We start from the raw sequence: 72,089 nt of genomic DNA, 5'->3' as shown, positions 1-72,089 counted from the left end.
CTTTGCATTCCAAGAAGAAACCTACATCCTGTAATTCAGACATTTAGACTTTATATTTACTCCTTAGAAAAAGGATAAGGAGAGGAACTTTTTTAAAACTCTCCAGCCTTCATAAGTACATACTCCTCAAAAAAAACATCTCCTCAACTGAAGGGTAGGGCGCCCTCTATGTACAAGAAAAGAACACATGAATGTGTCTGCCTCCTCTCTTCAGTGGAGTTTTTCATGTCATACCATATAATGCTGTCACAGGCATTTCCTGCCCAGAAAATGTCCAGAGCAACACTATGAACTCAGTAAAAGCTAACGCAAGCTAGTGGCTGAGTACACATCCCTGCCGAAATGAAAAGATACCTTCTAATAATTCAGCCTGTCCGAGGTGTATTTCAACTTTTGCATTATACTACCTAGAGTGAAACTCACTCATCCTAACAGCCAAAATCAGAAGACTGTTGCCTTTTTGTTGTTTGGCATGTACAAGATTATTGACGCAACTACCTGGACTGAAGCTGTGACTGTGCGTCACCTAGCGGTGAAAAGACTGAACTAAAAGTTGTGGGAAGTTTTAAGCTCTCTGGGTGCATCAAACACACACACCTAAGAATCCTTCACTATGAAGGACAGTGGCATTATATGCATTTTTCTTACAAAGTATGTCAACATTTACATTCAGGTGTATTGTACGGTATCTGTAGTATTTAGGACATTTTTGTTGCAAGTTACCTTTTTGGCCTTTATTTTTGACAGGACAGATGAAGACATGAAAAGGGAGAGAGAGGGGGGAATGACATGCAGCAAAGGGCTGCAGGTCGGAGTCGAACCCGGGCCTGCTGCGTCAAGGAGTAAACCTCCACATATGGGCGCCCACTCCACCAACTGAGCTATCTGGGCGCCCTGAAAGTTACCTTTTAATGGTATTCTTCACTTTTCACATAGCCTACAAAAATGGGAAAATTCAAACCAGCATGAGTAACACTGGGAGCCAGTTGATTTGGGCCAACACCTAGCTTTCACCACAGTCTCACTAGCCTCTTACAGGTTTCTTTAACCACATCTCTGGGCCTTTCTCAGCAGATGGAGATGGCTCGGTTGTCTTCATTAACCGTTACATGTTAAAACATGACTGAAGTTCCATACAACTGAGTTATCTCCATGGCAACTATCTCAATGGTAAACTTAACCAAGTAAGTAAATGTAGTTAAAAGCTTAAAAAAAAAAATCTTTTGTCGAACAATGCTCTGTATTTTTTAATATAAGCATCTGTAGGGGCTTTAACTTCTCCCCCCTTAAGATATCATACTGTGTCACATTAAGACTTGTGTTGTGTATGCTGTAATAAACTGTATTCATGTTTATGTTCACTTTAAGTAACAGATTAAGAACCACTGTACCATGTTCAACATGCTGACCCAACCTTGTTTTGAGTTTTGTTTATTTTTATCTGTGAAAGTTGCAAAATGATTCCAAAGCATCATCCGTACACTGTCCTAATTTTATGACCCGTGTACCACAGCAAGACCATGCTTTACTTTATTTAAAAGGGGCAACACACCTGCCACTGCTGTCAACAATCTCTTCTGTCTCCACCCTTGACCAGATGTTTACAAAAACAGTATGATTTCAGCTGTGAATTTATTGATAACAATGGTCCAATAAATAGTTTCACATAGCATAACCAACGAATGGTTCAGAACTGCTTAACATCAGTGCTTTACTTCCCATGTTACACATCAGTTTGTCAAGTAACATCCGTATTAGAAACGATGGAACAGCTGCTTCAGGTCAGAGAGGAAGAGCTAACTTGGAGGGGACAGGAGCGTGTTTGATACAAAACCAAGGGGGGAAACTAATTACATTATTCTTGAATTTCAATATTTCTCAGTAAAATGGCTACACCTGGAAAGATGCGAGGCTTGAAATGTTAAACAGACGTTACCAAGTGAAAGCTTCAGTACAAAAACAAAAATAAACGTGACAAAGAAAACAACAAATGTCAGCCATATTTGAAAAATTCTAAAGAATCCATCTCGAAATTGCTAGATAAACTTGTAATTTTCCCCCTTTTATTTGTTTCACTACACTTGCAATTTGCAACATGTCTATGACCGTTTACAGCGCCTAATTTTATCTAGAATTCAAATCCAAATGCAGATCAAACATGCCAATCTTTATTCTACACAATATCTGCAACCATGTGTAAATGTAGCCTGACTGGAACTGAAGACACAATCCTGTTTCTGCATTTGGATTTTAATGCCAGTTTAAAATGTGCTTTTGTTCTTGCTTCTCTTAGTGAGCGTGGGGTCTGCCGCAGCCTCTGCCCCGGCCACCGCCAGGAGGCCCATCCATACTGCTGCGCGGGTTCTTGATGGTCTCATCCACTGACAGGATGAGGCAGGCTGCCTCTGACGCCGCCGTCAGAGCATTGATCCTCACAATGGATGGTTCCCACACGCAGGCAACATAGTTGTCTGCGATGTCCTCGTTGTTGATGTCTACACCGTACCACATACCACCCTGCAGGGAGAGGACAGAAGAAGCCCACAAAGTCAAACAGAGTTGACTTTATATCCTGCTCCACATCTAAACCTGAAGGCCATAAAAGTGGCCTTACGCCAAATGCTATATTCTAAGTCTTGTGTAGGAAGGTAAAAGCATGTGCGTTTCATTTCCTACCTGTGCGTGTTTGGCGCGCAGTTTGTTCAGAATGTTGGTAGCATCAAAGCCGGCGTTGTCACACAGCTGTCTGGGTATGATCTCCAGGGCCTTGGCGTACGCTCCGATCAGCAGCTGCTGTTTCCCAGGGATGGTCCTGGAATAATCCCGCAGGTACTTGGACAGCTCCATCTCTATGGCTCCTCCACCCGCTACAATGGAGTCGCTCTGAAAATCCGTAAAGTAGTCAGCTTACTGCCGTCGGTGTGCACACATGGGCTGACAAATTAAACTGAATTAAGGTTCTAGATCAAAATCTAATTGAAACAAATATTTTTCTAATATAAATTTCACTGGTTTGTATTAAATTAAATGCTACAAGTTTCCTTGAATTTAGCATCAAGGATAAGAAGAATTTCAACTAAAACTAGTATTACCGCCTCGCTGTTGTATGCCTCTGTCAACCAGTCAAGTTGCAGTTTACATCCATGTCTGTCCAGAATCATAATATATGTAGTGAGGACTTTGATGCAATGAAAAAAATGAGTCCAAGTGGATGTTTGTGCCAAATGTGAAGAAATTCCCTCCAGGGAGTCATAAGATATCCCGTTCACAAGAATGAGAAGGATGTACAACCCGAAAACATAATGCCTCCGGCCACGGCTATCGTGGAGGCGTAATATTTTTTATTTTTTTTTAAAAAGAACAGACTGAAGAACGTGCACATCACTTTACACAGATTGAATTGTGCCGAATCCCTATAGCAATTCAACACAACCAGTCATATTGGTGGAATGAACAGCAACACAGAGCTGGCAACAAATATTTGACATAGTGTACTCCTAATGGCTGCATATATTGAGCCTTCTTGTAATCACTGGACAACATGCACACGTACACTCCATGAGTCGACTGACCTTGATGGCTCTGCGTACAATCATGATGGCATCATGCAGTGATCGCTCCGTTTCCTCTGTGAACTGTTCTGCTCCGCCCCTCAGGATGATGGTGCAGGTCTTCGCCTTTGGGCAGCCCTTAAAGAAGTTGTACCTACGGACACAGACGTGATGGGTGTGAGCTGTCACAGAGAATCATGACGCATGGTTTACTCTAAAGATGTTAATTCTCTCAAGAGGACAGACAAAAATTGGGACTTGTCCCTCTTACCTCTCTCCTCCAACCTGGACCTCTTCGAAGAGTTCACACAGTCCCAGGACATCGTCTGTCAGGGCACCTACCGAGGTCTGGATGGAGCCACCGCAGGCCTGCAGGTCACGTTACACACCATCAGTACTGTTCAAGCTCATTTTTACATGAGAAACGTAGGTTTGCAACACACAAGTTGATTCAAACAACAAGCCAACACGCCTACCATCATGGTCCTCTTCATATCCTCCTCCTGCACCCTGCCAGCACAGAACAGGTCTCTGTCAGCAAAGAACTGGGTGGCCACATCCCCGATGGGTAACTTGGACAAAACCACTTTGGCTCCTGACTGATAGATCTTCTCCAGTTTGTCGTACAGGATGTTCCACTCTGCGTCCACAATGGCCTGGTATTCCTGCAGAAAAAGGGGAAAGAAGGTTTAAACAGGGAGCAAGGAAGAGAGACTGATTTCACAATGTCACATCCTGATGCCGTGTGGTGGTCTTCATACCTCCACAGATTTCACGCGGACCTCAGCGTTATCCTTCTCAGCCTTCAGCTCCAGCTCCACATTGAGCAAAGCAATCTTTGGATTGTCATAGCGTTTAGGCTGCATCTCAAACCCAGCGTAGGAGAAGGTCTTCTTGAACGCAACCCCAGAGATCATTTGGGAATCCTGTGAAATTAAAAATAAAGACAGATGGATTTGGAATTTAAAAAATGAAAAGAAAGAGTGACAAGTTGTTTTAGTAAAGTTAACTCATATAAACCAGGGGTGGCGAACCTGTGGCTCTTGAGCCACATGCGGCTCTTTGCCGGCTCCTTTGAGGCTCTTACTGTGTGGCTGGGAGCTGTGTTATTGGTAGATTTTTTTTTTTTTTTTTTTTTGAAACATTTCAGATAAGTTTTAAAAAAAAAAAAAAAAAAAAAAGCATTTGAATGATGCATTTGCAAATTATTTTAAAATAAAAAATAATGCAGCAGAGTTTTTTTTATGGACAGATTCTGCAACCTGTGTTGTTTGGCTTTTTGCTATGGTGCGTGTTTTTTTGTGGCTCTTTATGCTGAACTGGTTGGCCACCCCTGATATAAACCTTTTTAAAATGTTTAAACATGGTTTTTAATTTCTTCACTTAAATTTTCCATGACCGACCCATAAATTGTTTCTCTAACTGTCATATCTTGTATTAATTTCAGAGACAAGTTTTGTTTAAATGGTAGTAAAAGTATAAAATACAAACCTCAAGGGCTCCTCCCTGGACCTTCTTGATGCCAATCATCTTAAGAGACAGCAGCTCGTCCAGAGACATGACAGCATCCACCACCATTTTGGAGAAGAACTCCTTCTGACCGGCAATGAGCTTGGAGTTCAGGGCAGTGGCTGCACACTTCTCCAGCAGCTGCCTCTGCTCCCTGGAAGAGATAGAGAGGGGGAGAAATTCTGAAAATGTACAACTAGACCAGTTATATTAAAAGCACAATTCGACTACAATTACTATTACTATATTGCTCTTATATCAAACCTGAAATGCTACGTAGCTGCCATGTAAATAACGAGGCGAAAGTGAGCACTTACTGCTTGTCGTATTTCTTCACAGAGACGGCGATCTCATTGATCTTTTTGACAGCGAGTTGGGTGGCAGTGCGAAACGATCTGATAATGGTCTGTGGGTGGAGACCCTCCTCCACGTACGACTTAAGCTGCTTCAGGAACTCAGCAGCCAGAAGAGTGACTGAGGTGGTGCCATCTCCGACCTGAGGATGGCGTAAAGGAATAAAGACGATTATGAAAAGCTATTCTATGTAGTTTTGATGGGGTGATCCTACACTGTGTTGGTATCAGGTTAAAATTTGAATCCACACCCTTCAATTTTGTGGCAGTTTTCATTAGGGCTGAAACCACCCACACCCACACCCACACACCTCAGCATCCTGGGAGCGAGCGATGTCCACCAGGGTCTTGGCTGCAGGGTGAACCACATCCAGCAGTTTCAGGATGGTGGCTCCATCATTGGAGATTGTGGCCTTACCTGGAAAACACATTTAATCACACATTTTTGGTGAGGTTGAATTCATCCCGTAATCCATTTCTTACATTCTGGTCTAACCATCTTTCCTTACCTCTGCCATCTACCATCAGTTTGTCCATCCCCCGGGGCCCCAGGGTGGTCCTGACAGCCTCAGCAATCACCTGGAAAAGACAACCCAATAGGTGCATTTAGACGCATTTAAAAGAATATTTGGTAAACACACAAAATAAAAAATAAAAACACAAAACCAAAGGAAGAAAAGCCGTTTTTCTGACCTGGCAAGCATTGATGTTACTGACGAGCTGGGGAATGCCCTGAGACGTGTCTGTCCCCTCCTTCAGCAGGATAACTGGTGTGGGCTGGAGAGACAAAGGGATAAAGGAAGAGGGAAGAAGAGGTGGTTGACAGAAGAAAAGAGGAAGAGAAAATGTGATGTTAAGATAGTGAGTAATCAAGTAATCTGAAACCAAAACCAATAACTGCAAATAAGTAAGGCATACTTCGTAGTGGTTATCTAAAACAAAATATGAATACTGCCAGCACATCTTTGCAGCCACAGTTTGCTTCTTCATGAATGTCATCACACAACACAGAATATCGGGAGAAATGGTGGGAAGCATGACTGTGCCCAAGTTCCGTTGCAGTACGAATGGCAAAAAAAATGCTATTGTGTGAATAATAGGTAATGTGGTTTCATTCGAAAATCTATGGCTGAGCAATAGTTCAATGGCACATTGGGTTTCACAATTTTTTGTACACGTGTAAAACGTGCAAGATGCTTCATTGTATTAAACATGGTGATTTTGCTTTTATTTTCCATATTTTAGTACCACAATATCTAAAAAATGTATACATTATAACGTTGAACTTAGCCATATCGCCTAGCTTCGGCACAAACAGTGATTTGAGTGATATTGCCTTACCATTTAAGGCCATAACCTAAAATGGTAAAAGATACAGGGTGCTGCTGGTACTGTAACGTTAGCTGTGGGGTGTGATGCTTTTGTTGCTCATCATCAGACATGCTGTGCGACTGTCAAAAGCCGGATGTCTGTTTACAGTCTGCTCATAATACTGTTCATTGTAGCAGGCTAACGTTATATGTCCTAACACCTTATATATTAAGTTACATACCGTTTTCTGATCATTGACGTTAGCTAGCAGATTTAAGTAAATAACTGATTAACTTTGTCTGGTCTTTGTTTCTCTGCATGACTCCGCTTAAGTCAGTCATGGCTAACGCTACCAAATCTCAGGACAAAAATCATATGCTGAGTAACGTTACATTACTCGAGCAATACATTTTAGTTAATCGGTTTATCGGGCCGACTCTTGAGCATTAGCTAACATTACAGTGCCGGTAGACATGTTTCCTATGCAGCCACCGTATATCTAACGTTAACGTTTTATGTAGCCACTCGTACAAAGAGGCTAAACACACAGCACCTAACGTTAACATGATAATAACCTGACAAAGCTGCAATGACAGAAACTAACAAAAGTAATAGACAAATACTTAAACTACCCTAAATTATAAACCCAAATAGTAACCAGCTAATAGGTATATAATATATAGCTAGCTAATATGTTAGTACATACGTATACGCCCATTGATGCTGGGTAGGTACCCTACGAGGCTAACAGTCTGGCTAAAAATAAAACCCGTTTTTAAATCATTTTCACAAAAATAATTGCTTCCAAAGACTGTCAAAAGGGAGTAATCTAAATTGAGAGTAGTCCAAATGCAAATGCTCGCTGACAAACTGAAGGATGGACACGGATTATACATTTGAATTTGGGCATGAATGCTAACTCACTCACCATCATCTTTGCAGTTCCTTCGAGAAGCTTTCCACCGGCATCCAATCCCACAATGCTTTTCGAAATCAAGAGCTGTTGGGGGTACGTTCAAGAACACGATGCAACGTTTTGTCAACGATATGAATGTACTATTTTACACTTTTACTGAATTAAAACACAGTTATCACTTAAATCAAATGCACATCAAATGCGAATGCAGTTATTAATCACTAGTACGGAGCCCTAAAATGCTCAAAATCGTTTACACAAAAAGGATAGTATGAAATAAACATTTTGTTAAACATAAATTAACCAATACATTGTGACATAAAGTGAGATATTTTTCAAGATTAACTCATTATCATGAAATATATGTTATTTCATTGTTGTTATTTTCGTAACTGGGTTAGTCTGTCAACATGGCCTTTTCCCCAATGTTGTCACATTTAGTTTCAATATCTCTTTTTATTTATTTATTGGTTCATATATATATTTTACAGTTTATTTATATGAATCGTTATTCTGCTATGGCTTATTATGATATGAAATACTTAAAAGTGGCCCCAAGTAAGGTGTGGGTCGTATGGTATATCATGAAATATTGATATCATGGTATTGTGACTTGTGGGATTTCAGTTATAATATAGTTTATGGTAATCATATCCACATTAGTTGTTTTTTAATTTTTTTACTGCATGTAAATATCTTTTGAAAGCTCTTGCAAGTGTTCCAAAGTATCGTCACCAATAGCAATGTTGAGGTATTTGTTTGTTTTTGTTATTAAAGAAATTCCTACCAAAAGTCATTGTTTGCATTCATAGCAGGATATACCATATTAGGCAAACTTCCTGAAGGACACCTGTATGGAAAGTTGTCATCAGCACACAAGCATGCTCAGACATGCAAAGAGTTCATGTCACATCGTTTTCATGTCACCATTAACATGTCATATTGAGCATATTCTGAAAAGGTGCATTTCATACTATTACAACGATCCAGCTGCATTGTGTATTTGCCGTAGTTGGGTTAATAACTTTCGTTAAACCATATCATTGTTTTGATTGGTGTAATGTTGTATTAAGTGAAGGACTTTCTTATATTTCAAAGGTAAAATCTGCTTTGTTAGATCTTGTTCGGTGATGGAAGGAAATACTAGGGAAATACAAGGGAATGACTCAAGTTGTCATAGAAACTTCCCTCTGTCTCCCAAAAAACACGCAAAAATCCAGTCTGGAAGAGGCTAAAATTGAAGATTGAATGAATAATATTAATGCTGATTGCGGCTCTTATCTTGAATGAGTCGATGCCAATCAGAGTGTCTGGCTGCTTGAAAAGGTGTTGGATGATGGTCAGTGTCAGAAAATACATGCTTTATTTTAGGGTTTAGAGGATTTAAGGTGTAGGAAATGCTGCAATAGCAGCAGCAGTTTTCTTTGATTGTGGTTCAAACTGAATGGGAGAGCTAATCTGAATGAGTGTGTACCCATACTGCTGGATCCAACTGATACTCATAACATTATAAACACATGGGACACTCGATTGCAGGACGCTCCCATGGATACTACATGAGCTTTGAATGTAACCTTGCTCATGGATGCATACTGATGGACCTGTTTGATGTATTGGTAGTTCCATATTGAACATATGAACAGTGAAATAAATCCTCATATGTACCCAGTGCTGTGGCTCCTAGGCCAGAGTCACCAGGGCAAAAACACTTTCACTCTGCAGTACTACTAAGCTTAGTAATGGAGCGGATTACGTCACACTTTCCTATTTGTTATCATGGACGTATTAGGAGAACTCCAAGAAAGCCCACAATTCATTCTGATAAAAGTTGCTCATCTGGTGGTACACCGAAAAAAGTCTTTTTTTTCAAAATGTTGTGCAGAGTTCCATTTTTTGTGAGTATACAATGGAGAAAACATATGATTACTGTACAGCATTTTTTCCGGGTGATGTCATGGCAGAAACCCAAATTGTAATACTGCAAATATATATGTACTGTACAGCAATATGTGTTTCCTCCTTCTATGATAGTGACATTACATACAATTATGTAAATGAAAATCTTTGAGATTTCAGCTTTAATGTTGACATGAAGAACTTTTTAACTGGTTTATTGTGTTTGACACAAAACACAAACAATGCTTTTTTGTTAATCTGCTGTGTATTGAGGCAAAAGTTGAGATTCAGAATGAAGGATAAAGTATCTGTTGACGAGGAGGATCACGATGGTGAATGTCACTCTGCTGCATCTTTGACTAGTCCCACTAGGAGGAGACACACAGGGTCATAAAGGACAAATATACAGTACAAGGACATAGAAAAGCCAAAGGGCTACAGTTTGGTAACCATCAGATCCACACATACTCAGTTGACCTCTCTTACCTCAGCAGTATAGCTGGATTGGTACTCTGTCAGCGGTCTCCTGCTGGGTTGTGGGCAGTAGAAAGTCGGCTGTACACGGGCCAGAGGTAGTGTGCTGCTACGAGAGAAGCTTTGCATCTTATAGCAACAATTAGGGCACTCAGTTTCCCATGCACTGCTGAGAGAGAGGGGAAAGGAGAGAAAGTGTCAGGAAATAACACATAGGGTACAAGAAGGGTATGTGACAAGAAACTAAAATTACAATTTAGAAAAATGTGTTAGTGACACAAAGGTGAGGTTTGGGCATGCGGCTTACCAACTACACTGCCCGGAAGTAGGCTGAAGGAAGGTTCTATTATTCAGTCCAATAGCTGATCCCAAGCCCCTCAAGCAGCCACTGTCCCAATTTTCAGTATCTAGTCAGAAATGGGAATTAACAAAATACACTCACTTAATTGTTACGTTATATGTTCACTTCAAACACATTTTGGAAAATTCACATTACATACACTGCTAATTTACAGGCAGGCTAACATGCTAAACTCAAATGGTGACAATGGTATACAGCCTTAGAGCTGCTAGCATGACTGTAGACACTGTAGACAGTCTTATTTCTTTATACTGACATCATCTGTTAGCATGTTTTGTCATTATTTTAAGTTTTTCTCAAACATGGTTGGCACCGCTTTTTGATATGAATGCAGAAGAAAACATGGGTGTTCATTCTTAAGGTTACTTCATTCATTTTAGTAAACTTGATGCTAGTTAGTGCTTGATCTTCTAGTGAAGTTGCCTGACTTTGTAAACTGAAGGTTATGTTTAATGTGACAAGTGTGTTTCTGTGTGTGAAAGAGTGTTCCACCTTTGATTGTGATAATTGGACTGGAGGCCACAGGAAGGTGGAGAAGGTGCTGCAGCCCGGCTTTTCTACAGAGAGATCTAACGCAATCTTCAGAGCAGGCCGGACCGCCACGAGATGACAACACAATCACACCTAAAAGTGCACAAATATAGAGCAGGTTTATGTCCATACTCCAGGAGACACTTTACCTTCAGTTTGAAGGCCCTTAAACAAAAGCAGGGTAAAAACACCAGCAGATTGAACAGTGAAAGCATCTGTGAATTTCAGAGCCCAGAAGCCAAAAGTACTTCAAAAGGTTCCCCCATTGAAAAATGACTAGATGAATCAAATCACCTGAGGTAAAAAAGAGCCATCTTACCTTCCTCGTAGAGAACATCAATCTTCTTCTGCGGCTCATCTTTTGCCTCCTGCTGCTCTAACACATTCACTGTCAAAAGAAAATGGACTGAGTACCAATGCAGCTGCCAGCTTAGATGAGTGTGTGTGTGTGTGTGTGTGTGTGTGTGTGTGTGTGTGTGTGTGTGTGTGTGTTTTAGAGAGAAAGAGAGAACTCCTTACTCTTTCCACCAAAAACATAGTGCAGCTGACATTTCTCCTCTTCACAAAGTAAAGACCCAGTCTCCCATTCAACTCCCACGTCCTGTGTCCTGGAATCTAACAGGGAAGAGCCAATAATCCAAGAAGACGCCTCTGGGAAAGAAGGAGCGGGAATGCCAAATGAAGGCAAGGAGGCAGGGAAGAAGGAACAAGAGGGAGGCTGAGAGAAAGAGTACAATAAGTGTGATGATATTGGTGGTACTAGTAACAGAATGCTAGTTAGAAAATAAAGTTGTTGTTGTTGTTGTTGTTGTTGTTGTTGTTGTTGTTGTTGTTCACCTGTGAACAGCTACTTGAGCCGTAGATGCTGTTAGTTGTTTTGTAAAAGCATTGATGAAATACAGGCCAGGTTTCACGACGAGTCTATGAAAACAACATAATCAACATATCAACATAGATAGATACTTTATTCATCCCGACATATCAATCAATCAATCAATCAATCAATCTATATCCATCAAACCTGAGGTGGGTTGATAAATGCAGGAGCAGTTTTAGGTTCAGTTCTGGGCTTCAGCTGGTTGGCCTGTCGGTGGCACTCACTGAAGGGTTTATAGTCTCTATTGTAAGTGGTGACATATCTCTCTAAAGGCAACAGCCCCACAGTCTGCAAGGGAAAAAAACACATGCATTGTGACAGTGGGTTACATACAGTACTGTAGGTTAGCTCTTGCAAGTGGTGAAGGAAGTAATCAAACCCTTTATTTAAGAAAAAACAAATACAACAATGTAATTGTTGAATGTGTGATTAATATAAAGTATAGATTTTTTTTTAAATCAAAATGTACTTGAAGTATCATGAATACAAGTACTCATTTCAGAGCACTGGCCCCTGTGATTTACCATTATATATATATATATATATATATATATATATATATATATATATATATATATATATATATATATTTATTTTTTAGTGGATTATTATTACTGAAAGATTGTTTGAGTAGTATTTTACTGTTGTTGCATTTGTAGCTGTTAAATAAATGTTTAGTAAAAACACATTAGACTGAATGAAGTGAAGTATAAAGTACTAAAGTAAAGTGCAGTAACGTTACTGGTACGTCAAATTTGAGTACAGTGCTTGAGAATTTAATCCCATAAAATTCCACCTTTAATATACAGTATATCCGAACTCTAAGCGGCTAATAAGCATAGTCAGTATATAAGCTAATAAGTCACTAGCTAGCAAGTTAATTAGCTTAGCACCTGACTCTCTGCTTCTCTTTAGCTCCACAGAGTTGCAGCGTCTCCCAATCACATCCATGCTTCCAATGCATTGTTTGAGTTTTTGGTAGGGTGACCAGATTTCCCGGAACTAAAACTGGGACACTTTGCGCGTGACCGTAGTGTGTTTGTGCACGCACACGCTTTTTAACGTGAACATGTGCCAGCCCAGGTCAGACACAGACACAGACAGTAACTTCATTATTTTGATCCTAGGCTCCTCGTCTAATAATAAGTGTTTTTTCCTGTGAAATTAACAGAATTGCAGTAACAGCCTTTTTCAGTTTAGTGTGAGATTTATGTTGAGTTTTTTCCAAAAAATATTTTTTGAAGTGTTATTTATTCCAATAACAGCAAAGTAATTAAAATGATTTATTGAAAATTTTGAGCATTAAACACTTAATTTCCTGCATTCTGGTGAATTTTTATGCACCTATTTCTACATTTTTCTGAATCAATGTATGCTGCAAATATCTTTATTTAAAGAGAAACAGATTACAATCCAAATATAAAAAACATAATGGATTAAAGCTGCGAGCAGCGATGAACGGGCCCTCGCGCCTCTGCGCGCGTCGGGGTCACCGGCAGACGCCGCTCCTTGCGACCGTGCATTTGCGCGCAACTCAGACACTGCAAATCGTCACCAATGAAAAGGGAACTCCCCGCCGAGTACAACGATACCTCACACAAGATTCTACGTCATGCTGTTCATTAGCTGTGAAAGGGGGCGTGGCCAAAGCATAGGGGGCGGGCCAAACCATCACCAATGAAGAAGGAAGTCTCTGCTGAGTTCAATGATACCTCACACAAGGGTACACCTTGAACGGTTCAAATGTTATGAAAGGGGGCGTGGCTTGTGCATAGGGGGCGGGCCAAACCATCACCAATAAAGAAGGAACTCTCTGCTGAGTTCAATGACACCTCACACAATACTCTACCTTAAACGGTTAAAATGTTATGAAAGGGGGCGTGGCCTGAGTACGTGGGCGTGGTCATATTATAGGGGACGGCTCAGTATCACACGTAGACCACACATTCTGAGTTTCATGCAAATCGGATGATGTTTGTCATATAAGGCAGATTTCCTGTTGCCAGCGGGGGCGCTATGACCAAAAGTCAATTTTGGCCTGTAGGTGTCCTCAGGCCTGGACCCTTGTCAATCGTGAGAAATTTCGGGCAGATACGAACAACTTCTTTGTTCATCGCTAAACACTCAAAATGGCCGCCACGCCACGCCCACACCGTCTGACGAAAAGTTTTTCTTTTAATAACTTTTCATCGTTAAGGTGTTGGGATGGTACAGACCAAGTTTGAAGTCCATCGGATGAAATCTCTAGGAGGAGTTCGTTAAAGTATACAACCTTGACTTTTAGGCCTACTTCCTGTTGCCACTAGGGGGCGCTATGACTTTAAGTAAATATCGGCCTTGATTTGTCCTCAGGGTGGGACTCTTATGAATCCTGAAAAATTTCGAGGTAATCGGACAGCGTACACTCGAGTTACACCCACTTCCTGTTTCGGCGGCGAAACGCACAAAATGGCTCCCCTGCCACGGCCACGCCCTATGACGAAAAGTTTTTCTTTTAACAACTTTTCATCTTTAACATCTTAAGATGGCACAGACCGAGTTTGAAGTTGATCGGATGAAATCTCTAGGAGGAGTTCGTTAAAGTACGGCATGTGGAAATGGCCAAAATCGCACTAATTTCGAACATTTAATTCAAAATGGCGGACTTCCTGTCGGGTTTAGGGTATGGCTCTAATGAAGTTTGTTGTACATCTTGACATGTTACATATGTGTACCAAGTTTCGTGAGTCTACGTTAAACGCACTGCAGGGGCTCAATTTTCGTAACTTTCTAGGGGGCACTAGTGAACCATTTTTGTGCGCCTATTCCCGAAACCCTTAAAATACGTAAATTTTCACCAGACTTGATGCGACCGCCAAATTTGGTGAGTTTTTGAATATGTTAAGCCCCTCAAAAAGCCAATTCATTTGACGGGAAAATAATAATAATTCCTTCAGTTTCAATAGGGCCTTCGCCGCTGTCGTCGCTCGGGCCCTAAATATATTGCAGTAAGGCTGTCAGGCATTCTGTATTGCTTTCAACTATTTATTCTCCTTTGGATGGACTTTTCTAATTATATCTGAGTCAGCACACATGTAGCCTATAGTAATCATTTACTCTTACCTCCTGTTTTGCTTCTTTGTTGGGGAAGTAACCTCCTTAATGTGCATATGACAATTATTCACCTCAATGATACATTCATTCATTTTAATTTATTAATAAACCCCTGGACTGTAATATTTCAGATGTTTGAGCAAGATTTCTGCTCTTGTCCAAAACTTTGTGCACATTCAAAATACAGTATATCTGTGTTCTCTGTGATTTGGAGGAGTCGTGATATTTTGAGAAAAATAAAGTGATAATAGAAATAAAGTACAAGAATAAAGTCACAAGCTATATTTCAGAAAATAATCTATACCAGCACCATAGTCTGCTGTGCATTACGTGATTGCTCTGCTGATACGGTAGATCTCAGACAGACACAGAGCCCCGTTTGGGTCTCTGGTCTCTGAATGAGACAAAGAGTTTAGCTAGAGAAGTGGCTATACGCCACGCTACGTTGGAGGTGGAAACCCGAAACTACAGAAATACACGGACCACAAACGCAACACATCTGCCGCAGCATGTCCACAGCTGAGCGCATCCATAAACCTGAAGCTGCGCTGCATTTTACAGAGAGTGGACACTAAGAGACCCACAGGTCTGCTTCAGAGCTCCGTGTGGTTGAGTCTGAACCGTAGACTGGAAACGTCACAGGAACTTCAACCTAAATCATTAGTATTGCGCTCCTAAACTTTGTGTTGATAGCACAATCAAGAGACGGTTGCTAGGTGATAGCAACAAATACAGCATGGTCGGACCCCGCACGTAGCTGCCCGTTCTTTTCGCCTCGGAAAAATAATCTGGAAAAAGTTACATTCGGGGCTACACTCAAAACATTCGGGGCTGAAGCCCCGGCAAAATCGTCTGACGCCGCTCCTGGTGTAAACCGAGACATTTTAGCGTCCCGACAGGCTTTTGTCGGGACTCGGGACAAGCAATTCAAAATTTGGACGTCTGGTCACCCTAGTTTTTGGGCCAACAACTTTTCTTTTTTTTTGGTTCACTGTCGGCTGCAGCAGAAAGTTATTTTGGGTGAAAAAGCTCCACAAAACCCACGACTGGTTAAACCAAACGGTGTAGCCTAGACACAGCTAGCAACCAGCTGGTAAACATAGTGGAGCATTTAGCAGCTTTGGAGCCAGGTATTTTTTAAAGAGATAACTAGTAGGGACCGAAAACACAGCCCAAAGGAGAGTAAATATTGGATTTACATTCGCTGGGTGTTCAGAAACACTACTCCATATGAATGATAATGTTGCTCCATATCCGCTGGATGTGTAAATAGGCAACGGTTTGCTTTTAAGTTCCCCGTATTTTAAAAAGGTGGTATACTGTTAATTTGTGTGTTCGGTTCACAGCGTGTTTCTGCTGCCCCCAAGTGGCCAAACATCAGTTAACATTTAAATGTTAACTGAATGTAATGTAAATGACAAAAGGATCACTAAAAACAACCAAGGCTCCATCAAAGCTTTCATAGAAGGAACCTTTTCTGTAACGTTACCATTAAATCACTGTACGACAATGCATCATAATACCTAAATGAATTACATTTCTCTATTAAGTTTGTTGAACTAAAATAATAGAATTGCAGAGATAATGTTGGTTAGGTTGTGAGAAAATCATTGTAGGCTGCTCAAGAGTTTTTAATCTAAGCAGAAAGTGTTGATTGAAGAAAGGAAATAATTCACAGTAATGCTGTCTGACACAGTGGTGCAGTTTATGAAGGGTGACACGTTTGCCTCGAGGCTGCAACCTCCATACAAGAAAGAAAAAAGGTCATGAACTGCGTGTTATGATAAATGCTGCAGCAACATGAGCGATGTGGTTTCTTTCTTACACTTTTCCAAATCTCATTTCAAACCAAAACATACTGTACTAAGAGAAACAATGCACACTTTCTATCATTGCATAATTCAACTCAGAGATGAGAAAATTATGCAAAGACGATTGAAGTTGCTTAAATCTCAGAGTATTTACCTTCAGGAGTTTTGAGGGAATCATCTGATGTTTTTTTTCATTCCTCTCTTGTAGAGTCATCTCAGTGCACCACCACAGCAGCGAAGCTGAACTGAATGTCAGAGGCAGCTGGGAGCCAGTGGAATGTTATTGCTGCTGTTTTTAATTAAATTGTATTTATTCTATTGTTATTGATTCCATTTACAGTGGCAGCACACACATACTTGTCCCATTGGTCCTGCTACAGTTAATGACCGAGACAGGTACTGTACATTCATACAGTAACGCTGAATCTATGAGAATGAGTGCTTTTTATCAGTTATTACATTATACATTGAAGAAACTCAGACATGTGAAGAAAGCCTGCAGATAAATCAAGTGTTGTTTTTTGATAAATTTCTCTGCCTATAATAACTACAAAAGATAAACTGAGCAACTTATATTTAGGAATTAAATGGCTTAAGGCACAACAGTGACTGGGTTTTTCAGACCACAGCTTTAAATGAACTTTAATTATTTTAAGGATCAGAGATTATTTAAGACATGAATTTTTTTATTATAAATGTCAAATGTAAACAAGTGTAGAAAAGGGGAAAAGATTTACAATTACAGTAAAATGAAAGTAATATTAAATCAAGATTCTGAATACTTTTAACCACATTCTTGGTTACTTGTAGTAAGATCAAAATAAGTGCTATACCATTCTTACACAATCATTATTATTACAGTAAGTGTTATTAGCAAGGATGCTAATTCTTATATAATCTGCTATATGATTTCCCTTTAGCTGAACACTGTTTGGATGTAGGGGCTGTGCAGACGCACTCTCATTGGATGCTGTTAAAAGTGTGTTGGTAGAAGACTTTGGCGTTAGCTTTGTAATCCATAGTTAAGGTGGCGCCCATACTCTGAGCCCCCAGACTAGCACCACCAAGGGCTGAGGACTGCTGCAAAATCAGGAGACTGTAGCCATGGAAACGGGCCTTGAACTTGTCCGATGATGCCACTTTATCCAAAACCTCAGTGAACCCTAGTCAGAAAAAAAAAGTAAACTGGGTTTAAGGAGAACTTTCTACTGCTTCAAATCATTTTTTTCAATGGAAAAATGGGCAAAAAGCCATTGTCTTGATTGGAGGGGCACTAACCTGGCTTTAGAAGCTCCCAGCTCTTCCACACTGAGCCCACACACAGGATGGGCAGGCCACGGTCACAACTCAATAGAGGCTGTCATCCCAAAGAGATAACAAGAAATTCATGTGTAAATGTTTCTGACATATATAAAGAATACAATGGAGTGAGAGCACGGTATAGCACGGTATATATATATATATATATATATATATATATATATATATATATATATATATATATATATATAGTGTGTGTGTGTGTGTGTGTGTGTATGTTACCTCTTGTGCTGCAGGTAAGACTGCTTCTACATGTTTTGCCAGGACTCTCCCAGCCTGAGTGAACACATACTGACAGAGAGCGTCTCCTGCTTCTGCACCTGAAACACACGCACACACAAATACTTTTCATTCGACCTTCCATTCAAATATACCAAGCATTACCATAATAATAATAATAACCAACGAGGAAATGATGTGCCACCTACCTTCAGCCAGCTTTTTGCATAAACCTGCAAAGTGAGACTTCTGGAAGTTTCTGTAGAGGTGTGGCAGCATACCCATCAGATCTGACACCTGAGACAAAGTGCATGTTTTTCACAAATGCATTTTTTTTTCACAAAATACTACATCAGAAGGGAGAAAAGGGATTCCCTTAAATCAGATGACACTCTGATTTGACACTGGCATTGGCACAGCATACGTCAGCATAAAGATTTGGGAATGTGAACTTCCCTACTTAAACCTGAGCTGATAGTATTGTATAAATGAGCACATTTCTCATTGTTGTTGCAATCAGACCTGGAAGTAATCCTCCATGGCTTTCCTGACATGTGTAATATCATGGGGAGGAGAGACCAGGTTGTCTTTGGCATCAAACACCGTCTTCACCGCCAAATGAGAAATCCAGAATGCTGAGAAATAAAAGTATGTTTTAAGAGTTTAATCCAATCAGTAACATTATAACTAATTCATATACATATTGCCATAGTTACCTGATCCTTCATCTCCCATCATGTGACCCCAGCCTCCACAGCCGATCTGTGAGCCATCAGGATTGACTAACTTGCAGTTAGAGCCGGTCCCTGATATCAACACTACACCTCCTACAGAGAAAACAGACAGTGTGAGCTGAGCGGCATTATATGACAATGAAGATGACTGCGTTGATCTCATTAAGCCATAAAGTGTGGAAAAACATACTATAAATGATATCACTTTCATACAGCCACACCTAAGGGGGTAAAGTATCAAGCCTTGCCCTGTTATGGCATATTAAGGTCATGATTGGTTTCAACTGTAACTCTAAGTCTCTTTTTAAATGTTAATATAGATGGTACAAAAGTAGTAAACTATTTAATTACATTTTATTCATAAGTATATGGCAAAAATGGTTGAAAATAAGAATGCATATTGAGCAATTAAGATTAAATTAGGTTTGAGGCTACTTTTACATGCATGTCTCCAGCACTGTTTAGTTAAAGTTTTATGCTCAGATAGAAACAATAGCAAAAGACTAGGCACCACGATCGCTGGCGGTGGCCATGGCACCAATGGCATCGGTGGTGATGAAGTAGTGCTGGCTGAGAGCGGGGAACTGTTGCTTCATTTCAGCGATCAGTTTGTCGATGGCGGCCTTCTGCTCCCCTCCGCTCAGAGACATGCCCTGCACACACACACACACACACACACACACACACACACACACACACACAGAAAATCAGTGTTTCAAATATTCTACTTGGCATTGATTTCTTTATCCAATACTCTCATTATAGGTCAATAGTGTATAGGTATTTGACTGACCAATGAGAATAGCGGTGTGTTTGGATCCAACCCTGCCTCCATCTTGGCTCTCTGGACCATGTCATTGATAGTTTCAATACATTTGTCCACCCCAACCAACTGTATACACACAGGGGAACACACACACAAAATGTTGATGCAATCAGTTTTTGTTGGTCTTATGCATTGAGTAAACATATAAGGCAAGCACAACCACCCTAATTCCCCTTACTCATCCATGTTTTCCCTCCATGCCATCCTTACTTGGTTTCCTACTTTTCTTCAACCCAAACTAACTACCTCCATCCCTTTTCGTGCTCACCCAGTGGTTGGTGGACGGTCCATTTGTCTCTGCCAGTATCTTTCCATCTGCTGCCACCAGCACCGCTTTGGAGTGGGTCCCACCACTAGAAACAGACAGAGAGAGGACAGAGGGGATGAGAGAAACAGAAACACATACAGTACAAACTATTGAGGCAACATGAAGAAAGAAACATGTATATTTATATTTGCTGGGAGGATGGAAGCAGGGGCACAAATACTAAAAAAATACTAAATCCTGAAAAAGATCACATTTATACATATATGTACACACACACACACACACACACACACACACACACACACACAAAAAAAAAAAAAAAAAAAAAAATAGGAAGTATAAATTGACAATACCCCACAACATGAGGGAGGGGAAATGATCACGAGACATACGCACGCACACAACAAAAAAGCTCCCCCCAGTCAGAAGACTAGTCTATGGTCTGAATGAAACTCTTTCATTATCGGCTCGTATCCGAAATTTCTCGGTGGCAGCCGCAAAACCACGAATAATGCCCTGCAATATACACTAGGATTAATTTATAATTCAAAAACATAAAGTTAGTCAAGTTTTGTTGTATATTTTAACTCATTCTCACCCCTCTACTCCGCCGAACACTGATGCCATGTCTTACTTCCTGTTTTGGTCCAGTTAACAGTGCGCACATATCGCGAGAGCGGCAGCTGAGCTACAGCCTGCAATGATGATAAATAAGCAGTAGGTGGCAGCTGTGTTTTTCCACGTGCAATTTGGAAATTGTTGCAATGTTGCAGTAAAAGTCATATACAATATATATATATATATATATATATATATATATATATATATATATATATATATATATATACATATATAGTGATCCCACATATATGTACACATATTATTATATATTCATCCAATTTTCTATCTATATATTGGAAATTATTAATTTATATAAGATTGTGGATAATATTTAACATTAATTAGAATCACTATCAACCATGATTCAAATCACACGCTTTATTACATTTGTTTGCCATGATAAATTATGGGAACACAAATTTAGGGAAACCCTTCAGTTTTTTGTATACTACTAAATAGTATACAATGTTTATGTGACAAACATTAAATGACAGGACAAGAACAGTGAAGAAACACTGGCAAATGAAAAATTCATTGTGTGTCTTGGCTTATGATCTAAAAACCCATACTCAGTGTCAAGTATAATATTGACAGAGATTTAGCACCATTTGGTTATGGGCTGAAAACAGGGACAACAATCGAGCCAGCAGGAGGCATCTGCAACACATTAACTTTGGGGCCAGCTTCTCTTTTCCAACATAGGCTCCCTAAAAAACAACTATCATTCTTTTCTACTTAAAATCACTGTAATAGCCTATCTATGTAGATAAAGTATCAAAGTACTAATACTTTATCAGTTTTCTATGCATAGTTTATGAGAAGCTGTGATGTCCTGCAGTTTATTGGCCAATATAAACATCATATGTTGTCACATGCAGTTTACAGTATAATTTATATTATGCATATCGTTTATAAGTGCTTTAGAAATTGTATTATATCAGAGCTGAGACCAACAGTGAAGTTACACAAGTGTGAGGAGGTGGGAGGAGAGGAAGAAGAGGAGCTGCTCGGTGCGCTCTCTCACCACGCGCTGCTCACTCCCCCTGCAGGGAGACAAGCGCCACAGATTTACTAAAATACCGGATGATAACTAATTCAGATTTCAAAATAAAAACAAACACTGGGCAGAAATGTATCAACTTTTGCATGAATAAAATATTCATCTTTAGTTTCATATGATTTGTTTTCACTTTAGAACTTTTTAAAGCCCATTAACAATGTGAACACATTAATAAATACTTCTCAAACTATCCTGGGTTACTATTGAACTCTAATACTATGGCTTAGTAAACAACGCTGTTACTTCCCATGGTCATGATAACTATTTGTATGATACAAAGCAGTATTGCTAGATATGATACCTCCTTCAAGAAGTCAAATTTCATCTTTGTCAGCCTTTGTTGGGTTAAGAATTCTGACTAAACAAAGATGGTAAATTGAGAAGAGATTTCATATTCCAATAATTTAGCTTCCGTTGGACATTTCAAGGTTTCTTCTGGGATTGATTATTTAATAGTATTTTGTTGGGTCCCTATCAGCCCCAAAACTCCCTGCCAAATTGCAATTAGTCAAATGACCTGATCAGGGGCGTAGCACAAACTGGGCCCTGTAGAAAGGGATTTTCTATGGGCCCCTCCCCGCATCCACAGCTATTCATTCTAGCATCTTTTTGGGGCCCTGGGTACTCAGTCCTCCCCCAGTCCGATGCCTCTATAGCTGATAACCCAAACACCACGAAAACCAAAACACATGCATTGAGCATTGGGGCTTTTGGGTGCCTTTGTCTGGTGTCGGGCCACCTGCTTTGCCAAGCTAGTAATTCTAGGTTTTAACAAGGCAACAGGAGCAACCTGTCCTGGGGGCCAGGTCCTCAGGGAACCCAAAGGTTTCAGGTTCACGGTGTGTTTTTGTGGTAATATGATTATATGCAAACATGTCTGGTCATACACAATGGACTTTATCCACTAAAAGCACAATGTCAAATGAAATGGCAGGAACCTTAAGGTGACACTTTGAGGCCCTGTCTTTAAAAATTGCATTTTTGAATTGAAATCTAGTTTAAAAGCCTTACGTTACATACCTACTGTAAAGCACTGCTGGACTGAGTCGCCATGCACCCAAAGCCGTTGTTCATTAATTAGACTTTTATTCTGAAAGAAGTAACCGGAAGCTTCACGTTATCTATTAAGTGTGGCTTTCCATTGGTCCTGCCCTAGGACAGGAGGAGTGAGAGGCGACAGATAGGCGCTTCACCGACAACATTTGGCCACTATTTCACTTTCGTCTGGACCACCCAGCGACTGCTTGGGCCTTTTTATTTACACCATGACACCTATTACTGTGCGCGAGCGGTACGACAAATGCGTTTTAACGGCCAGGGAGCGGAAGTGAGAGAAGGGGGAAGTTGTGAGGGGATATAGGAAAAAATAAATCCCTAAAAGTGTTTTTGTTTCTGGATCAAGTTCAAGTCCAATTTCGCCTTTCTAGAGGAAGGGTGGCCCTGGAGTGTTGGGGGCATGGACACCCACGTTAAGGAGGGACAACTTTATGTGCAGCATCAAAAGTTTGGAAAGGTAAGTCCAAGAAAAAAACAGTTACTATTTTTTCTAGGACGGTTGTGGCGTTGACACAAATAACAAAAGATAACTGTAGCTAGTGACCTTATAATAAGGATGTTTTGAGGATGCTATAAAACATCAAAATTATAAGCAATAGATAGAAATGTAATAGGAATATAATAAATCAGTAATAGCCTATATGAGGACATACACGAGTACACGGAGCTCTTAAGGCCACTAAAACTAGTTAAATGCTTCTCAGACACACAAAAAGTCTCTTTAGGTATATAGAAATGCCCCAGGAAAAGTGTGATACAGCCACTTTAAGGTCAGCGCTGCCTATCAGTAATGGTGAATCATAATAATCTCTCCAGGAACATTATAGGAATGAATGATAAAGTAGGACCATATGTTTATGAGACAAATCAAGCCTTAGTCATAGCATAGCTGACATTTTATTCAGGGAGATGGCAGTGTCCCATTAAGTCTTCAATGTGTTTTAAATTCACACATAAGTGACGTTAACTTTGTACTATTCACAGTTGTAAACCATAAAGGAGCATGTTACGTCATGGCAAATAAATAGAGCACATAGTGGTACAATTACAGACCAGTCATTGTGCGCAGCGTCTTTAAAGACAAACTTACGGATGCAGAGAGAGGAAGTTATAGCAGTGTTTTACTGTTTTGATGTGGTGGTTTGGAGTGAACCGTGCATCTCTGTGTGTGAGCGAGCGTGCATGTGAATGTGTTAGTGAGCTGGTAAAACCCTGGTGCACAGTTGTACTTTCTTAAATTAAATGAGGACAGAGATATAGAAGAGGTAGGTTTGATAGTTGTTGTGTGTGCGTGTGTGTGTGTGTGTGTGTGTGTGTGTGTGTGTGTGTGTGTGTGTGTGTGTAATGAGCTGGTGACATCTCACTTCACTGCATAATTGACAAAAAAAAATATCATGAATGCAATAGGACTTTCTGCAATAAGCACATTACAAAAGACTGCACAGCCAGCTGGAAAATTGAGATAATGGAGGAAAAGATCCTAATCAAAAAGGTGGCAGACATATTTCCACTTAATCAAAACTGCATAAACAGTACAGCTGTTCACAGTTCACACCATTGCAAACACTGCCAACGCCACTCTTGTGTTGCACTCTGTCTATCTGTGTATGTATGGGATCACTCAGTTTAGTTTAGGAGATCAGATCACAGTGCAGGACTGGACTCAGTTACATGTCAGTGATAACACCTGTGGGTGTGTCTGTGTGTTTGTTTCAGTCCTTGGCCTCTATGCAACCTTGCCTCTCAGTTAGGGCTGCACAATTAATCGCAACTATATCAAAATCACAATATGGACTAGTGCAATATCCAAATCGCAGGGGGCCCAATATTTGTTAAAGTCAAAATATGTGTCAAACCATTCAGGGTTCATACGTTTTGAAAAAACGTGGAAAAGTTATGGAATTTCAAAAATGTAAATTCCAGGCCTGGAAAGGTTTTGGAAAAGTCATGGAATTTTTTTTTTTAACACAGTATAATAATATGTGATTAATAAATGTATTTCACGTCGTCCTAACCTGAACGTTCTATTTGGGGCGTGAAATTCCGAATCCCACTACCACATAAATTATCATTCATTTTATTGTTAAACCTTTGAGGGTAAATTTTAACACAGATTTTTATTCTTATTGTATAATGTCGACTGACATTTTCAGGAATACATAGTTATGGAAATTTGCTAAAAACTATTGGTTAAAATGCGTATGAACCCTGACCATTGTGGTGCTGCAGAGATGTCCCGGCCTACAAATCGTATTTTACAGACTAAAGAAAAAAAAAATCTCTGTTTAGTACAGGTCGCAAAAATCACACTATAATCATTTTAATTTCTTATAATTGTGATCATTTTCAATGAGAAAGAGAACAATGAAAAAAAGAGAAAGAGAACAATGATAGAAAAATGCCCTCCAATATCGCGAATCATATCGCAATCGCAATATCAGTCAAAATAATCGCAATTAGATATTTTCCTCATATCGTGCAGCCCCACTTCTCAGTGCACCGCTGGATAAGAACTCATTTACTCTTTCAGATTTGTAAGAGGGTCTTTGTCTCTCTGCCTCTCTCTCTCTCTCTCTCTGGTCATATGACATGGGTCAACCAAACGTTCTGGCCCTGTTTCCTGCCCTGAAATCGCCCATCCACAATAGATATTCATACTCCCAAAACACACTTTCAATGCCTTTTCTAAACAGTAGAAAATACAATAGAAAACGAACAAAGCAAATCTCCACATTTTTATAAATAACGTGTTATCTTTGCAGAGTAGGGCAGAAGATAACTGCAGTGGATAAAAAAGGATCAGAGTAGAAGTGATAGCACAGGAAGCTGAACCCTGAAAGGGCTGAAACTGGTTTGAGGTTTGCTGGGTGACTTATGCAATCGTTAGAACTGTCAGTGGACACACACACACACACACACACACACACACACACACACACACACACACACACACACACACACACACACACTCACTCACTCACTCACTCCTATAGGCTCGTTCCCACGTGTATGGTCGGAAAATGTGACTTGAGTCTATAGTGGCAACGTCTGACACAGGTTTCTGTTTCTGATTGCTGTTTTATCGTGTGTGAAATCTGGCCTCAAGAGTTTATACAGCAGGCCGTTAGGATGTAAACCATCAGGATGCATTTTCATATACTAAGTTTTTACATTGTGTCTAAGATTTGAGTATCCACCGTCCATTTCCAATCCGGTTAACAGTATTAGGGAGACCATTAACAAAAGGAATCAAGTTGAATTTTACTGACATATAACAATAGTTATCAAATCTTCACACAGCACTAAGTCATCATTACACAGTAACTAAACTAAGTCTTGGTACACTAATATAGAACTTGTAAAAAGTCACTAATGAATTCAATTTGTCAATCTTTCATTAAAGCTTGTGGTTAAAGGACTACTCCAGTGATTTAGTATTGAACTTCCATAAAGTAATGCTGTCTGAACTGAGCTGAGACGTTTACTGATAGCATACTGATGGCATCATCAGGGATATTTAGTCAAACTCCAGAGACACAGAAGACACAATATGAAGTACAACTCCTTGCGATGAATTAAACTGAACTTCATGCGCAAAATTTGTGAAGTGCCCCGCCCCCTTTAATGAAACACAAGAGGAAATTTGAAAAATGAAAAGTGCTTTCACAGCAATGTCCCAGACTCCTCTCAAACACCACTACAGGACACTGAGAAGGCTGTTTTCTCTGAAAGTTGTATTCATAACATCCAAAGCATGACACTTTCTCAGCCAATAAGAGTCACATCAGAACAATGGTGCTTGATGAAAGAGTCCTAAACTTTCTGCTGTTGTAATTACAGTTTCCACACTTGTAGAGCTGTCATGTACTGCAACATGTGCAGCAGAGCCATGTGATTGTGTGCGTGATTTAGTGGGAAGGGAGCTGTCTGTAAATTAATCTGCTTTTCTGCAAACACACATAATTCTGATCCAAGATGCTGTGATCTGCACTTTGTAGTTTTTGCTGCACCCCCTGGAGCTACAAAAAAAGCTTTTGGTTTGATGTTGATGTTAGCAGCTGTTTGCCAACTACCAGTAAAGGCTGCAGATGTGGGTAGATGGTAGGAGGATGCAGACAGCTTCAGCCGGGAGCTAGCAGCCACTTGAAAAGATTGGGTGTGGCAGGATAAAAAGGTATTGCACACCCTGAGGCTAGATTTATACGACAGGGAATCATGTCTAAAGTAATAACTGCCTAATGGATTAATGGGATTCGTGTGATATTCTCTTCTCTCTATTTGTTCATCAAAGGCAGCAGCTCAGACGCTAAATGCTATTTCCCAGAAAAAAAACACCAGATCATTTGTAGTATGAAGAACTAATTTGACGTAGTGAAGTATGTAATTCTCCATTTATACTCTGCAGTGGGCGTATTTTCAGGAAGAACAGCATGATTTAGTGAAGCTAATTGGAAAGGAATGATGAAGCATGTGCAGAAACAATGATCAGTTCTTACTCACAGTTATTGTAATAGTTAGTGTGAATTGGATAAGTTCATTTCAGTCACTTCAACGTTCATTTTTTAATTGTAGTATTCTTTCCATAGTCAAATTTAATTAACTTTCTTTCCCTCATGCAAGTCAACATGAATGAACGTAACTTTGCATATTACTTTCTTCACAATAATGGCCATCTCCTCCTAATTACAGTGATTTGTTCAGACACAATTGTAGCTGTGGCCTGAATGTCTGAGGATAATTTCTGTACTGTTGGTAATGTAAGTTTAGTGTTGAGTGGAAACTGTAACCAAGGCTGTTTCACAGCAAGACTATTGGTGGACATGGAGAACAATCCATCCCTATCATTTGTGAGCATGCTACAGTATATGATGAACGGATAATGTACCCTTTTATAGTGTCACAAACCAATCTTGTTGATTACAGTGCAGAGTAGCCCTCCTCTAGCTCAGTGCAGACATTGGGACATTTCAGTAGGGGGGGTCATTTAGGTTCCGATTCCCTCCGATTTCCCGTTCTTATCGAAATTGAATATTTCTGGCACATTAAATGAGCGAGAAAAGAAACAAAACCTGCCCTTTTTTCAGCAGCTTGAAGCTAAAATTATAATGAACGACAACGTACCTGTGATTCTGTTTTGTCAAAAAAAGGAAAATAAAATGAAAATTGTACCAAATCAATATCTTGTCGGGCACACATTTAAAGCTTGACATGCTAGCATTAGCCGAGTCTGTGGAGTTATGACTGGGATGACATCAGAGACACTGCCTTTTTAGAACACGCTTCAGACTTCCTCGATTAGATACAATTATTTGTTACATTTTGCTTTATCACTGTGTTTGGTGAGAGAAATATAGCTGTGGTCAGTCATGGTGAATGCTTTACAGTAGGTGTTTTACTATGCATATGTAACTGCATGCATATATATATATATATATATATATATATATATATATATATATATATATATATATATACATATATATATATATACACTTGGGTTTTGGACTGTTGGTTGCTCAGACTGTATATCATTCTGTGGTTGTAAGCATGCTGTCACTGTGTGTGTGTGTGTGTGTGTGTGTGTGTGTGTGTGGGTTACCTCGTTTGACCTACGTATGGACATCGTTATCTCCCTTGAAATATTTGTCTGCTCCAGAAATAGAGACAGATACATGGCCTGTGCACAATAGTGCTTTGATTATATGAAAATGTGGCATATTTTTACTTGACTCGCCATGTTGCAGTAACACAAAGCTGATATTCTCAGATTTTCTTTGGACTGTACATTTAAGACTCTTTGCTGTAATTCACTGTAATTGCATTTTTACAACCTAGTTTCCTTCCTGCTCAGCGTGTCTGTTTTGGTGAATCATTTTCAGCTAGTCCCCCTAACCTGAAACAACCTAAAAAGTTGTCAGTGTGCTATTGACTTTACGCCACTCACAGGAACTACAGCTACTGCTGTCCTCTGTTAGAGCATGTTTGAGAGGTTGTTTTGGTAGACACAGAGGACTGAGGTCAGGGCTCTCTCTCTCTAACACACTTCTTCTCACTCGTTCTCGCCTTCCTTAACTACAGTAAAAAACAAACACACATGACACAGCACACATTCCGCATAACACACGTTCCGCTCCGATACACAAACATACTTTTACTCTCTCAGACACACACACACACACACCTTCTACATGAAAACATGTATATATTGCAATAATATTTTAATCATTAAAACTACGGGTACTGGACTTAAGTCCCCACAGCAGCTTTTGAAGGGTGAATTCCCACTGAATCACACAGAGGAGATCTCATGTCTCTCCAAATAATACAATGGTCAATGCACACACAATGAAACTGTGATGTAAATTCATAAACAAATGAACTCGATGACAGTTTTGAAAACATGACAGAATTACAATCATCTTTTGTTTTTTATGCGAAATGATCTCACAAGAAAACAAAATCCCCACCACGTCACTTTCTGTGTTGAATGTCGGGAAGACCAAAAGCAGCTAAAAAAGTCCTGAAGGCCACTACATTTTCTGAAAAACTTGATACTGAAACGGAAAAAAGAAAAATAACAACAGAAATGTTAGCATCATGAGAGGATAATTTCATTCTTCCTTTGTTTCAAAGCTTATCTATTAATGTGTTAATGTACTCACTATGTACTAACTAGGCATAGACATAAACAGGAATACTGTACAAGGCCTACAAAAGACTGCAACGTGTAGGCTACATTTCACATGCATGTTCAGAATGATGCAAGATGGACATAAGATTGCCATGTTTATTATTTTCTTTATTTGACCTTTATTTATACAGGTAATCTCATTGAAACACAGGGTCTTATTCTTAAGAGAGACCTGTTATAACAAATAAGCAAGGAAGTAATAGTTTGTCCAATGGAAATTTATGTAATTTCTTATATCTTTTTTAGTTAATTCCATTCTGGTGAACAGACAGGACATCTCTCCCTCACTGTCATGATCTGTTTTGCATACTTTCCACTCAGTGTATTAGAAGCTGATAACGGTCTGTTGCCTTATATGGAGCAGCTGTTTTACACGTGCACACGCTCACACGCACACACACACACACACACACACACACACAGTGCAGTAAGGACCATATTGCGCAACAGAGGTTAATGTTTCACACCCTTTTCATGTATACTGAACAATCACACGTTTGTCAGTCTGTATGCGTGTGTGTGTGTGTGTGTGTGTGTGTATATCTATGTGCGTGCACTTGTGCACAGCAACAGATGGTCCAGAATGCACCAAAGGAATACTTACAACAATACAAACAGATGCACATATGTACATACACTGAGACACACCTGGATGCAGAAGAAGGAAGTGAAGAGAATCCTGGGTAATGACAATCCCACACATTTCCTGTCCTTTCTGGCAGTTAGTTCATTGGGTCGAAGTGTGTGCACACACATGTGCATGTGTTGACTTCTGAAACCTGGTGTGTGTGTGTCTGTGTGTGTGTGTGAGTTAAAAATGTATTAAGTTGGCTTTCATGTGTGCGTGCGCCTCTGTTCTTGTCATTTTTGTTCTTGCCATAATTGTGATGTTTACAACGTATGACAGCTTTACTGCTGCTGGGTCCAATCTGGTTTGGGCTTATTGTTAAATTGCAACGAGGGTTGTGCAGAATATATCACGCCAATATTATAATTCCACATTAAGACTGACTCGCGTCTCTTATTTTCATGCTGTGAATGATAGTGAACAAGCTGATATGTTGTTACATGTGACCTGGTAGCCCGATGGTGGAAAGTAAATATGTACATCTGGTTATCTACCTGTCTAAGTACTAACTTTGAGGTTCTTTAATTTCACTTAAGTATTTCCATTACGTGCTACTTTCTACTTCGACTTCACTACATTAACGAGGGAAACTCCTTTAGCTATAGTCACTACTTACTCTGCAGATTAAGAGTTTAAATACTAACCATATGATGCATTTATAACATTTGATACACTGTTATGTATTAAACTCACCAACAGGGTCCTGGTATTGTGCGTGCAGGTTCACTGTCCCTCTGTCATGCTAGACCTTTTTCACGGCAGACATGTTGACATGTCATAGTAGGAAAAGCACAGGTGTATTCAAACCCATTCATGATGGCTGCATTCCACTTAGGAGATGCCCTGGGATTGTGCATGCTGACTCACTGAAACAGCTTACTGGGACACTTGATGAAATTGAGCCATCAATTATCAATTTCACTTGTGCTTTTCTGACAATGACAAGTCAAAATGTCGGCTTATTTTACTGCAAATATCCTGCCAGACACAACCCTTAAATAGACAAAGTGGAGCAATAATTTCCACAAATGTTCATTTTTGTGCAAAAAAAAAAAAGAAAGAAAGAAAAGAAAGTGGCATTAGCCGATATGCAGTCATCTGATTTTTTTAAACCCTCGATTTTATATTGATATCAGCCTCCAAAGTGACACGTCAGGCTGTAGTTGTTACACTGGATATGCACGCCTTATGAGCTGCATATAGGTTATTTCATTTTCAGACATAACAGATGTTCAATATTATCTGAGCAGCGAAGAAGAAAAATACCACTGATAGGGGAGCATTTGAAGACCCACAGTTGTAACGTTAGCGTGTCTCATTCTCCTCCGTTAGCAGGAGTTTCCCCGCTGGTCGAAGGATTTTCTGCTGACCTTCCTGTCACAAGCTCAGCTCTCTGGCTGTCAGGCAGCTTCCTCCCCACTGAGTGAATGCAGGGGAATGTAGCCGAGATGAGGCATAGCGTGATGTGGAGGTACAAGGGACGACAGGGACTTCCCAAACAAGTGTTGAGTTCTGGCGTCTCATACAGTTTTACCATAATCACATACCAGTTTGTGTAGTGATTGCACATTATCCCACATGCAGTGTGTCTCACTGTGTCCATTTTTAGCACTGAACATCTGGAGTCCTACACGCTCGCCGTGCGTCTTAGTGTTCAGTATTGTGTGTCATGTTGTATGTCCCTGTGGAGGAAGAGATCATTGTTAGCTGTTGCTTCCTCACTGCTGTCCTCAGGGAGACGTGATGCACCTGTCACCTACTTTGGACCGATTCATATTTTTAACCTGTTGGGGGCCACGGCACACTGCCTTGTAATTTCTCACAGTGGTATTATTTTGGGGTTATACCTGTTTTTGGGTGCACGTCTTGTCTTCGTTGGGGTCCCAATTCTAAGTATGACGAGGGGTTGCCACACTAAACTCTTACTCACTGAATCAAAGCAGTGGCTGCTGATCGATTGTAGAGGAAACGATGGTGTGTGCTACCGGTGTGCTTCCTTTAGGAATAGCATTCTAGCATGAAATGCTGGATCTCGAGAGGAAATAAAATGTGTGCATCTTATTGTTGTATTACAAATAAGACATATAAATACATCAAAAGTAACAAAAGATCTAGAAAAGTTTAACGGCACCAAAATGGGAAAACGATCACGCACTTTAAATATGAAAAGAAAAAGAAAAAGATCTCAATTAAAAATGAAATAAGAACAAGTAAACAAAGTAGAAACTCAAAGAAAGAGACTCAATACGGCAACATTTAAAAAAAGAATATGCACGTTGTAAGAATGGAACTGAAGGGAAACTACCGGGTCTGATGGTATTCATCTGTGGGTCGCCCCTATGAGCGAGACCTATCACATCACACATTCCTAGTCATTAGTTCTGTTGATAACATAGAGATATTGGTTAGTGCAGCTTTAAATGTTCTCCTCTGTAACTTTTCCTCCTTTCCCACTGATCAGAAATGGAAGAAGAACTGGTTCGTCCTCTACCCAGCCAGCCAAAACGGCATCGCCCGCCTCGAGTTCTACGACTCGCCCTCTGGCGGAGGGGCCGGGACGGGCGGAGGCTCGGGAAGCGGGTCCAATGAGAAAACCAGGAAGCTTGACAAGAAGATCATCCGCTTGTCTGAGTGCATTTCCATCCTGCCGGCGGTGACGGAGAGCTGTCCCAAAGAAAACATGGCAGCTTTCTGTGTGGAGACCAACGACAAGACGCACATGTTTGCAGCAGAGAAGAACGCCGCCAAGGACTGGATGGATACCATGTGTGACATCGCATTCCAGGTATCTTTACACCTTTTCTCTCCTCATGGGAACGTGTATATATCGAGCCTGAATGGAACTAAAAAATATCTAAATGAAAAACAAAACAAATCTCCTGATTTGGTGGAAAAATCTGAAGAACTGCTTTTTTTCCCCCCAAATCTTTTCAACTGCTAAATTCTTTTTGTTTGTGTGTCTTTCAATGTTTCCCACATGTTCCCGGAGTCTCCACACACACACACACACACACACACACACACACACACACACACATGCGAACATTGCACTTGCATTGCAGAGAGGAAGCCAGAGGGAGTTTCCAGGAGTTCATCCGCTTCGTTCTCTGTTGCACACTCAGCCTCTCTCTCTTTTTTCTTTTCCTCCTTCCCTTCTCTCACGCTTTGCCTACTATTATCCTTCCAGTGGAAAACCAAACTCCTGATCAACATACTATAAAAAAAAGAATCCTAATTTGGCGTCTTTCTCAGCTGGTTGACTGTCTATGTGTGTGTCTGTGTGTCAGCAGGGGGGAGGCGGGGGGAGCAGCAGCAGCAGCACCACCAGTACTGCTGCAGACTGTAATGGAGGAGCCCTGGACCTGCAGATGTCCGAAAACCTCATCTACTACTCCAGAGAGGAGGGTAAGGACACTAAAGAAAAACAGTCTGGCCTTACACCAGTTTAAGAATCTGCAGAAAATATTGCATTACAGAAGATCATATAAAAAAGGAAGGGAATTTAAGTAAACGTAAGGAAAAACACCTCTCCTATCTTGTCCTTGCAGTGAACGAGTTCTGGGTGAGCGTTCAGCGCACCGAGGCGTCAGAGCGCTGCGGGCTGGTGGGCGGCTACTGGCTGAAAGCCGAAAACGACATCTTAATCTTGAAGGAGCCAAAGACCAAGAGGAACATTCTCGTGTGGCCCTACAAGCTGCTGAGGAGATACGGGCGAGACCGGGTGGGTGCCTGGGCTTATGAGAGAGAAAAAGTTTGTCTTCAGGGATCCAAAAAGAGCTAATAATAAATAATAAAATAATAATAACAACAATACATTTATTTTATATGCCGCTTTAAAAGGTACTCAAAGGCACTTTATAAGGTCAACGAAGAAAATAAAAACAATAACGGGATCAGTTTAACAACAACAACAACAATAACCACTAGAGATAAATATAAAAATGCGCACAAATGGAAAACAGCTCTCTGACTCACCTGACGAGTACAGGCAGAGGAAGTTTGGTGTGTTCAATTCCAGCTGCGACTGCAACGATTGATTGATTGAGTTACTGTAGGAAGTGCAAACGGTACAGCAGCAGTGTGTGTGTGTGCGTGTGTGCGTGTGAATGTGGTCAGAGCCTCGGCGTCAGAGGATATCTAACTTTAGAGTCTGTGGCTGTTTTTGTGTCACTTTGAGGCTCCAGAGCTCGAATGATCGACCTTTATAGAGTCCGTCTATTTTCTCTACACATGTGTGTATTTATGCATGTGACACTTACTTTGATGATAAAACCATGTGACTGCATTGATCTGAACGCGTAGGGCTAAAAAGCAGCGAAGGAGGTCTGTGCGTGAAATAGAATTCAACAGTAAGTGAGAGCAGTGAAGCAATGTGGTCGATATGCTGAGAGAAATGAAAAGTAAAATTCAGTGGAAAAAGGAAGCAAGCGTTTTTCTAGTGCCAAGAAAATGATAAATGAGTGACGCCTGGCAAAGAGAGCTGGGACGTCTGTGACTAGCTTCCATTACTTCAGTTCCATTTGGCATTTATTCAAACACCTCTGTAATATATTTATTTAGTGACACTAACTAACTTTTCTTTTCTTTTCTTCTCTTTCTCTAGGTGATGTTTTCGTTCGAGGCAGGCCGACGCTGCGACTCGGGCCCCGGTAACTTCACCTTTGAGACCAAGCAAGGCAACGAGATCTTCACGCTGGTGGACCAGGCCATCCAGTCGCAGAAGGTTCTGGCTGAGGAGCGCCACTCCAGCTACCCCGTCAACTTTGACTCGGACTACACTGGGTCACTGCCGCACGTACGCAGCGCCAATCTGAGTGGCACGACGGCAGGAAGCTGCGACAGCAGCAGCAGCTCCAGCAGCCGGGAGGCAGACGGAGATTCAGGCGGCAGCAAACCGGGCTCTGCTGATGGCGTGCTCGGGAAGAGAGAGGGTGGAGATGGAGGAGGAGGAGGAGGAGGAGGAGGAGGAAGGGGGCAAGGAACAGCAGGAGGACTAAAGGGGAGGAGTTTACCAGATCCACCAGCCATGTTGGGGGTTTTGGGAGGTGGCGGGGCCCCTCCAAAGTCTCCCAGAGGGCCGGCAGCAGCTAAAGGTCTCTCCTTAGCTGATGAACATGCAGGTCTTTATTCGGAGCCAGCAGATTCAGTGCGCCTGCCTCTGCACAGCGCTGACTGCCTCTACTCCGACCCAGTGGACAGCATCAAAGCCCAAAGCCAAACCAGCAACCCGATCGCTCCAGTGCCCACCCCACGCCTCCGACCAGTAGGAGACGAGGCTTCGGGAGGTGGCGTCCAAGGGGATCATCACCTTGGTGGCTGCAACCAGAGGAAGCCACCGGACCTGTACTCACACGTGTACGACCGGATCAGCCTGGAGCTGAGCCAGAAAACCAGCGCGCTGAGTCTGAACGGGGCTGCGGGGGGAGGACGAGGGGTGAACAGTAACAGGCGACCCCCGGGAGGCAAAGCAGAAGGAGCTTCATCCCCTCCCGCTGCTCATCTGGAACACATATACGATGAACCCGAGGGCTGCGCCAAAGGCGGTGCCAGCATGTCCACTAGTTCAGGGACGGGTATTTACGACGAGGCCCGTTTGGAGCCCCACAGCCAGAGGAGACAGGGAGAGGCGGCGGCCCCGTCAGGACCGGAGGGAAATTACAGCACCCCCTCGCACGGAAAGCCGTCGGAGTCCCAAAGACACTCGCCTCCGCAGCTGGGCCCGAGCCGCGGAACGCCACAACCTCCGGCTCCGAGGTGGCCCAAACCTATCACCGCCCCCAAGCCGGGCAGGGCTGCTTTTGCTCGGAAGGAGCCGGTGCCACTGCCCCCTGGGAAACATGGAGGTCCTGGTAGTAACGTGAACAACAACAACAACAACATTTGGGGGGGAGGAGGAGGAGGAGAAGGAGGCGGGGGGAGGGAGCTGTACAGCAAAGTGTCTAAGCAGAAACCTCCGTCTGCTAATTTGTGCTACAACCAGAACCACCAGGCGCCCCTGAGATCACCTGACATCATCTATGACAACTTGGGAGATGTTTGACATCCTTCTTTCGCTCCAGGGACTGAACATGAAATGTTGATCTACTTTTGTGAAGAGAGGAGAAGTGTTAATGCAGAAAACCTGGTTGATGCCTTTATTCCTGCAGTTTCTCCCATCTGTGGACTGGCATAATTATTTGCGACAGTCGATTCATTTGGAGTGGATTAGCTCAGAACTATGAGAAAACCACATTATGGCTGCATTTTGAAACATTGAGTTCCACTATTGTAGGGCCACCCTCTGTGTGTGTGTGTGTGTGTGTGTGTGTGTGTGTGTGTGTGTGTGTGTGTGAGAAAAAGAGAGTGAGTGTTTGCATGGTCAAACCCATAACTGAAGTACTAGGCCACAGTGTGGTTGGAAGCAGCCACTTCACTTGAACACACACAGAAATCTTTTGCCAAAAGGAGTGTGGCCTTACAGGCTTCACTTTAACAAGCTGAGAGAGCGGCTTGGCTCTTCTTTTATAAAATGTCTGCAGTGCTTATGAAGTCACTGGGACACATGTTTTTGCACTGCTTAGGTTTGGAGTATCTTTAAGGCTAGCACTTTCTCAAAAGGAGCTGATCTTTTTCTGTTTGTGTGTCTGCCTGGACTGATTATAACAGTTTTTTTCAGCCCAGGACACTAATATGTGACGTAGTTGCATCTTAGGATCTACTCAATGGAAAAAACATTGTTGCTACTGTTTTGGAGGATGCATTACAAGTGGGACTTTAAGACTGGGTCTTGGAAACAGACATCATTGGGTCATAAAGAGTTTGAATACAGAGGCGACTTCCTGCACAGGGTAATATTGTTGACTCCCTTCTTTGTACAGACAAACTCAATATGAAACTAATCAATCATCTGCAAAGTGTCAGTGTGCGAATGGATGTGTCATAAACAGCTGTGCTGTCTGTAAATATAACTATTAATAAAAATGGCTCCAAAAATATCAAATATTTCTCCGTAGTGGATCTGTAAACGAGAGAACTCCCCCAATTGCTACATCTCGCCTTCCCCTTAATGTGTCCGTTCCATCAGGAGCCAATCAGACACCGTTTTCAGGTTTTCAAAGACTTTCTGTTCTTCTGGACGAAACGGGACTGTAAAACAGTCTGACCTCATCCCTTCCTCTGCCACGCTTGGTTTTTTGTTGTTTCAGTCGTTTTCCAACCACTTAATCGCACCGTTAAAGTTGAGCCTAGAAAAAAAAAAAAGAAGCAAAAGACTTTCTTTCTTCCTTTCGCCCTCTCTGCATTAATTCTGTTGTTTGGTTGCTCTGGTGACAGTTAATGGCGGCTGGTTCGGGTCGGACACACTGTGCATTTTAACTGCAGAAATACTGTGAGAGGAGGACAGGAATACAATATGTTAAGAGGGGTCAAATGGGAAGATAGAAGAAAAAAAAAAAACTATCCTATTTATCCTGAGCTGAGGATGACGAAAGAGTGTGAAGAAAAAGACGGGAGAGAAGAGATGAAAAAGATGCTGACATGATGAATGCTGGCCGGATGAACCTGTCTGAGTCTGGTTGGCTTACATAACAGGTACAGACTGTTCCCGTCACTGCTGCTGCTGCTCTTTATCCCCATCATCCCTCTTTATCCCGTTTCTTTTCTTTCCTTATTTACCCACCTGCTGCTGGACTACTTTCTGGACAGGGAAGTCCTCCAAAAGTAACTTGATTACACAGTGAGGCTACATTTCCTAACTCGTCTCCCCCCCCCCCCCTTCCTCCGCTGTTTTTTCAGACAGAGTGGGGGAAGAAAAACAGAAAGAGAAAGAGCGACGACAAACTTCTGTCTTTCTCATTAAACTCTGGATGAACTCATTGGAAAAAAGAAGCACGGTACACACACAGCACACAGTACATGGTAGTGTTTTCATGTTGCCAACATTGGCTCCTTTATTAGGGCTCAACACTTCCTGGTTGGAATATCCAAAACAAGCTGTTTACACATTTACAGTGTGTGTGTGTTAAAGACTTTGCCCAATTTTGTGGTCATAACGTGATCTGCGTTCAGCTGAGCGTTTGGTCGTGGTTAATTTCTGAGAAATCATTCAACCATTTAGTTTGTAACGGCATTCATGGAAACATGAGTTTTTGTTTTTATGGAGAGAATTTGTTAATAAGTAATGAAATGTGAAATCAAATGACTGCGTTAACTGTGGATGAGAGTTAGATAAGAATATTATGACAACTCATATATGTTAAATATGAAGCCACAGCCAGCAGCAGATTAGCTTTTTTCTTTTTCTTTTTTAGCATACAGTGTGACAATGGACAAACAGATCCCATTGCTCTGGACGGAGACCAGTGAAGGATATTAGAAGCACTTTTCCCGTGAGTGCTGAGCGTTACTGAGCAACCTCCAACTGACAGAGACAACGTAAATGTGACGAGAGCAACCTGTCTGAAAGTTGGAAGTCTTCTGGTAGCTGTGCCAAGAGAAATCTCAATTATTCCAAATCTTACAGAGACAGAGAGCGTAGGTATATGTAAGGAGATAACATGGACACAGGCTAATTATTGCTAACTAAAATGCTAGTTAACATTAGTAATTAAACTTAAACAGCTAATGTGAGTCCAAACTGCCTGCGAGCTTCTCCTGTACTATACGGTAATTCCTCTACTAACGTGAGGTACAAGGTAATGGAGCCTTTTATACATTGTCGTGTTTCTTTAGAAATAAACAATGGACAAATAGAGTCTTTTTATACGCTTCAGATGTAAAGTTATTCGCTGTCAAAGTGGCGCCAAAATGAATGGCAGTCAATGGAATGCTAACGGCGGGTGAGAGCTAGGTAGCATCAAAATGGCGCCATAGGAGCTACGGGTTGTGGAGAGAGGCTTACACCTTGGAAACCGCCAGCTTGGCTATTGCCTGGAGTCTTGTCGTCACCGTGAGGTTTCCAAGCAACCAGCAGAGACTCCAGGAAGTCACTGCACCCGGCCAAAGAAACAGTCCCGCACATTATCAACCCGTAAACCCACCCATCCTTAATGAGCTGTACAGTGGCTTGTAGGCAAATGTATTTACCTTTGCACAGAGCCAGGCTAGACTGTTTCCAGTCTTTATGCTAAGCTAAGCTAACCTTGTGCTGGAAGTAGCTTCATCTTTAAACAGTCAGACACGAGAGTGGTAACAGTCCTCTCATCTAACTCTTAATTAGAAAGCACATAAACATCATTTCAAACTGTGTTCAAACTCTTCCTTTAAAGCTGTGCTCGAGTTATTTAGTATTGTACATAAAGTTTGGGGATTCCAGAGGCAAAATGCTTAGAAGCAGCAGAGGCCGAGATATCATCATCTTGGTTTCAATTAAGAGTTTAAGTGTCTCATAATGGTTTAAATGCAGTTTCTTAAGATCTCAACTACCATCAGAGTAGTAGTATCAAAAACACAACTTACTGACTGATTAGAACTTTGTAGCAACACATTTGTTATAGCTTTTTAAACTGGAAGTGGTGTAGATCTTGTTCCTGTGTCACAATAAGCGATTTCTGCCACCTCCTCTCTCTTCCTTCCCTCACATTTCTCTCTTCATCTGCTTTGACCTTTCACGCATCTGCAGAACAGCTCAACTGACTGCCTGGTCATGAGTGTGTGCGCGTTCGTGTGACATCTATAGGCGAGTGAGAAATCTACAAACAAGCCGATACGGCAGCAGTGGTGGGACTACGTGTCTGCAAACGTCCCACCACTGCTGCCGTATCGCCATGTGTGCATTCCTGTGTGATTATGTGTGCGCTGAAGGTTGGTAGCCTCATAATGAAAGCGTATCAGAGACCTCACTTCACATTTTCAGATGTACTTCTGTGATTTTTCTGGAGTTTTTGCTGCAGGACACATGACACAAAAAGAACAAAAACACTGAATTTGTGGAAAAAAGTGGGGATCAATTGATAAATGTTGAAACATGAGTCACTTCAACGCAGCTAGACACAGTTGACTTTAATATTGCAGACACAGCTGGACTCGTGCATGTGTAGGCGTGTGTTTATATCGTTTCTAGCCACACAACGCTATCTTTGACCAGTTTTATCTGCAGGTTTGAGGTCTGTGTCTCACACACACACACACACACACACACACACACACACACACACACACACACACACACACACACACACACACACACACACTTCGACTGTTATTATCATGTCAGTCAGTCGTCCTGTCACCTCAGCAATGTGTGACTGCCTTTGTCCCGTCAAGGTCTCTTGCTCTGTCTCTCTCTCTCTCTCAATCTCTCTCTCTCTCTCTCTCTTTTTCAAAGGTCATGTCATACTTACTACGACGATCAGTCCAACAACAAGAGGCACTGAAACTAGGCTTTACGCTACAGCAACAGGCTTGAAATGCTGGGAAACACATCTCCGGAACTCGTGAAAGATTAAATACCAAACTTTGCACTCGTGAAGATGAAGCACTCGTGAAGGTTGAAAATGTCTCAACTTGTCTCCTAAAAAATAGAAGAAGAAAAAAAAAAAAGAGGGTAGAGCGACTGGAGTCAAACAACAGAAAGAACACAGGCATGCTCCACACGATGGCCGTTGCTGGCTAGCTTACAGTAAACGTCTGTACAGTTGGCTGATTGGCTGTTAGGGGCAAAAATAAACACAAACGGTCCAATCAGATTTGCATGATCAACGTATGGCACATTTAATAGAGTATTACTTGAGTTTTCAGCTGCTTAGGGGCAATGAACCAAGCTGTAATGACAACACAGACATACTTTCACTGGATAAAAATATGACTTTAATTTAACTGCGGAAACCTCATTTAACAAACTGATCATTCTAAGATTCCTAATAACTTCTTGACGATGTAGTTACCATATTGACATCTGCCACTATAATGTATGAATGCAATAATGATAAAGATGCAAAATATTTAAAAATAAATCCTCTTTTTCAGTGCATTTCCTCAGTTTCAAAAGTAATCCTTTTGAATGCAGACCACATGTGATGAGACCCCACGTGTTTCGAATCTTGAAAAAAAGTGTCACACCTGCCAGCTGCACTTCTGAATATAAAACACCCTCGAGGCGAAACTCAACTGCATTTCCTCATTCGGTTTTAAAATTGCAGTACACGAAAAATACTGAAATATGAGATCTTTCACTGCGCACATCTGACGAGGATTTGTGTGTTCTGCCTTCAGACGCACCTGAAACTGTCCGGTTTCCTCTAGACTCTGCAGACCACCAGCTTTTATTTTTAGCTGTGCGTGGGCTAACCCATTCAGTTGTGCGTGTCTGAAAGGGTTTTTTCACTCTCTCAACTCTCCGCGTTATCTGAAGGAAATGACAGATTGTCGCTCCATTGCCTCAAAAATAAAAGGGGTGCCTATGCAAAACTGTATTTGTATGAAGGTGTAAGTATGACAATAAAGGGATTTTTTTCAGCATGTGTCAGTGACTTTGTGACTCTGCTAATCCAAGAACTGTGCTCTGGAAAATCTGTATGGCAAAGTTTCCTTAGACCAAACTAAATTGTCATACCTTTTCAGAGCTTCATTTCTTGACTTGATTTGGTGATCTATGTTCATGATTCAGAGGCCTGCTAATCAGCAAATCTGATTTCCAGACTTTTCTAGACGTGTGTAGGAGTACAGACCTTTTAAATATCTGTCAGTAGGATTATAGTTCCAATCCTGTAGCCTCCTCACTTCCTCACAAAGATGAACATCCTCTTTCTGTTTTCACTCAGCTCTGCTTGTGAACGCCTGTAACCTGCATATGAATTGTGACTCTTGTGTGTGTTCTTGCTTCATTCGTCTGTGTATATTCGAGCCCTGTGCTGTTGTTGTTGACCAGTAAGAACAATTACCGGAAAGAGACAGTGTATTAAGCTTGGGAGACAGATAGAGTCTGACAGTTTTCTTCTGTTCTGCAGATCGAGGCAAAGAAGGAAATGATACATTGAGAATAAAGCAGGAAGTCCCAGCACTAATATTATCCTAACTCAGATTTAGAAGCTGATTAGACATAGTACATAGAAATGCTATTGCAATTTAAGTCCGGGAGGCCCAGATCTGAATGGAAAAAAATGCAGATGCCAACAAACAAAAACCTATCCACAAAAGTCAGAGCTTATCAGCCAAAGTAGGACTATAACAGAGAAGTGTCCCGTCCATGTTGACTGAGACACTTAGACATTTATTCACTGTCTGCAAAATGAAAGGTCACCTCTCCACCTTCAGGAAATGGTGAACAGAAAACTGAAATATTGTCTGGTGAATGCACATGGCAATGACATACAGTACAGGCCAAAAGTTTGGACACACTTTCTCATTCAGTGCGTTTCCTTTTTATTGTCATGACTATTTACATTGTAGATTCTCACTGAAGGCATCAAAACTATGAATGAACAGATATGGAATTATGTAGTTAACAAAAAAGTGTGAAATAACTGAAAACCTGTCTTATATTTTAGATTCTTTAAAGTAGCCACCCTTTGCTTTTTTATTAATAAGGGAAAAAATTTCACTAATGAACCCTGACAAAGCACACCTGTGAAGTGAAAACCATTTCAGGTGACTACCTCATGAAGCTCATTGAGAGAACACCAAGGGTTTGCAGGGTTATCAAAAAAAGCAAAGGGTGGCTACTTTGAAGAATCTAAAATATAAGACATGTTTTCAGTTATTTCACACTTTTTTGTTATGTACATAATTCCATATGTGTTCATTCATAGTTTTTATGCCTTCAGTGAGAATCTACAATGTAAATAGTCATGAAAATAAAGAAACACATTGAATGAGAAGGTGTGTCCAAACTTTTGGCCTGTACTGTATATGGAAGCTAAAGATGGCCGCTCACTAAGCTCCAATGATTTTATTATTGTACCAACATTTTGACCACACTTGGTCTTTCTTGAGATGCAATTTCTTCCATTTCGCTAGCAAAAAGCACAAATTTGTCATCATATAAAGATAAGGTTTCACTGTGAAGTAGCCGCATTGTACGTGTCAGCAAGCGACTCAAAAGAAAAAGCTGGCACAAACTCACTGCGTATACAAACTCAAATCTAGCTGCCACATGTGCAACCTGCAGCAGACCACAAATAGGCCGCCCTTTCAGAAAGATATATTCATGTACCTTTTCATAGTATTCGCAGTCAGTGAAAGTTTTATATAGTGCTAGCACGCTGCGGGTGGAACAGTACTGTAGTTGGTAAAAGGTTAAAGTTGATTAGATAGTTCTCATTCGATCATAACACCAAAACCACCATAACTTTGGGGCAATTTAATCACAGCTCATAAATATCTGCAGTTTCCTGACATCACCTTATAGGATTTTTGGGTTACAAATGGTTTGGTTTAGAAGTTCTTTATGGTTTCTTTAATGACCACCTTTTGGTGATGGTCTGCCTAAATTAAAACAAATGGCCTTTGTTTGATTGTCAGATCTTTGTGATACATTTTGGCATAACATTTTCAAAGATGTACACCTTATTTTCATGCATTGTGCCTGGATTATTTTGACTACAGGGTGTTATTCTTTTAAAGGGAACAAAATGATGGCAAAGAGAGTCTAATCTATCGATACATATATAACATGTTTTCATAGCACTGTCAATCTGTGCAAGTTCTACATAGTGCTGCGCTCCAAAGGCCAACCAGTGGGTGTTAAACAGTGTTAAAGTGTAAGGTTAAACATGATTTGATGCCCTTTTTTTAAAGCAAAAGTAATCCTCCCACCAAAATGTTGCTTAAAGGACAATTTATTAACCCACAGTTCATACACAGTGTTAAAATACAAATCTGATACTCTGAAATGCTTAGAACTTACAAAATCCTGAAATGACACAACAGCTGAAATATAAGCAACTAAATGAATGAATTTACAGAATGAATGAATGACATCAATCCATTTCCTTTGCACCTCAGACAATAAACAGTCAACACACACGACATGAAAGCTGAACAGGACCGCGAGTAAGTCAACACTATAAGATAAGGCTGTTTCTGTGGTGGAGTCATAAAAACAACAACGAACAAAGAACTTTCTTGAAAAAGAACAGCGGCAATGGGTCAACGACTTGCCAAAACCTGAATAATCTCCTCACTAGTGAGACTCTCTGTTAAATTTCAACAAACACAAACAGGGACACTTTTTGTTAGCCGTGGCTCCCGCCCCACTCATCTGGTGACATTTAATGAGGAGTGTGGCTGATGTCGTCCCGGTTAAGAAAGGGGAACTCTGCCAGACAGGGACAGAGAGGTTGTTGTTCTATTTGAACACATTGTATGAAATTCACACATGTTGACTCAACGTCCCTGAGCTCGTGATCATTGGAAAAGAAAGTACTGAGCGAGAGAGAAAAGGGAAAAGGATTGTGAGAGCGACGGAGAAGTGGATGAAATGTCAGTGGGCAGTTTCGGAGGTCCGCCGGTCAAATTCTCTTCGGAGACAAAAGGATCGTTGTGGATGTGATCTGTGAATGCGGAAGTCCTGTGACATCACAACGTCATGAAGTCACTGGGTAGTCCATAATGTTATAAGGTTCAACAAGGGGGTGGAATGGCAGGAGACTGATTGAGCCTGTGTGTGTAAGTGTGTGTGTGTGTGTGCGTGCGTGTGTGTAGATAACAAAGCTCCTTGACGAGGAATGAATTAATAATAGTAATGATCGATGTGCCTAACTGACAAATACGTGCGTATGAACGAAAATCAGAATTAAATGTGCGACCAGTGATGTCACTGCATGAACTCCAATCTACCTCTCTCGGAATCTCAAACACCAAGGAATTTTTACAACGTTTGCATACCTTTTTTATGGCAATTTTTAAAGAACATGCTGCAGTTTAAAAAACAAACATATTTTCTCTCGTCTGTTCTCCTTTCATCCACCCCCCCCCCCTCACGCTGCCTTTCAACCCCCAGAGAGAGGGCTCGCTGTGGGGGTGAAGGAGAGCAGAGAGGCCCGCCTGTGTGCTGCTTTATTCTCCGTCTCATTAAAACAGTGAAGCTGTGTTCAGACGGGACTTAAGGGCTAAATGGAAATGGAATGTGAATATGTGTGTTTGTCTATGAGTCCGTATGTAGTATAGTACTATAGCTGCAGTGTGCATGCTTTATTGTGCCTGAATCATTATTGTGCAAGCGGTTTCTGCCTGTTTCTAGATGTCTTAGGTTGCTCTCTCCTGCTTTTTCATTGTTCACACAGTGTGTGATGTGGACGTTTTGCTGCCTCAGCAATCTAAAGATGGAAGCAAGTCGAAACTTTTCTCACACACACACACACACACACACACACACACACACACACACACACACACACACACACACACACACACACACACACACACACACACACACACACACACACACACACACACACACACACACACACACACACACACACACACACACACACCAAGGCTTGTTATATTCATATTTAGCTATATGGTTTGTGTGGTGAGAATAGAGATGAACTGAAGTATCAAAGAAGCTGCAACCACCCAGAGTGTAGTGCACAACAGTGTTAGTGTGTTGTGTGTGTTTATGTGCAAATTAGTGTGTGTCTTTCCCTCCTTTACAAAGTCTTTAAAGCCTTTATGTGATGCCTGATTACTCACATCCTTTACAATGGGATCGATTAGCCAAATGTGTGTGTGTGTGTGTGTGTGTGTGTGTGTGTGTGTGTGCTAACACTGGAAGGCCCTTTGAAGTGGCAGGTCAGGATGCTGAAGGATTTCAAAGTGTGTGTGTGTGTGTGTGACTTGCTGAGGAAGCACTACACCGCCTCTCTCTCTCTTTGTCACCTCCCTGTCACTGTATTGCTCTCTCGGCCCACTGTCTTTCGCTCACCCCCCAGTGTTCTTACTGTATCACAATGGAGTCCCCATCATCATTGTCTTCCAACTGTGGAGCAGCGGCCAGGGCCCGGCGGCTGCCACTGCTGCTGAGGAGCATCAGAGCCGGACGTGAGGCCTTAGCAGGAGGAGGTCCCAGGGAGGAAGAGGAGGAGAGGGAGGAGGAAGAGGGCAGGGGAGCCACAGTGGCCCTGACCTTGCTGTTCATTCCCAGCTGGCGACCCTGGTTTTGTGGCTGAGTGGAGACAACACACAGCCTTTATAATTCAAGTTTAAGTTTTGAAAATGTTATTTAGAATGATATTCAAACAACAAAATACATTGGTTTCTGGAATCGAATAACATAGTCTGAGCTGTCAGTTCTTGGATTTATAAGAAAGACAAGAAAAGAAAGAGTGAGCTAAAAGACAGGAAGAGGAGGAGGATCTGAAGAAGGTGGAACAAAAGAGATAAAGAACTAGAGAGGAAGAAGACATCAACAGGGCAGATACAAACACTATGTTTAGAGTTAAAGGGTTAAGTTCCACTGCGGTGAATAAAAAGACAGCGTGCCAAAGAACAGAACAAAGCAGAAGCAGAGCGGGTGAACAGTTTCTCTCTGTTTTGCTGCTGTAGTGAATTATTTGCATGTAAGCAGCCTTATCAAGCCTGATGAGTCACACTGCCAACAGCTAAACACTCTCAGGTCACAGTCGGCCTCAGTGGATGTAACAAAGCAACATGAAATGTTACGATCTTTCAAAGTGTAACCCTGTATGTACACAGTGGACACCTACAGTTTATATAATAGTTTAAACTACTCCCACTACAAGCAAAACAACAGTCAAATGCTGCCTAAACACTGGTGCATCTGTATTAATAATGTACGCTTTGTTATAACATTTCTGCAAAACAAGTACTTTTACTTTTAACACTAAATTTAGCTGATCCTACTACTAAGTAAAAGTAAAGAGGTGTTATATCTCTGTACTTTTACTTAGTAGTATGATTTTAAACTTAGTAGATAGGACTTTTAATCTGATTACTTCTTCTAAAAGGTTAAGGTCATATCTGATGATCTAAACTCTTCCCAGAAGACACACGGAGACAATTGCTGCATCTGATTCCATCTGCTGCCAGTGTTGAGGTTGTTTAGTGTTAAAACATTAAGGTAAAATGACAAGGTCAAATATGTCTTTGCTAAAATATTCTGATAAATTAACATAAAGGGCTGGTTTATGCTCTGTGTATTTATGCACTATATTGTCTCTGCAGACGGTAAGTGCTGCCATCTACTGAGATAATACTGAAGTGAGACATGAGGAGGAAGTTGCATTGGTAAAGCACACGTTCCTAAATCTAAAAACCTAAATGAGGTTAATAAAAACCTTCTTCCTGCTTTGTGGTTTCAAATTGCTCTTGACTCGGGCTATCAACTTTGCTCACAATCATTGCGCGCGTCTGTGTGAGCAGCACACTGTGACCTTTACACTGCCATAAATTTGTTGTGTTTACCTGCCGCGGCTGCCTGCTGGCTGTGCCTTTAAGGCCCTCTAGTGGTTGGGACTGGTCTCTGTGGGCAGCAGCTGGCTGCAGTCTGGAATCAACCATCATCAGTATCATGTCGTCATTGAGACCTCTACATCCAAACATTTACACTGTTCTAACATTATCACACGGGGTACACGGATGAATTTGCATCGTGGCATCCACCCCCTCTGACCTGTATGGGTATCGAGGCTGTGAGAGCAGGCCTCTACTCCTCAGGTGCTGGTACAGGTTACTGCTCAGAGACAGAGGGTTGAACACACACTCCTCATCCAGCTGAGTGAGACAACCCTGACAGAGAAATAGACAGGACACATCAACAACTTTGGTAATGTACAAATAAACCCATTGAAACTCACATATATGGCTACATCCTGTTCAAAATATACATGACAGCCAATATATCGTTCTTAAATGGAATTAAAACTTTAAAAAAAAAAGAATTCCCATCTTCAGACAAAACAAAATTTGATGAAAGTAATCAAGCATTATGTCCATTTCTGCATCTCTGCTTTGAAGTGAGTGGCTGAGAATCAGGTGTTTCTGTTCATGGTTCATGGGATAAATACACAATAATAGTAAACAATAATATAGATTTGTGGTGATATATTAACTATAATTAGTGTTTTTATTTAAAATATATTGTTTATCCTCACACGTAAGGTACGTATTTGTGTAAGTGTATTTGTATCTGAATTTGTCTATAATAACTGTCATTACATCTGTATATCTATATTATCTATAAACTACATATATATAAATATGTATATATATATATATATATATATATATATATATATATATATATATATATATATATATACAGTCTACTTCTCTCATTTGTTTGTAATGAATATAATGAATAAATGACCGGTCACCTCACCTGTATAGAGTGCATAGCATTAGGTGCAGGTTCCTGAGTGGCGACAGGTAGCGCGCACGGCAGCAGCAACTCTCTGGAGACCACAGGCTTCAGCAGGAGGCAGAGGGACGGGGACGGCTGGAGGACGTAGTGAGAATACACACCTGTGTTGTACACACCCACCCGCACGCACGCGCGCACACACACACACACACACACACACACACACACACACACACACACACACACACACACACACAAGGCATGTGAGTGTGCTCACAAGGACTGATCAATTCACATTGCTTTCTCAAACAGGCATATGGACCTGAGCCTCCAGCTGTGGACCTCTGTGCCGGCTCCACCTGCAGCAGCAGGAACAAGTCACGACTCTGAAAGAGGGAAAAACAAATCTCACATCAAACACTTCCATTCATTTGTATTGCACATGAGGAGTACTGAGAATGTCAGATGGTGTAGAAAAGCAACCGAAAGAGCTAATCAAGGGATCCAAGAGTGATGTAAATAATAATTTTGTCACTCAAACATGGTCTATATTAAACTTAGATTAGAATGTAATCTATGAACTTTTATAGATTTCAAAATAAAAAATCTAGTTGTCACGGGAGACTTTGGTCAATTACTGGCCACTTCATAGAGAGAGAGTTCTTATTGGCTGTTTTGCGCATGCATTGCCTCTGCGACAAAGAGGGGATAAGGAGAACTGCAGGAAGAGGTCTCACTCTACTCCCATTTATTTTTGCATTCTTCCCACTGCAACTTTAAATGAATGAATCTGAAAACTTTTCATGGACCCCCCTGGCAGAGTGCCACGGACTCCTGGGGGTCCTCGTACCCCACTTTGGGAATCACAGATTTAGTCAATTATTATCATAAGCTCTGTAGCATGAATGTTTTTACAGTGAACTATTTTATTTTACTTCTACTAGGGCTGCATGATATGACCTCAAATCAAAATCAATTTTCCTTGATAACGATAAATGAATGATAATTAATCACATTGTTCTAAATCATCTTTTCTGAAGCCAAAATGTTTCCAGACAACAGACACTGTGTTTCTTTGGGGCACAAGTTGCTCAGTTGACTCAGACTGGTGTTTGAGTTATCCTCCATTATGCTTTCCATGCGGCTGACTGGTCCGGGTGACGTCACGTAGACTACACACCCAGTAGAATGTTTTTAAGGAGAAAGTAGGCCTATCAAAAGGAATAAATGATCTAAATTATCATCATGGGAAAAAACCCCGTTGTTAACAGCTTCAGAATTTCGATACATTTTCGATTAATCGTCCAGCCCTAACTTCTACTGTTCTATTCTACTCTTGTAAATAAGACTAATCTTCATAGCTATTGTGTCAAAAGGCTGGGAGGAACCTGGTTTCTGGTCTAAATTGTCACAAGATGAACCAACAGTGTTCATATTCACATAACATCATAACACATCCACACACCCTGAGTGTGTTGCAGAGAGCATGGAACAAGTTGTGGTTGGTCTCCATTTCATCCCAGTCCAGCTGCCAGCAGGTGGTGGGGCGGATCACCAGCGGCAGGCCGTACAACACACTCTCACACACTCCGTCTGCACGCAGAGTCCTAGAGCGCACACACACACACACACACACACACACGCACACACTCACACACATGGTTAGCATGAAGACCTTTTTTTTCCATAGCAACTCTCTCCAATCAAATGTAGCTTAAACATTTTATGTCAAAGAAGACATCATGCATGTTCTCTAAACTCCTGGAATAGATTTAAGCAGTCCGTGTGCAAACGCACAACAAATCATCATGAACAGAGAATGACATCATCGCTGCCAAGAATAATTTGTTAGCAGTGTGACCGTCCTCCAGCTTTATTTAAATGTCACTGCTGTAAATCATGACTCATCAGTATGTAAAGTGCACACACAGAGCACAACATTTGGACCGACCAGTGTGCGTGTGTGTGTGTGTGTGTGTGTGTGTGTGTGTGTGTGTGTGTGTGTGTGTGTGTTTTAGAAGGAATGATTTCAGCTTTTAAAAATGGTCGTCCCTTGGCACACATCTTGGTTGTGAGTCTTACTTACTGAAGTAAACTGAGCTCATCAGGATTAAGATTACTAAGCATACTATGTTTTATTCAAGGCCCTGTTTTGTTTTGCGATGGTTAGCTGGGATGATGGAAGGGTTTTGTATATACTATATGTGTACATGGTGGAATAGTCACGGTTTGAGAGTTCAAAAGGAGGAGCCAAAAGCAGGAGACCAGGCAGGCAGGTTGGCAGAACTAAATGCAAGCATTAATAACCAAAAGGCTGAATCCAAAAAACCAAGAACACTAGAAACACTTAACACTACAAGATACAAGGGCAGACAATCACAAAGGCGGGAAAACACACAAGGCAGGAAGTCAAACAAGAATATGACACTTGAGAAGAACCTACAAAAAAAAACAGAAAATAGAACAAAACCCAGGATCATGACAGGAACAGAAATATATGCAAAGGAATGTGTGTACCGAATTAATAAGTATAATTTGCTTATTTAACATGTTTTGTTTTATTGTAAAAAAAGGAAGTGGGAAGCAAGGAATACAATTCTTTGTATGCATTTAAAAATACTAAAACAATACTAAAACAATTTTGCCATATTATGCTTGTCCTGTTAGGAAATATATAAAAGCTTAGGATACTAATACATATATAGTGTAACTGAAAAAACTTGTAAGTCAGCCAATCATAATTTGTGTTAGATTGTGAATAAAGAAAAATTCATATGTATACAATTACTTAATTCAATACTTTCTTTTGAGTTTGTTGGTTAGTAGAATGTGTTTGCTGAAACACTTATTGTTTTTTTTTTTATTCCTTGTAGCCAGTGTTACATTCTGTTTATCTTGTGTTCAATCCCTGTCCTTTCCTTGGTTACCACTGTTACCATGTCCCATGAGTTTCTACTATATGAGAAGAACAACATTCCCTCACAAACAAGTTAAGGAAACTTTCTTTTGAGCATGGAGCAATGCTTCAGCCCAACTCCAGTTATTTTGAGTGTTTTCAAGCATAGCAGAACAAAGCATACTCAGATGTGATGGGATAGTTTTATCTAAGAAATATTCCACTACTCCCTGCTGTCAGAATGGGGCCATTCATAGACAGGCAGGGTTTTACTGGACACATTACACGCACACGGCTGATGGAGCATGCACGCATAATCACACACACACACACACACACACACACACACACACACACACACACACACACACACACACACACACACACACACACACACACACACACACACACACGTGCTTCATCTCTCCCTCACTCCAACAAGGAAGCATGGATGTGACTGGGATGATGGTAAAGGCAGACATCAGATCTACACACTCCCTTTAAGGTTTAAACTTAATATAAGAGAAAAAAACATGTTCATCATGTCTTCTGTCGCAGATTTTGTACTCAAGTTCTTTCTTTTTTTCATTCATGTTACTTACTATGCAACACATTTCCTGCCCTCTTAGCAGCCTGTGGCTTTTAAATCAAACCACTTTTAACTAATTGTGTGAAACAGGCCTGTGCAATTAATTGAATTTCAATTTCGCCTCCCAACAATCACCAAAATAGTACAATCGAGAAAAAAACGATTATTTTGCCATGTTCTGTTTTGCAAGAACACTTATTTTGTCTTCATCCGCCCCGGTCAGGGAGGCAAGTCATGTGCATATCATCAGCTGGAATTTAAAAAATGTGCGCGAGTAAAGATGGCAGAAGGAGGGCAGCCACAGCAGCGTTTGGTGAGCAAAAAAGGCAAAAGCAACTCCGTTGTCTGGGAACCCAACAGCAGGACGTCATCACTTGTCACGAAAACCAAATAAACATAAGGGCGAGTACTAGAGATGTTCCGATACTGCCTAAAACGCTGGTATCGCTATCGGGAAGTACTGGAGTTTATGCACCGATCCGATACCAAGTAATAAAGCCCTAAAGAAAATCTACGTTAAAGTAGATTATTTATGTTCTTCTTCCGTTATAACTGACTGTCAAACTGGACAATAAAAGAAAGTTCTGTGGCGTCCATTATTTGTGTTTGTTCATGTTTCACAAAGATAGAAATCATTTCACATCCATACAGGGATAGTAGTATACAGCTGTTAAAACATAATAAAATATATGACACACTGGTATCGGATCGGTACTCAGTATCGGGCGATACACAAGTTCAGGTATCGGAATCGGTATCGGGAAGCAAAAAATGGTATCGGGCCATCTCTAGCGAGTACAGCACTTTCTCCTCAGGTAGAGTGACAAACAGCGGTGGAAGCCTCTAAATCTACCATGAAAACCATGTGAAATATATGGCAGCTACAGTCGCTTAGAAAATATCATTATGGGCACAGACTTTGATGAATTTACCATTTATCAGCCCCAGATGAGATGAAGAAGCTAACGTTAGCTAACCCTGCGGTCCCTCCACCTTTGACAGCATTTCGTTTTATTGTTAAACTGTATGTAAAATGAGTGGTGATGTAAAATTGTTCATTAGCTGTGTAACATTTATGTGTGATTTCAATATTGACCAAAATAATTGTGATTATTATTTTTTCCATAATTGAGCAGCCCTAAAGGAATGCATCAGCCCCGTCTCTTACTTGATTGCTTTTAGTTTCCGTGGCGCTTGGCTCTGATTGGCTGATCCCTTAGTGACAGGCAGGAAGTCCCGGACGCTCTCGGTCTTCACTCCCAGGTTGGGGTTAAGGGGGATGAGGGCGGGGCTTATCAGACGCTCCTGCATGTCACACTTCACGCATACTACACAGGTGACAAATGTCATAAGAAAGTGTGAAAAGACATCACATATTACTGTACTACAATACTTCAATATGTTTGTGTCCAGTATTTGTACCTGGAATGGGATTGTCCAGGGGGCTGGGCAGCAGGAGGTGGAGGTGCTCTCTGTCTCCACCCTGCTCTTGAAGCCACGCCTTCAACACCATCTCCATGGCAAACGTGCTGTTTTCCACCCGCTGCAGGTCGACCTCCGCTCCCAACATCAGAGAGTCTGTAGACGGACACACAATATTTGGATTAAGGGTCGACTCTGCTGACAGACCAGCAACAAGCCAAACATGTTGTTTTCCAAATCCATGTTTTACACAGACATCAATGGCAAAAAGTACATTCCTAGGAGGGAAAATTAAACTTTTCATTTATGACCACTAGGTGGAAGCAACATTCAATAAGTTAAGTTTACAGTACATGGCCTCAGTGACTTGATAAGACACTGACGGCTCTTTGAAATTGGTGTCATCTGAGGGGTTTAAGTGTCTCTGGATCATCCAAAAACCCTCTTAAGCTTGACTGGATGAGAAGGCCTGGCACTGATTTCCTGAGGGGAAGAAGTTGGGCTGCATTTTGGATGTGAGACAGACTATGCAGAGAAAGAGTAGACTGTATAGTGATCTAAAATCTGCTGCTTTAATGGCTATTTTGATATGTTAATGTAAATCTCTGTATCTCTTCTCTCATTTTCTGTAGGTACAGCAAGCAGCAGATCTGCTCTCACTTAACATTACAGAAAAGACACCCCATGGACCTGCCTCACCCTCCTCTCCTTCTCTTTCTGTTGCCATCCCCCATTTATTATTGCAAACTAGACACAAACCTTACATAAGGCCCCTCTTCTCCTTTCCCCTCTATCTGGTGTTTAATAGTTAATGACCCATCAGGAGATAACTAATGGGACTAAAGTGAGAGGAGAGGATCAGGAAGAGGCCCTGCGAGAGCGAGGGCGGGTACAGATGGAGGAGAGAGGCTGACAGGAGGGGGGATAAGACCGAGAAAGAGCACAGGGGATGGATGAAGAACAGACAAAGTATTTAAACTCTTCCTGTCAGGAACTTTTAGAAAGAAAATGAGAAACTTTAAATTCCTAGAATAAAATACGTCATTGCTACTTTCATCTATCAGAGGCTGCTACAGTACAGAAGCTATTTTTAGTTCCGGGCCAGTTTCCAAAAGTAGTAGTTCCAGAAATAAGTACTTCATCTGAGGGGAAAGAATTGTGTTTGCTAGGTTTTTTGCTGATGGATGTTAGCAGTCAGGTCCCTGCTTAGTGATGGCGAGAAGGAGGAGACAAAGAGAGAAGTTTAAGTGGGTACCAAAGCATGTAATAAGAGCACTTCTGCTTTATGAGTCCTCCTGAAGTGAAAAAAGCTTGTAAAGTCAAGATACTTTGATTTCAATTCTGATACGTGCCACATATCACTTGCTCTTAATATGGATTAAAGAACTAATGGAAATTCTCTGATACTTTGGATCAGCAATAAAAGAAGAGGTGTGTCCTACTGTATATCAGCACTGCTGCCCTACTGGGTGAAGATTGAGTGACTGCAGAGACCAAGTATAAAAAAGGAAAAAGGAGGAAGGAGCTAGGATCAATTCACATTAACCCAAAAATAGTTAGAAAAAGAGACATAAAAGTAAAAGTTGAGGTAAGGGGCCTTACAAGGACATGTACATTCAAAGGAAGAGGACAGGGAAAAGAAAGAAGGGATGAGTTATTGCCTTTATGGAAACTGTAATGCAGAGATAAGAGAGACATCCTTGAGAGAACAACAGAGAGATGGAGGAACGAAGGGTTGAAGCAAACCAATCGCCATTCCCTCTGATAATGTCTGTCTGGGGAATAGGAATGGAGAGAGGAGGAGACAGAGTAAGTGAGAGAGAGAGAAAAGAAAAGAGAGAAAGAAATATGGAAGTTGGTGTAGGGAAGAGAATGGAAGAAAGTATAAATTACACAGAGAAAGAGCAGGAGGAAGGAGAAAGGACAAGATGAGATAGGGAAGAGATGGACGGGTATGGTGGGTGAGGGATGATGTCAGAAATGCTTCTACGTCTGTAATTAGACCACAAAGTATCTGTGAGAGAGAGAGATAAAGAGAGAGAGGAAGAGAGAAAATAAGGGGTATAACTCAGGACTGTGTGTGTGTGTGTGTGTGTGTGTGTGTGTGTGTGATACTGCTTTCCACAAAGCTGTACATCACTGACAGAGGAGGATAGGTGAGAGTAGTTAACCTCGAGGTGTGTGTTCAGTGAGACAGCGAGGAGCTGAAGTGATGCGATGCTGTCTGCGCCTCGCCGGCATGCTTATCTGACTCCATGAGGAATGTGTTTACACTGCTAAATTCGCTCCTTGCAGAGTTCATTAAGTGTGTGTTTACTATAGGTATGCAAGATTAAAAAAAAAATCAATTACGTGTTATCATTTGTCCCTTCCGTCACTATTTCTCCGCGCCTCTTGGTCTATATCCTTTCTTTCTTGTCCTGGTCTAGAGATTAAGAAACTATTAAACGCCTGAGCCAGTGACCCATCCCTCTGACCTACAATGCTCCTGCATCTCATTAGCATGTCCTCTGTGTGTGTGTGTGTGTGTGTGTGTGTGTGTGTGTATATATACGAGAAGATAGAGTGTGACAAACATGCTGAGGTAAGGGTGCAGGGTGTTAGCTGGATCTTATTAAGTAGCTGCGTATGGTGTGTGTTGTAAATACAAAAGTACTCATGTCTCACGTTTAACTCAAACACAAATGCTTTAAAAATGAATAAAGGGAGATTACATACAGTAGCATACTGCATGGGCGGGGGGGACCTGTGCTGTTTTCAGTTATATCCTCTTTAACCACAAGGCCCGAAACCTCTACACTGCATCTGTTGCAACAGTTCAAACCGTTCAATCGGCTCTTAATGGCAGGAACTGAGTAACCGTTGCTGACTCATCACATCCCTGGAAATGCACATCCTTTAAACGACGGCCGCTAATGCTTTCCTGCTTTACATTAGCATCACTCCTCTGTCTACCACCAAACATATTTGTGATTCATCTCCACACACACTTACGCACACAAATAACCTTAAAACACAATGTGATTAGATGACGATGTAATGAGTTCAATTTTGCTGTAATTTCCCTGAAGACATCCTTGCTTTTTTTTTTGTTAAACGAATGAAAATGCATTTTCAGCGAAGGTTGGGTTATTTTTCTCACCTCTTCCAATGGGGTAGGGCTGTCACTTTTAATTTAAAAATCGCCTGTGGGGGAAAAACATAAATATTGAATCTGTAATGATGTATCTAACTTCAAAATTGATTTCAATTGAATTTGACCAATGGACTTGGTGATCTACAAGGAGAAGTCTGGCTATGGCCTTGTACATCTCTTAAACCCCAAAGACATGAGTGTATTTGTTTGTTTCTCCACGAATAGCACTTATTTTTGTGTTGGTAATAATTTAATTATATATATAAATCATTATGGGGAGATAACTACATTTATTGCTTTCTGTAACAAGACGTCCTTCTCCCTCAGTCTCTCCTTCTTATTGACAGTCTATTTCTTTTCCTGACCCTCAGCTCTCTCTATCCCACCCTGGCCCACGCTCAGTAATGGTTCCTTTTACTCTGTGCATTAGGAAGACTGCATTGTCCTCATGACCATTGACCATTGTAACATTAGCTTTTGTGGGGAAATTAGTGACAAAAGTGAGCTAATGCAGCAGAAGAGGAAGCAGAGCATTACTCTACAACCTGTTTCCTCTTTCAGTTCATTTAGATATGGATTTACCAGACAGCTTTACCAGGTGCAGATAATGGACACTGTGCTGTATAGTGTAGTGAAGCTTTTAACCATCACATTGTCTAATTCCAGAAAGATCGTGATAATGGAGAACTACTTTGACGTTCGCTGTATTACTGACAGATGAACAAGAAAAACATTATTTTTTTCTTACATAATTATTTTTCTATTGTGACATTAAAAGGAAAATCACAAGTTGATTAGAATGATGAACCACCATTACTTGGTCCAGTTTAATGTCCTTTTCATGTAACGTTATATCATTGAAAATAAGTTTGACTTATTGTTAGTCCATATTTGCTTGTTGATTAATTAACTTGTTGCTACAAAAATAACACCAGTCAAGTTGCCATTTATATCCACATCTGTCCAGACTTACATAATAGCTGCAGTGAAGACTTTAAAGCAATTTAATAAAAATGTATTAAGTGTATTTTTTGGCAAAACATGGATTATTCATACGTCATGTGCAACCCGGCAGCAACAAAGATCTACAATCACCACAGTTTCAAGGTGGACACCCAAGGTTAGTGTCGCCAATTCAGTATCCGAACAGATGTCTCCCATTCTGTTCCTAAGTTGAATAATGGCCACAAAAGAGTTTTGCAGAACTTTATGATGTCACAGCGAAGTTGATCTTTGACCTTTTAGATATAAAATGTAAATTCTTTATCATTTTATTAGGGGTGACCCCGAATAGTCGAAGATTCGATGCATCGATATGCGGAGCCTGATTCGACCACCAATCTCACAGTCGGATCTTCGCGGGTATTATTATGAAACGAGGATCATACCATTTTGGTCTGAGGGGTGCTCAATGTCTAATTTCACACAGAACTACTGGTTTTGTACGGTTATATTAAGTTATATACAGCCTTTAATTATGATAATGCTGTGAAAAAAAAACAGGAAAAGAAAGAAAGAAGAGTTCAATAAATATTTTTACGTGTGTGTGTGTGTAAATCCAACCACCCCTGTGAAAGATTTAAGTTTCACTTTCCCTGATCGGCGACAGACGAGGAGCATCAGACGAGGAGATTAACGTTACTTAACAATGTCTGGAAAAAGAAAATCTAAAGTGTGGATGCACTTTCAAATAGTAAAAGATGATCCAAAAAAAGTAAAATGCAAGTTGTGCCAACAGCTCATGTCCTACCACTCGTCAACAACAAACATGGCTTTCCACTTAAAACGGGTAAGTTTATTACCAATAAAGACGTTTCACTTTTTCATATATAATGGCGCTTTTAATTTACGAATAGCAATATCATATGTTGGGACTTAAAATATGTTAGTCTTTTTTCTAGATCCACCCACAGTATCAGACTGACGACAGCAGTTCATCTAGTAGTAGTAGTAGTAGTAGTAGTAGTAGTAGTACCGGAGCTGCACCAAAACTAACTCAAAGAAAGCTAGATTTGAGACCGCCATTGCCCGAGAAAAGGAAAAGAGAAATCCCGGACAAAATTGCAGAGTTTATTTCGCTTCACAATGAGGCCAGTGAATGTTGTGGACGGTGAAGGTTATAAAGAATTAATGCGCACACTTGAGCCAGGATACACAGTTCCCAAAATAGAGACGGTTATGCATGCGGCGGATGCGAAATACGCGTCCATACGCGCCTGCGGTTTACATGTTACCCTCCTGCTGACTAGTGTCGTGCCCCTCCCAACCCATTCACACACACACACACACACACACACACACACACACACACACACACACACACACACACACACACACACACACACAGATGATTCAACTATCAGTCGACTATAGAAAGATTCGACAATTCTGATTCGAATGTGTAAATCCTTAGTCGGGGACACCCCTACATTTTATCCTATTAGACATTTGTGTGAAATGTTGGCAAAATTAGCTTATGAATTCTTGGGCCCTATCTTGCACTCAGCGCAATTGCCTTTGTACACCGACGCATGTATCATTCCTATTTTGCACCCGACGCACAGCGTACTTTTCCCTCCACAGATGCACGTAGGTAAATTAGGGAATGTATTTGCGCTCCCGGGGGCGGTTCAGCGAAGAGAGGAGGCGTGTGCCGGCGCAAGCGTTACCTGGTGCTATTTTGCAGTTTCAGAAAACAATTCCGCCACTGACCAGGAAAAACCTGGTCTAAAGTCAGTGGCGCGTTATTCAGATGCTATTTCAGGGGCGCATGCTTGGCCATAATGTAGCGTGAAAACAAAAAATATTACTGAAAATGCGCTTTAGGTGTTTGGATAGGTCAGGAGGCACTTTACAGTACAGTCCTCAAAACGTCGCAGCATTCTTTGTGGCTTGTTGTGTTTTACACAACATTTCCATGAATCATGGATGTGTTGATGACATAAATGAGGAAATATTAGAGGACTTAAGGAGACGTGATGTTGAACTACGGTGGGATTGGACACTCCATGCGCTCCTGGTGGAGCGGGTGGACGGAGATGGAGTGGGGGGAGGAGGAAGGGGCACAACAGGAGCAGGTGGTGCGTTTGGAGGCCCACCCTCCATGGCTGCAGCAATCCTCTCCAGACTTGAGGAGATGCGCCCGAGAGGCCGCAGCAACAAGACGGGCATTTATTATTTTGCCGCATCTCGGACAGCTCCCGCTGGCGTGCGCCAGGCAAATCCGCCGTCATAATAGCAATCCGCCATGGAACAAGCGCGCCTGCTCTTAAAGGGAATGTGAGATGACGCTCTGATTGGTTATTTTCACGTTATGCCCAAACCACACCTAGCTACTTCAGACCAACCCATTTTAGATTTGCCTGAGATCCGCCCACAAAGCTACTTGCGTTTCACGTTTGATACTTGCGTTTCAGATCATTAAAATAGGGCCCCTTAAGTTATTGGCCAAAAATGATTTTTGTGAGGTCACAATGACGTTGACCTTTGACAACCAAAATCTAATCAGTTCATCCTTAAGTCCTAGTGGATATTTGTGCCAAATTTAAAGAAATTCCCTCCAGGAGGTCCTGAGATATTGCGTTCACAAGAGTGAGACAGACGTACGTTCGGACGGACAGACTTTAGAAACTTTCTTTCAATTCCTTAAGCAACTTTTATTATGTAATCCAAATAAAAATATCCTCACTAAGTTGCCACCAATGTGTCAATTTTAAATGGGGTAAGACAATACTGTGATATTGCATTCCCCAGACACAAACTTTACAAAGTGTACACAAACATGAAGGAAACGTTGATGACTGTCTGTCTGAGGAATTTCCCTCTGATATCCATATTTAACGTACAGAGCATCACTGACCGCATACACACACTCTGTCCTTGTCTGTCAGTGTGTCTGTTAGTGATGAATAGCTCATTGATGTAGTTTGAGACTGTGACAAATAGGACATTGATCATCTGGTCTGAAACACAGGCGCTCGACACATGACCTAATTGCCTCACAGTCACTTCTGATAAAGCCATGCGGTCATAGAGACAATTGAAGCAGACGGACACTTGAAAAAGACAAGAGGGACGAGGGGGACGACAACAGCAGCAGTTATCTGGCCATCATCACTGAGGAAAAAAGAAGATATATGGCCACATGTACTTGACAGAAGGTCAAAAAACGGGAAGATCCTTTTATGGCAGCTCATTAGGTTCGTTACCTCATTCTCCAGGTTTTGATTCTGTGCACATGCTAAGTCCCAGTGTATGCTAAATGAAAATATGTTTTGAAAAAAGATACTAATCACAAATCTGTCCAGTCAACAAACTAATAACAAACCAATTATATAAGCCTTGGTGGTTGCAGCCATGTTAATGCAAATAAATCACGTTACAGAGAGTTTGATCGTCAGACGGAGAGAAGTAAAGTGATTGCAAGAGATCAACTGCCTGGTTTCAAGCAGAATCTGGAAATAAAGTTAGATTGAAGAGAATGACATGGAGACTCAGAGGATGGCAGCTGGATGCCTTCTTTGAAGCGCTTGAAAAACACTAGAGGACAGAGGATGAGAAGAGCTCTGCAGACAGTATTCATATGAGGTACATGAGAGAGGAAAGAAGGAAAAAGATTGAAAATGTCACTTTTTTAAGAAGTATATTTTTTTGAGGACCGAACATTGTTAATTGTTTATTACAGTTGTACTGAATACAACAGTTATAGCTGAAAACAGTCCACTTTCTAGGAATTAACAAAAGCCCACACTCATAGTGACTCTCACGCACTTTTGAGATAAAAAAGAAAGGAGACAACAAGGACAGATGATGGGGACAGAGCAGACCTATAAAAGAGAGCGCAGAGAAGAGTTGGGAGCTGGGTGGAGAGATTGGAGAGATGATAGCAAATAACAAACCTCTCAAAAAAGAAGGGAAGAATGACCTTGTTTTCCCTTAAGTGGCTTGAAAGCTGAGAGATGACAGAGACACAGTCCATCTGTGTATGCTCAGATACAGATAAAAAAAAGACAGGAACAGAGACAGAGACATGCACAAAGAGCGGTGATTTTGTCATCTTACAATCTGTGATTAGAGAAATAGAGAGAAGGTAAAAGAGGAAATTAGAAGAAAATAGAGAAGAAGTAAGAGATGGTAAATTGTTGTGATGTCTTTCAGTCAGCTTTTATGATCACACCACAATACTGAGAGTGCTGTAGTTAAGGGTTTTAATGGCATCCACTTAAACACAAAAAGTTGCAAAATGTAAGTCTTACTATTACTGGATCTCATTATGGCATTCAACACGGTTGACCACAACATAAAGTATGGGTGCGTTCCATTTGTACTCGGAATTTCCGAGGCTCCATTTTGGGGCCTCTTCTGTTTAACATCTATTTGCTTTCATTGGCTCAGATTATGGAAAACAACAAAAACGTTACCATCATTTTGCAGACGATACACTAATTTACATTACATGCGGACGATGTTTTGGGACTGAGTAAGCGCATTAAACAAATCAATGAATGAATATGCAAGAACACAATTAAAGACTTGTCCATGCATTTATCTTTAGTTGACTCAACTACTGTAACGGTGTCTTTACAGACCTCCCTATAAAATAGATTTTAAATAATTTTAAAGCTGTCACACTCTATTTGAGCTTGTTTTTATTTTCTCTTCAATAACTGTTCATAATTGTATGTAAATGTCCTTCTGTGGCGTATCTTTTGCACTTTGTCTCGATGGTGCACTTTGAATTGCCTTGTTGTTGAAATGTGCTAAATATGTAAACTTACCTTGCCTTGATGAGTGAGAAATGAGCAAAAGAGTGAGACGAGGAAGAGAAAGTGTGTCATTACAGAAGAGATGAGAGAGTGATATTTTAAAGGCAGAGACTTCATACATAGGAGATTAACTGATATTATATAGATAGCCCATTCAAGTGTTTGGACTAATTTTGGTGCTTGTTAAGACATAAACTAACCGCAAGCAAATGAAACAGAAATTAGTAATTAAGTGTTTAATGCTGTTTTGTGATGATAAGACAATCCCAGCAGATTAAATCTCTTTTGCAGTGAAACCACAGAAATGAAAACATTTAGCATATTTGTAGCAACACTAGCGGTGTGGTTCTACGTACTGCAAAATCTGTCTTTCAGTAAGTTGGTCGGCAACCAATTTTGGTCCAGACAGAAGACTAGGAACACGTGATGAAGACAGAAGAGGAATATGGTTGACAGAACAAGACAGTGGCAGACAGATGCAGGTATAGTCAGAGAAGGGAGAAAAGAAAGAGCAACAACACTCTCTGGGTGTTTAATAGCTGTGGACCACTCCGAGGAGCCCTTTCCATATTTTTTTCTATACTTCTCTCTCTTGCTCTTTCTTCAAGCAACCATCTGTTGTTCTGAAAGAAAGAGCAAGAGAGGGGTAACTGAAACAGCTCTCTTGGGCAAAAAAATTATGTACTTGCAAACTGCAACCACAGGAAGACTCCACCCTTTAATGCATCAGCTGACTGATATCAACCTTTTAGTTTTTTGTTACAACTATGTCTGTCAGGCTATACTATGAGATTAGTTTTCTCATGACCTTCTGACAAATTGTTCTGAAAATGGTGAAACAGTAAAAAAAGAATAGATTAAATGAATGTATATGGAGGCAGATTGACAGACAAACAAGGTGTTAGGAGGGTTTAGATAAATAATATTGTGTGTGCATGATGCAGAGCAAACAGCCATCTCTCAGTGTGCGACTAATAGGTTCCATATCCTGGTGTGAAGAGTGATACCGGTCTCCATCTGTACGACCACCTGCTGCTCAGCTAACGTCACACAGAGGTGTGAACAGCCTGACCTTGGCACCATGTGTGTGTGTGTGTGTGTGTGTGTGTGTGTGTGTGGCAAGATGAAAAACATGCACTCCTATAATTCATGCATCCTCATATAAATCATGTAAAACCATATTTATATATACTAAATAAATAAAACAGCGAGAGAAAGCACAGAATTGCAATTGAATTTATGGCCAAATAATCTGAGTGTGTGTGCAGCGTGCTTCCTGTCTGTGTGAATGTTTCGCAGTAGCTGTGCTTGGGTGTGTGCGCGTGTGTCAGCAGGTCTGGGTGGGGTTTCCTCCGGAGCACTTCTGTGCACTTTAACCCACCACACATTAAACTGAACTAGCTGACTGTGATGGAAAATTAACTAAATGAAAGATACAGAGAGAAAAAGAGAGGGAGAGAGCGACCTTGGGTTCAATGACTGCAGGTTTGGTATTGTAATCGTAGCTGAGAAGGAAAAGTCTGGTGGGAAGTTGTTTTTACACAGAAGCAATCACACAAAAATGTATGGGGTGATGGGGTTTATTAACATCCCACAGGAGTTGAGTTTATACTTTAGTTTTCTGCATAAGATTGATGAACTGAGCAAGTCACAAATGCCATCGATAACATCCTCTAGTTACTCCCAGGGTAACATACTACACAATCACGGTGAAATTACAGACTAATTAAAATCTTTAGATTTATTGAAGAAGGGATACTGAAAGAAATAATAACACTAGACAGTGTTTCCCTGTTGAGTTGCCGTGTAAGGATGGCAACAAAAAGACTCTCAACTTCAGACTCAACTTCAGATAAACTTGAATACATTTGTGCACAGTGTGCACAAATGTATTTTATCCCTCATCACTTATGTTGAAATCTTTTAATAGCCAGTATAAACATGGGGACTGATTACAGCAAGTATAACCTGTTGCAACGTTCCTATGGGAACCTGACTATTGCTTTAAGACAGACTTGAAGAATTGTGAACCAATCCTTAGAAGGAATAGTTCATTTTACAATTCTCTTTCTGGCCAGACTGATCTCATGAAGCGGTGTATGTATGACACGCCAATTCATATGCCATTATTGGCGTGTTATCAAGATACATAATCGCTTTTTGGCATGTTTATCAACGGCGTTTGGCCTCCATTGACTTACATTACCTTGCGATTGCGTGTTAATTGATGCTGTAGCGAGTAGTATGAAACGCATGTCAAGTTTCCTAAACCCAACCCTGTTCTTCTTTTCCTAAACCCAACCTTGTTCTTCTTTTCCTAAACCCAACCCTGTTCTTCTTTTCCTAAACCCAACCCTGTTCTTCTTTGTTCTTCTGTGACGTTTCCTAAAACCAATCATAGCCTCGCGATGACACGCCACGTGGCTTTAGAAAGTGCTGTGTATGTTTATTATGCTGTGACGTTGCAGACTGCCGTCCGCTGTATGCAGCGTAGACATACACCCGGACAGCTGAAAATGCGTACAGATAACACACCACTTGGCTTTAGGAAAGTGGCATGTATGTTTACGCGAAGTCATGATGTCATGTTGTTCTGGCGGAGACTTAAAGGAGATGAGAAGACCAATACCACTCTCATATCTGTCAGTTAAATATAAGGCTACAGATTGCAGGTTAGCCTTGCTTAGCATAAAGACTGGAAACGGGGAAACCGCTAGCCTGGCTCTGTCCGAAGGTGGCAAAAAATGTTTTTTGCACTTCACAGGCGATTTTATGTGCAGGACTATTTCCAAACATTTATGTTTTTTTTGCTAGCAAACAAAGTGATTTTTTTTGACAAATTAGAGTAGATATGTCATAAGCAAAACACTACTTTGAGTCCCAGTGTATGACTCTATTAATCTTTTTTTTTTTAAGGCTGAACAAATTAAGGCTTTCTGCTCATTCGGGGTCAGGTTTCAGGGACACTGTCATTTAATGTCCAGATGACCACAGTTAATACAATCACAGTTGCAAGCATTCCCTCTGCAAAAGCCTCTATGAAAAAGCGCCATGGTTGTTGCTCTCTAGGTCTTAACTCCCTTTGGAGTGAAGCAAAACTGAGGGGAGACTTTGCCTCTGGGGATCGATGAAGTTTCACATTATTATTGCAATGTTATACAAGAAATAGGGCTCAGTGTGAGTCCTCAGGATGACTTGTCCCACCCTTTTATAAATCTTGGCTTTGGGCCAGTGAATTATAATCCTCCTCTCAAGGGACACAAATGTTCAGTGTCATTATTCTTGCGACTCAAAATGGATTTGTGGGATGTATGCTGATCCAAGTGCAACTGTGTGTGGCGTGGAAATGGCTTAAGTGTTCTGCAGAAGGCAAATAAGGAGAAGGAAAACACTTCTAAACAATGAGAGCATTAAATATTCAAGGTGGCAGTCACAAAGATAAAGCACAGTACTGCAGGCAGTGTAACAGTTAACATGATTACACAATACAGAACACCCACAATCTATGGCAACATGTATATATATTCAATTGTGATCTGATGTAGGGTGTATAGACTGAAAACAGGCTGCCCTCAGTGTGTGTCATTTTTTATCTTTTCAACATTAACATGCTAAACAGTGGCTGCCTAACATATCGTTATTCCATGTGTAAAGTAAATGTTTCAAAGATTTCAGTGACCTAAACACTACGTTTCACAGTTGCAGACTGGTATTAAAGTAGCATTTTATTTAATGTAGTTTAGATTTAATCTAAGCAGACCCACTAAAAAAAATCACAAGCGGTTTAGGCAGAGGAGTACAATAAATCCAGGTTAATACATCATAAATCTATGGTAATACAAGAGAGATAAAGTGAGAAGAAGATAAAAGCTGAGAGGAAATGAAAATACTTCACAGAGTACGAGGGAGGAGAGAGTTGGAGACAAAAAACATAGCTGAGAATTTCTCCCCCTAAAATGAGATATAGGGAAAGAAGGAAAAGGGAGGCAGCGGAGGAGGAGAAAGTAATTAAGTAGCTGGAGGGAGAAGAGAAGGAACGAGGAAAAGGTCCTCTCATCTCTCTGTTGCGCTTTGATGGAGCAAGGCAGATTCCGTGAAGCAGAGAATGTTTCAAAGAAAAGTGAAAATGATATGGGAAAATTACATCGGTGAGGACACACACACACACACACATACACACACACGCACTCAGGAGTCACTCATTTATAGCCATATTTGTACTCAAGCAAATGAGACACACAAGAGTTTACAAGAGTTTACAATCGGTAAAAAAACAGACATGCACGCTCAGTTACATAAACACAAACACACATTTTTCTCTCTCTCTCTCTCTCTCTCTCTGTCTTACACACTCCCTCTATTCCTTTCGTCTTAACTACAACAACTGTCCTGTGTCCCGTGTAAAAGCTCCTTATCTCTCGTACAAACAGGACAGACGGATAGGAAAAGAAAAGATGAATCTGGATGGGAAGACACTGAGCTAGTGCTGTGGGCAGTTTGGGAGGAGAGAGAGAAAGAAGAAAAGGAAGAGAGAGAGAGATTGCAAGGAGAGGATTAGGGGAGATATAATGGGCTATAATCCTTTTCTATTGAGAGACGGATCCAAGAATTGCTGATGGGGTGTCAGTTTGAAAGAGCTATTTGTCCAAGATATGAGTCTGCTTTTAGACGGCTTCTACCTTTAGCTCAAATGTCTCAGGAAAAATAGCACTCAAGATTAGCTCTCTTTATTTTATCAGTAAATGTGGTTTTATGAGCAATTGTTTGACCTCCAAATGACAGACTACACTGATGTAGCATTTACATTTCAATGACCTCTCTATAAGTCTAAGCAAATCCTATTTGACGAATAAGATTTGATTACACATTTCTAAGTAACTCCATATCTGAGATCTCATCCCAAGACCACTGGATTGGATTTGTAGTTGCCTAAGAAAGGAAAATCCATTCCTCAATTTGACTATTTAAGTACTGTAAAACAAAGAGTACTGTAGTGTGATTACTGCTCCCAGGGAGTAAGGATGAAAGTGATATAATGTTGGGGGATATTTCACCAATACATGAGAAAGATATATACAGACAATATGGCTCCAGCAGCTAGCAACATTTTAAAGAAAATTAATTTAAATTGAATGTAATATGATGATTTGCAAGTGCACAGTCACATGTTATGCACATATACACATTAGTTTTACATTTTGCAGTCCTGGTAACTTTTGAAAATGTATCAAAGGTCAGAAACAATAATGGGATGCCGGTTCTTTTCAAAAATCTATCAGTACATTTTCTCATTTAAAGAGCCACTTATCTATCAGTCAAATATGGAAACATATCACACTTAGATGGAGGGGATGTAGCTCAGTGTAGCTTCGCATGTATGAGGTCCTGGAATCAATCCCTAGCATCTCCAACTTTATTCATAATGTAAAGCTTCTTTAGCATGTATTGGCAGAGGAACATAGTAACTGGGTTACAGATGCACATTAAGATATGAGGATTTGGTTCAGTGGTAACATGCAAGAGGTCCTGAGTTCAGTATACACCGATGTTGACTGTAGCGACGCTTTGAAACTCCTGGAGGAGCACACTGTCTGCGGAGCCCAAATGTGTTTGTGCTGGTGTGTGGATGAGAAAATAATGTTTACCTCAAGGCTCAGAGCTAAAGTAGAGAAGCAATAAAGGAGGTTATTGATGTGAGATGAATAGAGAACAGATCAATGACGATAATACACAACCTCCAAAGGCAATCCCAAAAAAAGTGTTTGAATAGAAGAACGGCTGTCACTTAAAACCTGGATTTTGGGATTAAATATATGTGGATGGAATGACTGCGTTGTCACTTTGAGAAGCATTTGCAAACTAGGTATTTGAATGAAATAAAAGCTTTGACAAAGCTGAGAAATGATATGAAGACTAAAACAGTTTGAATGAATATCTGTCAAAATAAGATGTTGAGGAAACCGATTTTGGCAGCTGTTTGGAAGGGATTTACAGGGAGTTTTTAGAAGCATGCGTCACAATATCATAATACTGCGACAAAAGGGTGAAAAACACACAAATACACAAGCACACTTATTCACATACATATTTGAATACTATGTAAAAAAGCAATGAATATCAACAAATATAGACAGTGGCACACAAAATGTATGCACAGCAGAGCTGAACAGTAACGAAGTAGAACTACTTAGTATTTTTTTCTCCTACTTCCACTTTTACTTGAGTACATATTTTCGATGAGTTTAATACTTTTACACTGATAGATTTTTTATGTGCGGCATAGTTACTCGTTACTGTTGTGAATTCCTCATGCTACGTAGACTGTGTAGGTTACACTGTGTGTACGTTAGTTACGTACGGTTATTACATAATCTACGTAATAAATCCCCGAGATTGCGTCGTGTTTCTTTTCATTACGGTCGCCCATTCAGAAGTCAGAGACAATGAAGTTTGTACTCTTTCTATTTAGCTATTGTTGCAGCGAATGAAGCTATTCCTGAGTTGTTTCAGTCTGCAGTGAGTACTGAATGTTAACCGTTTGACCCTGTGATGTGAAGCTGTTAGTTTATCTGTATTTTGCTAGCTTGCTAACTTTCCACTACATCACACATTTCCACTACATCACACACATTTTTTGGGGCTTAAATCGTTACTGTGCTGGAGAGGATGTTCATTTTACTGCAAAGTGTGATAATTGTACATTTTATTTCAGTATTTGTTAATATTTGTTATTTTTAATATATTTAATATGTGTTAATTTGGCTACAGCCTTGGCTAAACATTTGACATCTATCTATTTTTAATTGCAGGAATGTTTTTCGGTCTGTGTGTGTGTGTGTTTGTGTACAGACTGATCTCATGAATTGGCGTATGTATGAAACGCCAATTTGTATCCCGTTTTTGCGTGTTATCAAGATGCATAATCGCATTTTTGCGTGTATATCAACGCAAATCGGCCGCCATTGACCTACATTGCCATTGCATTTCTGCCGTAGTGAGTAGTATAAAGAAACTGGTATTGGGTAAGGAGGTAGGTTGGGGTGGTGTATGGTTAAAACACAGGACTTTCAGGTTCGCATCCTGCGTGTGGCGATTTTTCCGCTGTTTTTTTTTTAATAAGCCTTTTAATAAGCCTTATCCAAAAACACGCTTGTTTTCCTAAGAGTGTTTTAGTCGTTATTTTCCGTGTTTTTGTCACTGTTTTGTTACTAAAGCCTTTCCCTGTGTTCTTTTCCTAAACCCAACTTTTTTTTTTTTTAACAGGCGTGTGACGTAGTTCTCGCGATAGTACGTCGCGTTCTCGCGATAACACGCAACGTGGCGAGGCCACGTGGTGGGTATGTTTACATCAGCTGTATACAACGTAGGCATACACGTGGATAGCTGAAAATGCGTACAATAACACGCCATTTTGCTTTATGAAAGTGGCGTGTATATTTACACAAAGTCATGATGCCATGTTGTTGGGTGGGTGTTAAGCGCATATCTCTCGAACCGTTAGTCTGATGGATTTCAAACTTGACAGGTTTATTGCTACGGGCACGAGTAAGTGCGGTGACAAGTTTGACGTTGTATGGATTAGAAATGCAAAAGATATCGTTAAATATATAGGTAAAAGAAGCACACATTGGCTTTTGCCGCTCTAGCCGCTGGCCACTCCCCCTCTCACACTGAGGGCCAGAGACAGAAAGCAGCGGAGCTTTGGCGGCTAAAATGTGGCATACACCCAACAAACAATTTTGTTGTGCAAGTTGCACTACTTTGGACTGTCTTTGACTTTGAATAAACTAACATGCAAAGCACAACCACAGATAACAAGTGCAGACAGAGAGTGATGCCAGTTATAGGCAGGCTATCTATTTCATAAAACAAGCCATATTTGTATGTGTGTCCGTGTTTGGGGGAAGGTAACCTGTACATCAGCAGACACCAAATGCAGAACGCTTTAGAACAGCGGGGGGACTCTTTTCCTGCTATTGTATTAAATTGATGTGAGCTGGCAGAACATAACGTAATCTCTGAGATTATTCCTTCAGAGCGCTGTGCAATGCGAGAAAATCTCAGAGTTGAACCGGGCAGACACAGCACTTTTCATTAGACTCACCCCGGTCGGGTTAGTTAAGTCACCAAAATAACCCCACGAATCAAATCCCTACTTCCCCATTAACCGTCAAGCCACTAAACCTGTATGGAAATGAACATGTCTGCTGAAATGTTAAATTCGTTAACGATCCAACACAAGACATCTCTCTCTCTCTCTCTCTCTCTGCGTGCGCGAACGCATACACACACACACACACACACACACACACGCAGTCCGGTTCGGGTGGTTGATGAACGCAGATATGTGCTCATTAGTTCTCAGTTCGGGCCGGGTGGGTAGCGCACTGCCATGAGTCAATGAGTCTGATTACTCCACATTTTTATATTTTTTATATTACATTCTGAATCTGCAGCGTTCTCTGTCAGGTGAATACAGTAGTAGGCTACAATAGTCTCTGATTTAGAAGTAGGTTACACTGTAAGTCAGTAGGCTATAAAGTGGAGTTGCATATTAAGTGGTTTGGGGTCCTTCTGTAAGTCATTTTGGGGTACAATTTGGTTTTGATGAATTCTACAAGCAGCAAATACCACAGGCCAAGTAATTGCCCGTTCCAAACAGGCACATTTTCAACGGGCTCTGCACTAGTCAGCTAAATTGTGCACAGGTCAGGAAGCCAAAATATCAGACACACAAAGGGGATGTAGCTCAGTGGTAGAGCGCGTGCTTCGCATGTATGAGGTCCTGGGTTCAATCCCCAGCATCTCCATTTAGTTAAAAAAAACATGCAAAGATCTGCACAGAGAGCTGATAGGATAACTGGATTTCACTGGAATTGTCATGTGACATATGAAATTGATTGACCAAGCTGAATAGAAGATAACGTTTAAAGATGCAGTACAGTTAAAGTTTAGGTAGTACTGTTGGAAATGACAGTACAGGCCAATGCAAAAAATATTACTGTAACTTTGCATGAAAATGCTCTGGACCTAAAGAGGAACCACTGACAACTCTAAGACTTGTTGCTTCTATAAAAGCCTTCTAATCTGAATATCGGCGCATTGGTTAACAGGATATGGAGAGCAGACAGCTTGAGGGTGAGGTGGAGTCATGTGGATTGGTGGTATCTGACCAGCTAACTCTGTATCTTGTTATGTTGTTTGGGTTTAAGCAGGCTCTGAGAGACAGAGAGATGGAGAGAGATGCTGTTTAGAGGAGAGGCCAAGATATTCATGGGAGACAGTCAGACAGTAGTAATCTATCACCGTAGCTGCTCCAGACGGTGTCTGTGCACGTGTGTGTCTGCGCACACATGCATGGCTGTCTGTCACAGTGGGTGTCCTCTAGTGCTGACGATGACTTTGCAAAAAAGAACTCTTCTTACTGCCAAAACACATGCTTCTTTTTAGAACTTGTGATTCTGCCTCAAGAATAAATATAAGCTTTGTCTGGTGCGTGTTTGCGTGAATGTGTGTATATAGTGTGCCAAATCAAGATCATGGAGTACACACACACACACACACACACACACACAGAATGCAGTCTGGCAAGTAAAAAGATATTTGGGTTTCAGCCTGATGCCAGCACCATAGTCAACCTCAGGTGATGTCACCGAATCTCCTTGACCTCAATCAGGCAATGAGCCAGAGGACATCCACCGACCTACTGATACTGTTATCAACACCTGTCTGTCACTGTTCCTGTCTGATCTCCCTTTTTATCAGTCTGATCTTCTCTTTATTTTTGTATTCCACCCTTTATCAGCATTTCTCTCTCGCTCTGCTCCAACACAATGCTTATCTCTGTGAAAAGACCTGACCCTCTCTCTTCGGCCTCTCCTCCTTCCCCTCTACTTCTGTCTCTCATCATTAAGGTCTGACCATTTTAGAAAAT

General features: G+C 40.9%; 5 protein-coding genes and 1 non-coding gene across 8 annotated transcripts in view; 3 read left to right on the top strand and 3 right to left on the bottom strand.

The window, feature by feature from the left end:
* hspa12b (heat shock protein 12B) overlaps positions 1-764 on the top strand; it is a 13,142-nt gene extending 12,378 nt beyond the window's left edge. For both annotated transcript variants that reach the window (XM_028564047.1, XM_028564046.1), the window contains exon 14: positions 1-764. This exon is cut by the window's left edge and continues 587 nt beyond it. The gene's annotated coding sequence lies outside the window, so the exon portion shown is untranslated.
* Positions 765-1,398: 634 nt separating this feature from the next.
* On the bottom strand, positions 1,399-7,757 carry cct7 (chaperonin containing TCP1, subunit 7 (eta)). 2 transcript variants are annotated; one of them, XM_028564297.1, is made up of 12 exons: positions 7,653-7,757; positions 6,107-6,190; positions 5,923-5,992; positions 5,725-5,831; positions 5,378-5,556; positions 5,043-5,214; positions 4,313-4,477; positions 4,028-4,216; positions 3,823-3,920; positions 3,573-3,705; positions 2,677-2,883; positions 1,399-2,517 (listed from the first exon to the last, which is right to left on the bottom strand). In XM_028564297.1, exons 1-12 carry the CDS (start codon positions 7,656-7,658, stop codon positions 2,290-2,292), a joined length of 1,638 nt encoding a protein of 545 aa, XP_028420098.1. In that variant the 5' UTR covers positions 7,659-7,757; the 3' UTR covers positions 1,399-2,289. The 2 variants fall into 2 exon arrangements, with proteins under 2 accessions (XP_028420098.1, XP_028420097.1); XM_028564296.1 differs by lacking the exon at positions 7,653-7,757 and adding an exon at positions 7,431-7,581.
* Positions 7,758-17,351: 9,594 nt separating this feature from the next.
* On the bottom strand, positions 17,352-20,733 carry nagk (N-acetylglucosamine kinase). Its single transcript, XM_028564440.1, has 10 exons — positions 20,649-20,733; positions 20,051-20,135; positions 19,750-19,848; positions 19,468-19,609; positions 18,939-19,049; positions 18,745-18,857; positions 18,432-18,519; positions 18,226-18,323; positions 17,962-18,040; positions 17,352-17,846 (listed from the first exon to the last, which is right to left on the bottom strand). Exons 1-10 carry the CDS (start codon positions 20,675-20,677, stop codon positions 17,644-17,646), a joined length of 1,047 nt encoding a protein of 348 aa, XP_028420241.1. The 5' UTR covers positions 20,678-20,733; the 3' UTR covers positions 17,352-17,643.
* A 2,162-nt stretch (positions 20,734-22,895) lies between these two features.
* Positions 22,896-37,085, top strand: dok1b (docking protein 1b). The gene is made up of 5 exons (XM_028564794.1): positions 22,896-23,244; positions 32,568-32,891; positions 33,394-33,511; positions 33,655-33,827; positions 34,710-37,085. Exons 1-5 carry the CDS (start codon positions 23,188-23,190, stop codon positions 36,144-36,146), a joined length of 2,109 nt encoding a protein of 702 aa, XP_028420595.1. The 5' UTR covers positions 22,896-23,187; the 3' UTR covers positions 36,147-37,085.
* An 8,386-nt stretch (positions 37,086-45,471) lies between these two features.
* m1ap (meiosis 1 associated protein) overlaps positions 45,472-72,089 on the bottom strand; it is a 39,747-nt gene continuing 13,129 nt past the window's right edge. Inside the window, exons 5-12 of the mRNA XM_028564739.1 lie at positions 53,255-53,410; positions 53,001-53,160; positions 49,813-49,954; positions 48,670-48,733; positions 48,366-48,508; positions 47,658-47,773; positions 47,450-47,531; positions 45,472-46,190 (exon numbers count right to left, since the gene is read on the bottom strand). Of these exons, the coding sequence (XP_028420540.1) occupies positions 45,963-46,190; positions 47,450-47,531; positions 47,658-47,773; positions 48,366-48,508; positions 48,670-48,733; positions 49,813-49,954; positions 53,001-53,160; positions 53,255-53,410 (1,091 nt within the window). The 3' untranslated portion in view covers positions 45,472-45,962. The remainder of the gene's footprint in view (positions 46,191-47,449; positions 47,532-47,657; positions 47,774-48,365; positions 48,509-48,669; positions 48,734-49,812; positions 49,955-53,000; positions 53,161-53,254; positions 53,411-72,089) is intronic.
* On the top strand, positions 70,894-70,965 carry trnaa-cgc (transfer RNA alanine (anticodon CGC)). Its single transcript has one exon. It is a non-coding gene; the product is annotated as a tRNA-Ala (tRNA).

The sequence above is a fragment of the Perca flavescens genome, chromosome 19 (assembly GCF_004354835.1).
Source record: "Perca flavescens isolate YP-PL-M2 chromosome 19, PFLA_1.0, whole genome shotgun sequence".
NCBI classification, from domain to species: Eukaryota; Metazoa; Chordata; class Actinopteri; order Perciformes; family Percidae; genus Perca; species Perca flavescens.
Note: the sequence above shows the minus strand (reverse complement) of the source record. Positions and strands in the feature narration are given on the sequence as shown.

Bases quoted from the DNA above. Each gene is read 5' to 3' on its own strand.
- dok1b (XM_028564794.1), top strand. From the start codon at position 23,188: ATGGACACCCACGTTAAGGAGGGACAACTTTATGTGCAGCATCAAAAG. The intron at 32,892-33,393 runs GTATCTTTACAC...TCTGTGTGTCAG, and splicing joins TGTGTGACATCGCATTCCAG to CAGGGGGGAGGCGGGGGGAG. The intron at 33,512-33,654 runs GTAAGGACACTA...TTGTCCTTGCAG, and splicing joins CTACTACTCCAGAGAGGAGG to TGAACGAGTTCTGGGTGAGC.
- cct7 (XM_028564296.1), bottom strand. The intron at 5,832-5,922 runs GTAAGGAAAGAT...TGTGTTTTCCAG, and splicing joins ACTGATGGTAGATGGCAGAG to GTAAGGCCACAATCTCCAAT. The intron at 4,478-5,042 runs GTTTGTATTTTA...TTAATTTCACAG, and splicing joins TCCAGGGAGGAGCCCTTGAG to GATTCCCAAATGATCTCTGG.
- nagk (XM_028564440.1), bottom strand. From the start codon at position 20,677: ATGGCATCAGTGTTCGGCGGAGTAGAGGG. The intron at 18,324-18,431 runs GTAGGTGGCACA...CGTGTGTTTCAG, and splicing joins ATGCAAAAAGCTGGCTGAAG to GTGCAGAAGCAGGAGACGCT. The intron at 18,041-18,225 runs GTAACATACACA...TTGGGATGACAG, and splicing joins TCTTACCTGCAGCACAAGAG to CCTCTATTGAGTTGTGACCG.